At 46.1% G+C, this 72089-nt stretch overlaps 2 protein-coding genes and 3 pseudogenes across 2 annotated transcripts; 4 read left to right on the forward strand and 1 right to left on the reverse strand.

The window, feature by feature from the left end:
* Window positions 1-16119: 16119 nt before the first annotated feature.
* LOC139248166 (histone H2B 1.2-like) lies at window positions 16120-21560 on the forward strand (annotated as a pseudogene).
* Window positions 21561-22130: 570 nt separating this feature from the next.
* Window positions 22131-22488, forward strand: LOC139248276 (histone H2A.J-like; annotated as a pseudogene).
* A 3223-nt stretch (window positions 22489-25711) lies between these two features.
* On the reverse strand, window positions 25712-26182 carry LOC139248167 (histone H1.03-like). The gene has a single exon (XM_070871910.1). The coding sequence runs from the start codon at window positions 26180-26182 to the stop codon at window positions 25712-25714; it is 471 nt and encodes a 156-aa protein (XP_070728011.1).
* A 14128-nt stretch (window positions 26183-40310) lies between these two features.
* On the forward strand, window positions 40311-46065 carry LOC139248264 (zinc finger protein 214-like). Its single transcript, XM_070872040.1, has 2 exons — window positions 40311-40822; window positions 45013-46065. Exon 2 carries the CDS (start codon window positions 45120-45122, stop codon window positions 45918-45920), a length of 801 nt encoding a protein of 266 aa, XP_070728141.1. The 5' UTR covers window positions 40311-40822; window positions 45013-45119; the 3' UTR covers window positions 45921-46065.
* Window positions 46066-64795: 18730 nt separating this feature from the next.
* Window positions 64796-64925, forward strand: LOC139248344 (U2 spliceosomal RNA; annotated as a pseudogene).
* The last annotated feature ends 7164 nt before the right edge of the window (window positions 64926-72089 follow it).

Below are 72089 nucleotides of genomic sequence, written 5' to 3' on the forward strand. Positions count from 1 at the left end.
TTGCGGTTTACCAATTTGATGGGACCTCTCTAGAATCCAGGCAATTTTGGTAGGTTACAATCAATGCATCCAATATCTCTGCATCCATTCCTTTTAAGACCTTAGAATGCAGGCCATCAGGTCCAGGGGACTTGTCCACCTTTACACCCATTAATGAGCCTAGTACTTTTTTATCTAGTGATCACGATTGCTTTAAGTTTACCCCCTCCAAATAGCCCCTTGATTATCAGTTATTGGGATGCTTTTATTTTCTTCTACCATGAAAAGCAATACAAAATATTTGTTCCAAGTCTCTGCCATTTCTCTGTTTCTCATTATTAACTCCCCAGTCTCATTGTCTAAGAGACCAACTTTTACTGTAGCTATACCTGTAGAAGCTCTTACTGTCTGTTTTTATAATTCTTGCTAGTTTACTCTGGTAATCTATCTGCTCTCTATTATTTTTAGTCATCCTTTGCTGGTTTCTAAAAATTTTCCAATCCTCTGGCCTTCCATTATTCCTTGCAACATTTGTATACCTTTGTTTTCAATTTGATACCATCCTTTACTTCCTTGGTTAGCCATGGATGGTTCATCCTTCTCTTAGAGTCCTTCTTTCTCACTGGAATATATATTTGTTGACAGATATGAAATATCTCCTTAAATGTTTGCCACTGCTCATCTACCATCTTACTCTTTAGTCTATTTTCCCAGTCCACTTTAGCCAACTCTGCCTTCATATATTTGTAATTGCCTTTATTTAAGTTCAGGACACTAGTTTGAGATTCTCACCCTCAAACTGAATTTGAAATTCTAACATGCTATGATTACTCTTCCCAAGAGTATCCTTTAGTATGAGATTATTAATTAATCCAGTCTCATTACATATTACCAAATCTAAAATAATCTGCACCCTGGTTGGTTCCACAACATATTGTTCTCAGAAACTATCCCGAATACACTCAATGAACTCTTCCTCGGGACTACATTTACCAATTTGATTTATCGATCAATATTAAGATTAAAATCACCCATGATTAATGCCGTATCTTTCTTGCAAGCCTCCATTATTTCTTGATTTATAGTCTGTGCTACAGTGTATCGAGTGTTAGGGGGGCCCTTTAGACCACTCCCACCAGTGACTTATTTTCCTGATTATTTCTTATCTCCACCCATACTCCCATACCAGAGACGCAGATACAAAATAAAATTGAATCTCACATACCAGAAACTGACAGGTAAAATAAAACCTACACTTAGATACTGACAGATACAGAGTAAATGCCACATTCGTGTTCTAGCGAAAGATACATCGTGTAAATTACTAACTCACTAACTTGAAATTAACAGTTGCAGAATAAATCACCCAATCACATACCAGCAAGTGACATGTACAAAGTAAAACCCACACTCACATAACAGATACTGACAGATAGAGTAAAGACCATCCTCACTTCCCAGTTATTGACTGGAACAGGGTTATAACGTCTCGCCCACACCTGAAACTGACAGATACAAAGGAAAAGCAACTTCCAATTAAGCAGAAACTCGCAGTTATAGGGTAGGACACTCACTAACATATCGGAACATAACAAGGGGAGAATAAAACCCAGACTCCCATAACAGATACAGAGAAAAGCATATATGCACATACCAGAGACAGATAGATACAGAATGAACTCACACTCACATACCAGAAACAGATAGACACAGAATGAATTCACACTCACATACCAGAGACAGATAGGTGCAGAATGAACTCACACTCATATAAGAACATAAGCAATAGGAGCAGGAGCTGGCCATTTGAGGGACAGGATAAAGCTTCATTTGGAAAGACAGGGATTAATCAAGGACAGTCGGCATGGATTTGTTAAGGGAAGGTCATGTCTGACTAACTTGATTGAATTTTTCGAGGAGGCCACCAGGAGGATCGATGAGGGCAGTGCATGTGATGTAGTGTGTATGGATTTTAGCAAAGCTTTTCATAAGGTCCATCATGGCCAACTGGTCACGAAAGTAAAAGCCGATGGGATCCAGGGAAAAGTGGCAAGTTGGATCCAAAATTGCCTCAGAGGCAGAAAGCAAAGGGTAATCGTTGATAGGTGTTTTTGTGACTGGAAGGATGTATCCAGTGGGGTTCCGAAGGGCTCAGTGCTGGGTCCCTTGCTTTTTGTGGTATTTATCAATGACTTGGACTGGAATGTTGTGGGTATGATTAAGAAGTTTACAGCTGACAGTAAAATAGGCTGTGTGGTTGATAATGAAGAAGAAAGCTGTGGATTGCAGGAAGATATCAATGTACTGGTCAGGTGGGTGGAGCAGTGCCAAATGGATTCAATCCAGAGAAGTGTGAGATCATACATTTGGGGAGGGCTTTCAAGGCAAGGGAATACACATTAAATGGTACACCACTGAAAAGTGTAGAGGAACAAAGGGACCTTGGAGTACATGTCCACGGATCCCTGAAGGTATCAGACCAGGTAGATAAGGTGGTTAAGAAGGCATATGGAATACTTGCCTTTATTAGTCGAGGCATAGAATACAAGAGCCAAGGAGGTTATGCTTGAACTGTATAAAATACTGGTTAGGCCACAGCTGGAGTACTGTGTGTAGTTCTGGTCACCACATTACAGTAAGGTGTGATGGCACTGGAAAGAGTGCAGAGGAGATTTACAAGAATATTGCCTGGACTGGAGAATATTGGCAATGAGGAAAGATTGGAGAGAGGAGGCTGAGGAGAGACCTGATTGAGGTGTATAAAATTATGAGGGTTCTGGATAGAGTGGAAAGGAAGGACTTGTTTTCCTTGGCAGAGGGGTCAACAACCAGGGGACATAGATTTAATGTAATTGGGGGGAGGTTTAGAGGAGATACGAGGGGAAATGTCTTCACCCAGCGGGTAGTGGGGGTCTGGAACACACTGCCCGAAAGGGTGGTAGAGGCAGAAACCCTCACGACATTTAATACTTGGATGTGCACTTAAAGTGCCGTAACCTTCAGGGCTAGGGACCAAGAAGGAAAATGGGATTAGGCAGGATAGCTCTTGGTCGGCCGGCGCGGACGCAATGGGCCAAAATGGCCTCCTTCCATGCTGTAAATTTCTATGATTGTATGATTTGCCCCTCATGCCTGATCCGCCATTGAATTAGATCATGGCTGATCTTCTACCTCAACTCCCGTTGCCCGCACTATCCCCATATCCCTTGGTTCCCTTAATATCAAACAAAATGTCAATCTCAGTCTTGAATACACTCATCGCCTGAGCATCCACATCCCTCTGGGATAGAGCATTCCAAATATTCACAACCCTCTCAGTGAAGACATTTCTCCTCATCTCAGATCTAAATGGCTGAGCCCTTATTGTGAGTCTAACACTCCGAGTTCTGGACTGTCCATCCAGTGGAAGCAGCCTCTCAGCATTTACCCTGTCAATCCCCCTCAGGGTCTTATATGTTTCAATAAGATCACCTCTCATTCTTCTCATCTCCAAGTGTATAGACCCACATCTTTCACCTTCCTAAGTGCTTGCGGTAACTGCATGTTAACTTTCAATGTTTCGTGTACAATGAACCTCAAGTCCCTCTGAATTGCAACGTTCACTAATCTCTCAGGTTTTAAACAATATTCTGGTATTCTATTCATATAAAGTAAAACCTCCACTCCTACCAGAAACTGGCAGATACAGAGAAATACCCATATTCACATCTTAGAGCCTGACAGATACAGAGTATTAGCAACACTCGCGTACCAGGAAATGAAAGTTACAGAATAAAACCCACAAATTTAATTCCAGAGACAGACAAGTACAGAGTAAAACCCACGTTCTCATTTCAGACACTTACAGGTACATAATAAAACCCACATTCACAGACAAGATAGAGAAGATACTGAAAAAAAAAATAACACACACAAAGCAGGGACTGACGGATAAAGACTAAAACCCACACTCATGTAAACCCCTCTCTTCCACAGCAGAAATTGACAGGTAGAAAGGAAAACCCACACTCGTAGTGGTAAATGAATGGTACAGAGTAAAACTCACTCACAAACTAGAAACTGACAGTTACAGCGTAAATCGCACTCTCACTTTTCACAACCTGACAGTCAGAGTAAAACACAGATTTGCATATCAGAAACTGACAGGTAGATTAAGCCCCACATTCGCAAACAGAAACTGATACATACAGTGTAAGCCACACACCCACTTAGCTGAAATCAACTGGTACATAATAAAATGCGCACTCACACACCAGAACTGGTACAGAGTGAAACTCACTCACATACCAGAGACAGATAGATACAGAGTGAAACTCACACACTCTGTGTTGTACCATTATTTTATAAAAGGACGATAGCAGAATGAATAAATCGACTAAATTAACGCTGTGGTTTCCTCTTAAAAGAGCCGTTGATTTTTTAATGCTTTTTCCTGTGTTGTGAATTTATTTGCAATGGTCACCGCCTTTGTCCCATTCCGACACGGCGTGCTTGGCCAGCTCCCCGGGCAGCACCAGACTCACAGCGGTCTGGATTTGGACACAATCCACAACAGCCAAACTATTGGAGGTTGGTGCCATCTCCTGGCTGCCAGCCAGTAGTGCAACAAGATAACCATTCATCAGTAACTGTTTTAAGCTGGAGACAAATAACCTGAACACCTTGTTTATGTTCAGATTACAATGATTACAGTTAGTCCTGACTAAAGCTCCAAAGACCCATGGTGAGTGGTCTGTCAATACAGAGGTTTACATGTTAAACTTAGTGTGATGGTGCTATAATGGTGAGCATAGCTGCCTTCCCAGGGGTTGACTCGGGTTTCATTCTCGGCCAGCACAAACAGGTTCCATTTAATACAGTTTATGTCACCATGTCGCAGTTTAGAACCAGCAAATGCCATTTCTCTAACATTTACAAAGCACATTCATCATCCATTTACTTACCACATAAAATTGAGGTTTCATTTATTTTTGGTGATAACTATTGTTTAATCTATAGGGGACTGAAGAAAAAGTAACTGGGGTGAGGACTCAGTCCAGAATTTAAACTAATAAATAGGGTGAGGGCTCGGTCCAAGCAAGATTACTATTCACAGTGACCATTTGTAATTGGAGGGAAGGTGTCCCAGCACCGTGCTTACATTCTGATTAAAATGATTGCTCAGCAATTTATTTGTCCCGCTGAAGACCCGAAAGAAGCAGTTTGTCTGCAAATACAAAATGACTGATGTGTGGGCGATGGTGGTATAGTGCTGAGCATAGCTGCCTTTCAAGCAGTTGACCCGGGTTCAATTCTTGGCCATCTCAACCGAGGTACTTTTAATACCCCTCGCAGGTCAGAACTGAATTATGGGATCTTGCAGCAGGATTTTACAGAAAGACAATTGTCAATCCCATTTGTAAATTAAAATTAACAAAATTAAACTAAAATGGACTTCAAACTAATAAATCAGTGCTCAGTGAAAAACGATAGTAAAAATGGTAGTTAAATGTCCAAAAAATGGGTGAAGAGCAGAGTTCGGGTCCCAAACAGTGCCAAGGATACTCCAAGTGAAGGTAATAGTAAAACAACGAATGTAGTTACATCAGCAGTGACAGATAAGAAAGGTGTTGAATTAAACGGTATGAGATAGGCGGCATCAATTCTCAATTAAGCAGAAACTGTCAGGTACAGAGGAAGACCCACACTCACATTTCAGAAACTGGCAGATAAATAGAGAAAATCCCACCCTCACATACCAGAGACCGGTATATACAGAGAAAATCCCACCCTCACATACCAAAGACAGATATATACCGGGAAAATCCCACCCTCACACACCAGAGACAGATATATACAGGGAAAATCCAACCATCACATACCAGAGACAGATATATACACGGAAAATCCCACCCTCACACACCAGAGACAGATATATGCAGGACAATCCCACCATCACACACCAGAGACAGGTATATACAGAGAAAATCCCACCTTCACGTACCAGAGACAGATATATACAGAGAAAATCCTACCTTCACATACCAGAGACAGATATATACAAGGAAAATCCCACCCTCACACATCAGAGGCAGATATATACAAGAAAATCCCACCCTCACACACCAGAGACAGATATATACAGGGAAAATCCCACGCTACACACCAGAGACAGATATATACAGGACAATCCCACCCTCACACCCCAGAGACAGGTATATACAGAGAAAATCAGACCCTCACACACCAGAGACAGATATATACAGGAAAAATCCCACCCTCACACACCAGAGACAGATATATACAGGGAAACACTCATACTCACACATAAAATGCTGACAGGTACAAAGTGAAACCCACACTCCCATACCAGAAACTGACAAATTCAGGGTAAAAACTTTGTAGCAGATGTTGACAGAATGCGAGGAAATCCTACAGGTACAGATTATATCCCAATACTCACCAGAAACGACAGGTACAGATTAAATCCCTCGCTCACATACCAGAAAGTGACAGGTACCGATTATACTGCACTCTCCTATACCAGCCACAGATTGGCAGGTACAGATGAAATCCCATCCTCACATACCAAAGCCAGAAAGATAGAGAAAAGCCCACCCTCACATACCAGAAAATTATAGATACAGAATAAAACCCATATTCACACACCAGAATCTGACCGGTACAGATTTTGATTCAAACCACGCTCACATACCAGAAACTGAGAGGTACAGATTAAATCCCACACTCATCTACCAGAGACAGACAGCTACAGAATAACCCCACAGTCACAAAGTGGAAACTGACAGGTACAGAATTAACACAACATTTGTATACCAGAAACAACCAGGTACAGACTAAATCTAACACTCACACACCTGAAACAAAGAGGTACCGAATATCCCCCACACTCACTGACAGGTATAGAATAAACATTACACTCACATGCCCAGGCAGAAAGGTACAGAATAAACCCCACACTTACATATCAGAACCTGCCAGGTACAAATGAAACCCAACTCTCACATACCAGAAACTGACAAGTACAGATTATAACACACATTCACATACAATAGACTGATAAGTACAGAATAAAACACACCCTCATATATCAGAAACTGACTGGCAGAGATTAAGCACCACACTCATCTACCAGAATCCGAGATGTACAGATTTAAACCCACTCTCACATACCAGAAACTGACAAGTACAAATTAAATCAACACTTGTATACCAGAAACCGACAGGTACAGATTAAGCCCACATTTGCGTCTCAGAAGCTGACAGTTACAGAATACCACCCATACTCACATCCCAAAAACTGACAGGTACAGGATAAAACACAATCAAATACCAGAAACTGATATATACAGATTAAACCCACACTCATATACCACATATTAACAGGGACAGATAAAATACACACTCATATTAACAGAAACTGACAGGTACAGATGCAACCCACACTCATACCTGAAACTTACTTGTACAGATTAAAACCCACATTCTCTTGCCAATAACTGACAGGTACTGATTATACCCCACATTCATATACCAGGTACTTTCAGGTACAGAATAGATACCCACACTCAAATACCAGAAAGTGACACATATAGATGTAAGCCACACACATATACCAAGAAGTGACAGGTATAGATTAAACTCCACACTCATATATACCAGAAAATGACAGGGTACAGAATAAAACCCACACTCGCATCAAACAGGCAGACAGCTATAGAGTAAATCCAACACTCTCACATCAGAGTCTAACAGATACAGACTAAAACCCACACTCGCAAAGCAGGGACTGATAGCTCGAGTAAATCCCCCACACTCACATCAGAGTCTGACAGATACAGACTAAAACTTACATTCACAACCCAGAGAGTGACAGCTAAAATAAAGTAAGAAATAAGAGCAGGAATCGGTCATACAGCCCCTCGAGCCAGCTCTATCTTTCAATAATACCTGAACTGAACTTCTATCTCAGCTCCATTTACCCACCTTATCCCCATAACCCTCAGTGCCCAAAAACCTCCCGATCTCAGTCTCGAATACAGTCATCGACTGAGCATCCGCAGCCCTCTGCAGTAGAGAATTCCAAAGATTCACACCTCTCTGAGTGAACAAGTGTCTCCTCATCTCAGTCCTAAATGACCGAGCCCTTATCGTGAGTCTATCGCTCCTAGTTCTACACTTCAGCCAGGGGAAGCAGTCTCTCAGCATCTACCCTGTAAATCCCCCTCAGAATCTGATGTTTCATTGAGATCACCTCTCATTCTTCTCCTCTCCAAGGGTATAGGCCCAAAACTTTTACCTTCCTAATTGCTTCCTGTTCCTGCACATTAACTTTCTGTGTTGTGTTTACTAAGACATTCAAATCCCTCACAATAACAGCATTTACGAGACAACCCCCTCATCTCAGGAATCAACCTCGTGAACCTTCTCTGAACTGCCTCCAATGGAAATATATCCTTCCTTTAATAAGACCAAAACTGTACACAGTACTCCAGGTGTGGTCTCACCAATGCCCTGTACAGTTGTAGCAGCACTGCTCTGCTTTTATACTCTAACCCCTTTGCAATAAATGCCAACATTCCATTGGTCTTCCTAATTACTTGCTGTACCTGCATACTAACTTTTTGTGTTTCATGTACAAGGATCACAGATCCCTCTGTTCCTCAGCATTTTATAATCTCACCCCATTTAAATAATAATTTGCTTTTTTATTTTTCCCACCAAAGTGGAAAACCTCACATTTTCAAACATTATACTTCATCTGCCAAATTTTTGCCCACTCACTTAGCCTGTCTATATCCTGTTGCAAATTCTTTGCCACCTCATCACAATTTGCTTTCCCATCAACCTTTCTGTCATCAGCAATTTGGCTACATTACACTCGGTCCCTTTATCCAATACATTGTAAAAAGTTGAGGCCCAGCACTGATCGCTGTGGCACCCCACTGGTTACAGTTACATTGTGCCACCCTGAAAATGACCCGTTTATCCCGACTTTGTTCTTTAGCCAATCTTCTATGCATGCGGCTATATTACCCCTAACCCCCTGAGCACTTATCTTTTATGTGGCGCCTTGTCAAATGTCTACTCGAAATCCAAATACACTGTACGCCACATCTACTGGTTTCCCTTTATCTACCCTGCTCATTAAATCCTCAAAGAACTGCAGCAAATTTGTCAAACATGATTTCTCTTTCATTAAACCATGCTGACTCTGCTTGACTGTATTATGATTTTCTAAATGTCCTGCTATTGCTTCCTTAATAATGGACTGCAGCATTTTCCCAATGACCGAAGTTTGGCTAACTGGTCTATAGTTTCCTTCTTTCTGTCTCCCTCCTTTCTTAAATAGGGGCATTATGTTTGCGGTTTACCAATTTGATGGGACCTCTCTAGAATCCAGGGAATTTTGGTAGGTTACAATCAGTGCATCCAATATCTCTGCAGCCATGTCTTTTAAGACCTTGGAATGCAGGCCATCAGGTCCAGGGGACTTGTTTACCTTAACATTCATTAATTAGCCTAGTACTTTTTATCTAGTGACCATGATTGCTTTAAGTTTAACCCCTCCAAATAGCCCCTTGATTATCAGTTATTGGGATGCTTTTAGTGTCTTCTACCATGAAAAACGATACTAAATATTTGTTCCAAGTCTCTGCCATTTCTCTGTTTCTCATTATTAACTCCCCAGTCTCATTGTCTAAGAGACCAACATTTACTGTAGCTATACCTGTAGAAGCTCTTACTGTCTGTCTTTATAATTCTTGCTAGTTTATTCTCATAATCTATCTTCTCTCTTTATTATTTTTAGTCATCCTTTGCTGGTTTCTAAAAATGTTCCAATCCTCTGGCCTTCCATTATTCTTTGCAACATTTGTATGCCTTTGTTTTCAATTTGATATCATCCTTTACTTCCTTGGTTAGCCATGGATAGTTCATCCTTCTCTTAGAGTCCTTCTTTCTCACTGGAATATATATTTGTTGACAGATATGAAATATCTCCTTAAATGTTTGCAACTGCTCATCTACCATCTTACCCTTTAGTCTGTTTTCCCAGTCCACTTTAGCCAACTCTGCCTTCATACCTTTTGTAATTGCCTTTATTTAAGTTCAGGACACTAGTTTGAGATTCTCACCCTCAAACTGAATTTGAAATTCTAACATGCTATGATTACTCTTCCCAAGAGGATCCTTTAGTATGAGATTATTAATTAATCCAGTCTCATCACATATTACCAAATCTAAAATAGTCTGCTCCCTGGTTGGTTCCAAAACGTATTGTTCTAAGAAACCATCCCGAATACACTCTATGAATTCTTCCTCGAGACTACATTTACCAATTTGATTTATCGATCAATATTAAGATTAAAATCACCCGTGATTATTGCCATATCTTTCTTACAAGCCTCCATTATTTCTTGATTTATAGTCTGTGCTACAGTGTATCGAGTGTTAGGGGTCTATAGATCACTCCCACCAGTGACTTATTTTCCTTCTTATTTCTTATCTCCGCCCACACTCCCATACCAGAGACGCAGATACAAAATAAAATTGAATCTCACATACCAGAAACTGACAGGTAAAATAAAACCTACACTTAGATACTGACAGATACAGAGTAAATTCAACATTCGTGTTCTAGCGAAAGATGCATACAGTGTAAATTACTAACTCACTAACTTGAAATGAACAGTTGCAGAATAAATCACCCAATCACATGCCAGAAAGTGACATGTACAAAGTAAAACCCACACTCACATAACAGATACTGACAAATAGAGTAAAGACCATCCTCACTTCCCAGTTATTGACTGGAACAGGGTGATAATGTCTCGCCCATACCTGAAACTGACAGATACAAAGGAAAAGCAACTTCCAATTAAGCAGAAACTCGCAGTTATAGGGTAGGACACTCACTAACATATCAGAACATAACAAGTACAGAATAAAAACCAGACTCCCATAACAGATACAGGGAAAAGCATATAAGCACATACCAGAGACAGCTAGATACAGTGTGAACTCACACGCACATACCAGAGACAGATAGGTACAGAATGAACTCCCACTCACATACCAGAGACAGGTACAGAATGAACTCCCACTCACATACCAGAGACAGGTACAGAATGAACTCCCACTCACATACCAGAGACAGATAGGTACAGAATGAACTCGCACTCATATAAGAACATAAGCAATAGGAGCAGGAGTTGGCCATTTGAGGGACAGGATAAAGCTTCATTTGGAAAGACATGGATTAATCAAGGACAGTCAGCATGGAATAGTTAAGGGAAGGTCATGTCTAACCAACTTGATTGAATTTTTTGAAGAGTGAGCCAGGAGGATCGATGTGGGCAGTGCATGTGATGTAGTGTATATGGATTTTAGCAAAGCTTTTGATAAGGTCCAACATGGCCAACTGGTCACAAAAGTAAAAGCCGATGGGATCCAGGGCAAAGTGGCAAGTTGGATCCAAAATTGGCTCAGAGGCAGAAAGCAAAGGGTAATGGTTGATAGGTGTTTTTGTGACTGGAAGGATGTATCCAGTGGGGTTCCGCAGGGCTCAGTGCTGGGTCCCTTGCTTTTTGTGGTATATATCAATGACTTGGACTGGAATGTTGTGGATATGATTAAGAAGTTTGCAGCTGACAGTAAAATAGGCTGTGTGGTTGATAATGAAGAAGAAAGCTGCGGATTGCAGGAAGATATCAATGTACTGGTCAGGTGGGTGGAGCAGTGCCAAATGGATTCAATCCAGAGAGGTGTGAGGTCATGCATTTGGGGAGGGCTAACGAGGCAAGGGAATACACATTAAATGGTACGCCACTGAAAAGTGTAGAGGAACAAAGGGACCTTGGAATACATGTCCACGGATCCCTGAAGCTAGCAGGCCAGGTTGATAAGGTGGTTAAGAAGGCATATGGAACACTTGCCTTTATTAGTCGAGGCATAGAATACAAGAGCCAAGGAGGTTATGCTTGAACTGTATAAAACACTGGTTAGGCCGCAGCTGGAGTACTGTGTGTAGTTCTGGTCACCACATTACAGTAAGGTGTGATGGCACTGGAAAGGGTGCAGAGGAGATTTACAAGAATGTTGCCTGAACTGGAGAATATTGGCAATGAGGAAAGATTGGAGAGAGGAGGCTGAGGAGAGACCTGATTGAGGTGTAGAAAATTATGAGGGTTCTGGATAGAGTGGAAAGGAAGGACTTGTTTCCCTTGGCAGAGGGGTCAACAGCCAGGGGACATAGATTTAATGTAATTGGGGGGAGGTTTAGAGGAGATACGAGGGCAAATGTCTTCACCCAGTGGGTAGTGGGGGTCTGGAACACACTGCCCGAAAGGGTGCTAGAGGCAAAAACCCTCACTACATTTAATACTTGGATGTGCACTTAAAGGGCCCAAGTTTCCACATGATTTGCGCCTGATTTTTAGGAGCAACTGGTGGAGAACGGACTATCTTAGAAATCGCAATTCTCCACATTTTTTTTTCTGCAGTTCTAGTCAGGTAGAACAGTTCTACTTTGGAACAGAATTTTTTCTTCAAAAGGGGGCGTGTCCGGCCACTGACGCCTGATTTGAAAGTTTCCACAGTGAAAACGTACTCCAAACTAAAGTAGAATGGAGCAAGTGAAGATTTTTGTAGAACTGCAAAAACCTGTTCTACACATTAAAAAATCAGGCGCAGGTTACAAATTAGGCGTCCAGAACGGGGAGGGGAAGGGAACTCATTAAATTCTACAATAAATCGTTATTTATACTTCTACAAATAAATCCAACCTGAATAAACATTTATAAGCAAAGAAAACATTAAATAAACCATCTTCCTACCTGTGTGAAAGTGCTTCAGGCAGGCCTTTCGGGACCGAAGGCTGAACGGACGGCTCGAGACTACAGGCAGGGCCTGTCCCCAGCACCAGATTTACAGGTAGGTGGTGTTGGGTCGGGTCGGAGGGAGGGGAGAGAGGGAGGGAGGGGAGAGAGGGAGGGAGGGAGGGAGAGGGAGGGAGGGAGAGGGAGAGAGTGAGGGGGAGGTCAGGTCGGATCCGATCCAGTCCGGGAGCGGGAGTCGAGTCGGGTCGGGTCCAGTGGGGGGGGGTCGTGGCCGGTGCGCGGGTCGGATCGGGTCCAGTGGGGGGGCGGGAGCGCGGGGCGGATCGGGTCCGGTCCAGTCAGGGAGGCGGGGAGCGGGAACAGGAGGGCGGGTCGGGTCCAGTCGGGGGGGGGCGGAGCGGGAACAGGAGCGCGGGTCGGGTCGGGGAGCGGGAACAGGAGCGCGGGTCGGGTTGGTCCAGTCGGGGGGGTGGGAAGCGGGAACAAGAGTGCGGGTCGGGTCCAGTCGGGGGGGGGGGGGGGTGGGAAGCGGGAACAGGAGCGCGGGTCGGGTCGGGTTCAGTCGGGGGGGGGTGGGGAAGGGAGTGGGAACAGGAGCGCGGGTCAGGTTCAGTCGGGGAGGGGGTGGGGAAGGGAGTGGGAACAGGAGCGCGGGTCGGGGGGGTGGGAAGCGGGAACAAGAGCTCCGGTCGGGTCCAGTCGGGGGGGGGCGGGAACAGGAGCGCGGGTCGGGTTGGGTCCAGTCGGGGGGGTGGGAAGCGGGAACAGGAGCGCGGGTCGGGTCGGGTTCAGTCGGGGGGGGTGGGGAAGGGAGTGGGAACAGGAGCGCGGGTCGGGGAGGCGGGGAGCGGGAACAGGAGCGCGGGTCGGGTCCAGCGGAGGGGGGGGGGGAGCGGGAACAGGAGCGCGGGTCGGGGAGGCGGGGAGCGGGAACAGGAGCGCGGGTCGGGTCCAGCGGGAGGGGGGGGGGGAGCGGGAACAAGAGCGCGGGTCGGGTTGGGTCCAGTCGGGGGGGTGGGAAGCGGGAACAGGAGCGCGGGTCGGTTTGGGGGGGGTGGGAAGCGGGAACAGGAGCGCGGGGCGGGTCGGGTCCAGTCGGGGGGGGGGGGGGGGAGCGGGAACAGGAGCGCGTGTCGGGTCCAGTCGGGGGTAGGGGGGGAGCGCGGGTCGGGTCGGGGGAGGGAGCGGGAACAGGAGCGCGGGGCGGGTCGGGTCGGGGGTAGGGGGGGAGCGGGAACAGGAGCGCGGGTCGGGTCGGGGGAGGGAGCGGGAACAGGAGCGCGGGTCGGGTCGGGTCCAGTCGCGGGGGGGGCTGGGTGTCGGGTCTGGTCCGGAGGCGGTGGGCGGTGGGCGGCGGGGGGGGGGGAGCGGGTGTCGGGTCTGGTCCAGAGGCAGGGGGGAGCGGGTGTCGGGTCTGGTCGGGGGGGTGGGGGCGGGAAGCAGGAGCTGGCCATGGGAGGAGCCTTATTCACGCAGCCCCAGTGAGGCCATTGGGCCAGGGCTAGGGGCTGCGTGCTTCGGGCCCCTCCCACACAGTTTCGGGCGCCTGGAGCTACTGCACTTGCGTGCCCACTGTAGCGCGCATGTGCAGAGGTCCCGGCACTGTTTTCAGCGCAGGGACCTGGCTCCGCCTCCTACAGCTCGTGCTGCGCTGCACCGAGGGCTAAAGGACCTGCAGAGAGGTGGAGAATACGGAGGATTTTTTTAGGCGCACTTTATGGTGCGAAAAACGGGCGTCCAGGTCGGGACTGCGCCGTTCTAGGCGCGTGTGGAAACTTGGGCCCAAAGTGCCGTAACCTTCAGGGCTAGGGACCAAGAGCTGGAAAATGGGATTAGGCAGGATAGCTCTTGGTCGGCCGGCGTGGACGCAATGGGCCAAAATGGCCTCCTTCCATGCTGTAAATTTCTATGATTCTATGATTGGCCCCTCGAGCCTGCTCCGCCATTGAATTCGATCATGGCTGATTTTCTACCTCAACTCCCGTTGTCCGCACTATCCCCATATCCCTTGATTCCCTTAGTATCAAACAAAATGTCAATCTCCATCTTGAATACACTCATCACCTGAGCATCCACATCCCTCTTGGGTAGAGCATTCCAAAAATTCATGACCCCCTCAATGAAGACATTTCTCAGATATTCCTCATCTCAGATCTAAATGGCTACCCCCTTTTTGTGAGTCTAACACTCCTAGTTCTGGACTGTCCATCCAGTGGAAGCAGCCTCTCAGCATCTACCCTGTCAATCCCTCTCAGGGTCTTATATGTTTCAATAAGATCACCTCTCATTCTTCTCATCTCCAAGTGTATAGACCCACATCTTTCACCTTCCTAAGTGCTTGCTGTACCTACATGTTAAATTTCAATTTTTCGCGTACAATGACACTCAAGTCCCCCTGAATTGCAACATTTACTAATCTCTCAGGTTTTAAACAATATCTGGTTTTCTATTCATATAAAGTAAAACCTCCACTCCTACCAGAAAATGGCAGATACAGAGGAATACCCACATTCGCATCTCAGAGCCTGACAGATACAGAGTAATACCCGCACTTGCGTACCAGAAAATGAGAGTTACAGAATAAAACCCACAAATTTAATTCCAGAGACAGACAGATACAGAGTAAAACCCGCATTTTCTTTTCAGATACTGACAGGTACATCATAAAACCCACATTCATAGACAAGAAATAGAAGATACTGAAAAGAAAACACACACAAAGCAGGGACTGACGGATAAAGTCTAAAACCACACTCACGTAAACCCCTCTCTTCCATAGCAGAAATTGACTGGTAGAAAGGAAAACCCACACTCATGTAGTGGTAAATGAATGGTGCAGAGTAAAACTCACTCACACATCAGAAACTGACAGGTACAGAGTGGAACCCACATTCACAAACCAGAAACTGACAGTTACAGCGTAAAACCCACTCTCACTTTTCACAACCTGACAGTTGGAGTAAAACACAGATTTGCATATCAGAAACTGACAGGTAGAGTAAGTCCCACATTCGCAAACAGAAACTGATAGATACAGTGTAAGCCACACACCCACTTAGCTGAAATCAACTGGTACATAATAAAATGCGCACTCACATACCAGAACTGACAGAGTGAAACTCTTACTCACATACCAGAGACAGCTAGGAACAGTGTGAAACTCACACACTCTGTGTTGTACCATTATTTTATAAAAGGACGATAGCAGAATGAATAAATCGACTAAATTAACGCTGTGGTTTCCTCTTAAAAGAGCCGTTGATTTTTTAATGCTTTTTCCTGTGTTGTGAATTTATTTGCAATGGTCACCGCCTTTGTCCCATTCCGACATGGCGTGCTTGGCCATCTCCCCGGGCAGCAGCAGACTCACAGCGGTCTGGGTATGGACACAATCCACAACAGCCAAACTATTGGAGGTTGGTGCCATCTCCTGGCTGCCAGCCAGTAGTGCAACAAGATAACCATTCATCAGTAACTGTTTTAAGCTGGAGACAAATAACCTGAACACCTTGTTTACGTTCAGATTACAATGATTGCAGTTAGTCCTGACTAAAGCTCCAAAGACCCATGGTGAGTGGTCTGTCAATACAGAGGTTTACATGTTAAACTTAGTGTGATGGTGCTATAGTGGTGAGCATAGCTGCCTTCCCAGGGGTTGACTCAGGTTTCATTCTCGGCCAGCACAAACAGGCTCCATTTAACACAGTTTATGTCACCATGTCGCAGTTTAGAACCGAACACGAGTGCCTTCCAACAAATGACATTTCTCTAACATTTACAAGCCACATTCATCATCCATTTATTTATCACACAAAATTGAGGTTTCATTTATTTTTGGTGATAACTATTGTTTAATCTATAGGGGACTGAAGAAAAAGTAACTGGGGTGAGGACTCAGTCCAGAATTTAAACTAATAAATGGGGTGAGGGCTCGGTCCAAGCAAGATTACTATTCACAGTGACCATTTGTAATTGGAGGGAAGGTGTCCCAGCACCGTGCTTACATTCTGATTAAAATGATTGCTCAGCAATTTATTTGTCCCGCTGAAGACCCGAAAGAAGCAGTTTGTCTGCAAGTAAAAATGACTGATGTGTGGGCGATGGTGGTATAGTGCTGAGCATAGCTGCCTTTCAAGCAGTTGACCCGGGTTCAATTCTTGGCCATCTCAACCGAGGTACTTTTAATACCTCTCGCAGGTCAGAACTGAATTATGGGATCTTGCAGCAGGATTTTACAGAAAGACAATTGTCAATCCCATTTGTAAATTAATATTAATAAAATTAAACTAAAAGGGACTTTGAATTAATAAATGAGTGCTCAGTGAAAAATTATAGTAAAAATGTTTGTTAAATGTCCAAAAAATGGGTGAAGAGCAGAGTTTGGGTCCCAAACAGTGCCAAGGATACTTCAAGTGAAAGTAACAGTAAAACAATGAATGTAGTTACAGCAGCAGTGACAGATAAGAAAGGTGTTGAATTAAATGGTATGAGATAGGCGGCATCAATTCTCAATTAAGCAGAAACTATAAGGTACAGAGGAAGACCCACACTCACATTTCAGAACCTGGCAGATAAATAGAGAAAATCCCACCCTCACATACCAGAGACAGATATATACAGAGAAAATCCCACCATCACATACCAGAGAGAGATATATACAGGGAAAATCCCACCCTCACATACCAGAGACAGATATATACAGGGAAACACTCATACTCACACATAAAATGCTGACAGGTACAATGTGAAACCCGCACTCCCATACCAGAAACTGACAAATTCAGGGTAAAAACTTCGTAGCAGAAGTTGACAGAAAGCGAGGAAATCCTACAGGTACAGATTATACCCAACACTCACCAGAAACGACAGGTGCAGATTAAATCCCACTCTCACATCCCTGAAAGTGACAGGTACAGATTATACTCCACTCTCATATACCTGCCACAGATTGGCAGGTACAGATGAAATCTCATCCTCGCATACCAAAGCCAGAAAGATAGAGAAAAGCCCACCCTCACATACCAGAAAATGATAGATACAGAATAAAACCCATATTCACACACCAGAATCTAACAGGTACAGATTTTGATTAAACCCACGTTCGCTTACCAGAAACGACAGGTACAGTTTAAACCCACACTCACATACCAGAAATGTCAGGTACAGATTAAATCCCACACTCATATACCAGAGACAGACAGCGACAGAATAACCCCACAGTCACAAAGTGGAAACTGACAGGTACAGATTTAACACAACATTTGTATACCGGAAACAACCAGGTACAGACTAAATCTAACACTCACACACCTGAAGCGAAGAGGTACCGAATATCCCCCACACTCACTGACAGGTACAGAATAAACATTACACTCACATACTCAGGCAGAAAGGTACAGAATAAAGCCCACACTTACATATCAGAACCTGCTAGGTACAGATGAAACCCAACTCTCACATACCAGAATCAGACAGATGCAGATTAAACTCCACACTCGCATACTAGAGACTGACGGGTATAAAATAAATCCAACACTCGCATACCAGAAATTGACAAGTACAGAATAAAACACACAACTCACATACCAGAAACTGAAAGGTATGGATTAAACCCCACTCATATACCGGAAGCTGACAGGTACAGATTAAACCCCACTCTCATATACCAGAAATGACAGGTACAGATTATACCCCACACTCACATACTAGAAATGACAGATTAAACCCCACTCTCATATACCAGCCACAGATGGACAGGTACAGATGAAATCCCACACTCTCATACCAGAGGCTGACAGGTAGAGAATAAAACAATCACTCCCATACAGAAACTGACAAAGTGCAGAATAAACACACACACATATCACAGAGACAGACAGAAACAGAATGATAATCACATGCCAGAATTTGACAGGTGTATAATAAAACCCAAGTTCGCCTACCAGTAACTGAGGTAAAAACACAACACTCACATATCAGCGACTTACAGCTATAAGAAATAGGAGAAGGTCATAAGAACTCTGGAGCCTGCTCCATAATTCAATAGGATCATGGCTGAACTGCCCAATATCCAGGCAGTGCTTCTAACAAAGAAATCCAAGGCTGGGTTCAGCAAGAGCAAGTAAAGTGGACAAGATTTAATCTAATACCACATTGGTTCTTTTCAGAGCCACCCACTCTATCTGTGAAAGGACTGGTTACTGTCTGAAGAAACTGATCTATTGATCACAATCTTATCAGCTGTGCTTCAGTTGGGAGCACCCTCACTTTTGAGTCAGAAAGTTGTGGGTTCAAGTCCCACTCCAGGGTCTTGAGCAGAAAAATCTAGGCTGAAACTCCAGTGCAGTGTTGAGGGGGCGCTGCATTGTCGGAGGTGACATCGATCGGATAAGACGTTAAACCGAGCCACCAACTGCTCTCTCAGCTGGACGCAAAAGATCTCATAGCAATATGGGGAGTTATCGCGTGTCTTGGGCAATATTTATCCCTCGATCAACACAACACAACAGATCACTTGACCATTATCATGTTGCTGTTTGTGAGAACTTGCTGTTCCCAAAATGGCTGCCGCGTTACATTACATCAGTGCCTACTCTTCAAAAAGTATTTCATTCGATGTGAAGCAGGTCGTGAAAGGCGCTAAATAAATCCAAGTCAGTATTTTTCTACTTAATGTTAAGTCCCAACGGTTGATAAACTGGGAGTTTCCTGACCAGAAGTCACCCTCAGTCAATCTCGGGTATAAACCGGTCAATGTCTGTTGAACATGTAAAAATTTAGATCGGCAAACAGAGCAGCGAGCTTGCTGTTCAGATTATAATATATATATATATAGGAAAAAATGAATGAACCTTCTTCGTAAGATTTTTGCCTGATAGCAGAACAGAAACACATAAAGAACAGAGTATAAATCAGGAGGTGTTGCAACTGATGACCTCATTCAAGAATTTGAGATTGTGGCGAGCAACAAATTTGATTGGCCTCTTTAAACATCCAATCAGAGAGATACAGAACAATGGATATTGACAAGCCAATCACAACCATTGCCTTCGCCCATCCCTCATTAGCATAGGGCTGTGGGCGAAGTGTGGCGCGGCCGATATGATACGGGCTCGGAGCAGAGTTTCCCCAAATCTGCGCCTGACTGAACGAGTCGATGGCTGACGAAAAGAGAACCTGGCGCAATCCAATATCCAGGATTACGTGCTGAGGGACGCACTTAAAATTGGTGCAGTCGCCGCAAAGGCACGGTGGGGAAGGGCCACAGTTTAAAGCCCTTCTGCCACGGTAAACCCGGGGGCAGGAATCAGTACAAAACTCCCCTCGGGCTGTACGTGCAACTTCTTTTTCATGTACATGGAGCACCATGATCTGTCAACACCTATGTAGTGCCAGGTACAATGTAAGGTCTGTTTGGTAATGCACGTTGAAAAGAAAAAAAAATGTAAATGTACCGTCACCCATTGCGTGTTATGTATAGTGACACGTGTAATGTAATTTTGTTGAATGTACTACAAGGTATCCCATATTGTACCAAATTGTACTTGAAATGAAAAGCAAGGCAATGCATCGAACGGAACTGCCGTCAGCACCCAAATATAGTGTGTGGGATTGCTGACCGCAGCTAAACGTACTGAACTGCTTTTGAATGTACTGTACAAATTTTTTACATGAATAAAGTATATTGTGAAATTTAAAAAAAAGACGAAAAGAGAACAGGTCCCGCCAAGAAAGGCGCCAAGAAAGTAATCAAGAAAACCCCAGCGAAGAGCGGCAAGAGGCGCAGAAGGTCGAGGAAGGAGAGTTACGCCATCTACATCTACAAAGTGATGAAGCAGGTTCAGCCCGACACCGGCATCTCCTCCAAGGCCATGAGCATCATGAACTCGTTTGTGAGCGAAATTTTCGAGCGCATCGCGGGGGAGGCTTCCCGCCTGGCCCATTACAACAAGCGCCGCACCATCAGTTCCCGGGAGATCCAGACCTCCGTGCGCCTGCTGTTGCCCGGGGAGCTGGCCAAGCACGCCGTGTCGAAGGGACAAAGGCGGTGACAAAGTACACCAGCTCCAAGTGAGACTGCACGCTGTCCTGAGAGATCAAACACCAAACACAACGGCTCTTTTAAGAGCCACCCACAACCTCTCTGAAAGAGCTGCACAAACGCATCTCCCTTTAGACTAGGTTTACTGTAATTATTTCCTAGAAACATAGAAAATAGATGCAGGAGTACGCCATTCGGCCCTTCGAGCTTGCACCTCCATTCAATGAGTTCATGGCTGAACATGCAACTTCAGTACCCCATTCCTGCTTTCTCGCCATACCCCTTGATCCCCCGAGTAGTAAGGACTACATCTAACTCCTTTTTCAATATATTTAGTGAATTGGCCTCAACAACTTTCTGTGGTAGAGAACAAGTATGTTTGAGAACTTTTACACATCCAGCTGTAGATTTAGTTTTGAATTCTCAGATATCAGTTTCACTGTCCAGTTCGACCTTAGCATCGCTGAAATTTTCCGCCGACTACAAACACAGCCCCTGGTCGCTGTTTCACTTTGCTCTCAGACCCGTTCATTTATACCGCCTGCCGAATTAAGAGCTTGTTTTGGGGCTGAGACTCCGATTTCATTCACACATTCTCTCTCGCAAGCCCTTTTCAAGTTTATTTTTCAATTCCTGTTGCGGGTCAGTCCGTTTATTAAGCCGACACTCCCCGCAGTGTAACAACCCAGAATGGGAGTTCTTACAGAGACCAGAACCGGGGCAGTTTGAATACTCTGTCCCTCTTCTCTTTTCACAGGACACCCAGTTCTGGGCTCACTCCCGCCTTTGCGGGGGATCGATCGATAATCTGTGAAACCCAACTTTTACAAAGATTGAGTTGGAATGTGTCCCGTTACAGAATCGGTGGGGATTGATTCCCGCCCATTAGACAGTTTGAAATAGTACCCGAATTTAATCCTGATTGTAACGGCCTGGAACTTGCAAGGGGAATATGTAAAAGACAAAATTAATTAAAACGTGTTGGGAAATCTTTGACTAATGGTGAATTTATTATCATAAACCGCTATTTTAAAATTTCTTGGCGGGGTTTTTGAATTACAAATCGTTATTCTGACTGTTGGAGACAGTAATTTCCGCCCTACTTTCATTGGTGGGCTAAACACACTGTGATTGGTCACCAGAAAAGACCAATGAAATTCATCACCGAGCGATCAATCACAAATTCGCTCCCTGCATTCCTATAGAAGGTACAAGCAAGGCAGGTGTGGGAGGAGTTTCTCATTCTTTTTCGGAACGTCTGGATTATGGAAATGTCTGGGAGAGGAAAAACCGGCGGTAAACTTCGGGGCCAAGGCCGAGTCTCGCTCCTCCCGGGCCGGACTGCAGTTCCCTGTGGGCCGTGTTCACAGGCTCCTGCGAAAGGGCAACTACGCTGAGCGTGTGGGTGCCGGAGCCCCGGTCTACATGGCTGCTGTGCTCGAGTATCTGACCGCTGAAATCCTGGAGCTGGCTGGCAACAACAAGACCCGCATCATCCCCAGACACTTACAGCTGACCATCCGTAACGACGAGGACCTCAACAAGCTGCTGGGAAAGGTGACCATCGCTCAGGGCAGGGTGCTGCCTAATATCCAGGCTGTGCTGCTGCCCAAGAAAACCGCCAGTGCGCCCAAGACCAAGTAAAGCGGACAGGATTTAATCTAATAACCCAAAGGCTCTTTTCAGAGCCACCCACACTATCTGTGAAAGGGCTGCTTTCTGTTCTGTGGCTCACAATTGACCCTGATCTAATTTCATACAAAACAGATGGAAGCTGAACGTGAGACCGCTAGTTATTGAACATGTTGGCACAGCCGAATATGAAACGGATGATGAGAGCCGAGTATAAAGGAATGAGCGGTTGATGGGCTCACTGACTTTTATTGGGGCAATAATTCCACAGGGAGAAATATATACATTTGAACACATTGATCCATGCGGACTTTTACCCTTTTTTTAAATTTGCGTAAAGGCGAGATACAGATTACAGGCAGCTCGTCCCCTCTCTGGAATCTATCCTGGTATGTGTAGTGGGATCAATACACTATCAGATCTCCCACATAGTTAGCGACCCACATTGGCGGGTGCAGTCGGTACACTGGGCATCTGACTCAGATTAAAACCTGGAGCAACGCCGCACCGTCAGATAATCACCGCCTGCACTGTATAAAGCTCCAGTTATAGTGACACTACAAGACGTGCACGGTGAGTACACAGGACAGTTTGCCTGGAGCCGGTCGCAACTCTTTCCTTTGCTGATTTGGTGGCTCTGAAAAGAGCCGTTGTTGCACTTGGTGCTAAAGCTTGGAGCCTGGGGAGGAGTCTAGGCGCGCTCCCCGCGGATACGGCGGGCCAACTGGATGTCTTTGGGCATGATGGTGACTCGCTTGGCGTGGATGGCGCACAGGTTGGTGTCCTCAAACAGTCCCACCAGGTAAGCCTCGCTGGCCTCCTGCAGGGCCATGACGGCCGAGCTCTGGAAGCGCAGGTCGGTCTTGAAGTCCTGAGCAATCTCCCGCACCAGGCGCTGGAAGGGCAGCTTGCGGATCAGCAGCTCGGTGGATTTCTGGTAGCGGCGGATCTCTCTCAGAGCCACGGTGCCGGGTCTGTAGCGATGAGGCTTCTTCACTCCGCCCGTGGCCGGAGCGCTCTTCCGGGCCGCTTTGGTCGCCAGCTGTTTGCGAGGAGCTTTCCCGCCGGTCGATTTGCGCGCTGTCTGCTTAGTCCTGGCCATCTTCTGAATGGATCTCAGCACAATCTGGAACACACGGACTGGGAATGGTCCTTTTAAAGTGTCTGTCAGGGTCCGCCCCTGGGCTGTGATTGGTCACAGCCCGACCACCAATCATGTTTCAACCAATCACCGAGAGCGAAAGGGAAGGGCGGGGATTGCTGGGCCATGATTAACTGAAATGAAACTGACAGTTCGTCAATTTCAAACAGCCCGCCAATTTCAGAGTCTCAACGAACAGAGATTAAAGAAACTCGAATTTCCCGCCAGCAATTTAAGAATCCGGCTCTTTATAACGTCGATAGTGCCCCATTATAAATCACCAATCCCATTCTCTTTAACATTCCGGTTTGAATTCTGTCCCATTCCCTGATGGGTCTGTAGCGGGCGGGAATAATTCCCCGGTCACTGCATCCTGTAAACACAAAGTCCCGCATCCATCCCGCCAGTGCCGTCCCGTTTCACCGATTCTTACACAAAGCTCACAACATGACAGGATTATCTGAGGGGAGACTGTGTATTCCCGCCCGATCATTGTGACCGGGACACCCGGAGTTTCTGATCTCATATTAAACTATTGTTCTAAAATATTTAATAGTTCCCATATTCCTACAGCGACTGCACTGCAAAAATACTTCATTGGCTTTGAGAAGTCCGATGGCCGTGTAAGGCACTATATATATCCAAGTGTTTCTTTCGTTTAATTAAATAGCTGAAATAATTTCCCAACCAAACTGTCCACACTTCCATCCCCAGGTCACTGCTCTCTCTGTGAGGTGGTGGGTGGCTCTTAAAAGAGCCTTTGTGTTGTGCTGGGTGGAAAGGGTGGAGTTGTTCAGCCGCCGAATCCATAGAGAGTGCGGCCCTGGCGTTTGAGAGCGTACACCACATCCATGGCAGTGACCGTCTTGCGCTTGGCGTGCTCGGTGTAGGTGACGGCGTCCCTGATGACATTCTCCAGGAAAACTTTCAGCACCCCACGGGTCTCCTCGTAGATCAGGCCCGAGATCCGCTTGACACCGCCACGGCGAGCCAGGCGGCGGATGGCGGGTTTGGTGATGCCCTGGATGTTATCACGGAGCACTTTACGGTGCCGTTTGGCTCCGCCTTTGCCCAGTCCTTTGCCTCCTTTTCCTCGTCCAGACATGATGATTCTTCACTCAAACTGTCGCTGAATGAGGAACCAACTCCTCCTGGCTCCTTTTTTATAGAGCCGACCCCGACCTGACTGAGAAAGCGCAGAGTGAGAGAGGAGGGAAGGGGAGGAGACAGAGTGAGAGATTAAACAGAGAGCGCGGCAGGGGAGGAGACAGGATCAAGATTGAGAGACAGAGCAGTGCGCCGCCTCTGATCTTCCAGCTCCACCTCCAGCTTTCTACAACCGCCAATTTCAAATTGGTTTCTTCACAATACAACCGATACACAGCGCTCTGCACAAACCCTTACAGACTCGGAATTCATATTCAAAGCTTCCAGGGACCAGAAGCTGTTAAATAAGGTCCCGGTACAATTAACAATCAGGAATATTCCCGCCTATATAGTCCGTTCGCTGTCAATCTCAGACTTTATTCCATCTCCTCTCAGACCGGTTCAGCACTTTACAAACACCTTATTCCAGCTGATTTGGAGAATCTGGTGTTTGGGGTTTGAGTTGTGAGGCGAGATATCGCCGCTAGTCCCATCGTCTCACAGAGACTCTTCCCCCTGAATCTGTGAAATGACTGACCAGGAACTGAGACTGGAGCCGGACTCAATCCCCAGTTACAGTGAGGTCCGGGCCGGACATCCCATTCTCTGTGTTTTATTGCAGGCACTGGGGGAGGGGTGTGTGCAGACACTGGGGGAGGGGCGGGTGCAGGCACTGGGGGAGGGGTGGGTGCAGGAACTGGGGGAGGGGTGGGTGCAGACACTGGGGGAGGGGTGGGTGCAGACACTGAGCGGGGTGGGGTTGGGTGCAGCCAATGGCAACGAGTCACTAGGGATCCTGGGGTCATTTTCAATGATTCCTATCTGGAATCTGAGCCCGGGACAGGGATTATTTGATTCCGGGATCAGCTCTTTTCTGAGATGTGGGTGGCTCTGAGAAGAGCCTTTGGGTTTAAATGTTTAGACGTTGCCTTTTTATTTTTTGGGGGGCGCTGCTTTCTTGGCCTTTGCTGATTTGGGCGTGGCCTTGACCCTCGGGTTCTCCACCTTTTTGGCCGCCTTCACTTTCTTGGGGCTCTTGGGCTTCTTCACCACCGCCTTCTTCCCAGCCGGCCCTTTCACTGTCTTTTTTGCAGTTGGTGCCTTCTTGGTGCTCGTTTTCTTAGCTGCTGCTTTCTTTGCTGGAGATTTCTTGGCTGCTGCTTTCTTTGCTGGAGATTTCTTGGCTGCTGCTTTCTTGGCTGCTGGCTTCTTCACCTTCTTTCCCACTTTCTCCTGGGGATCCGTCTTAGCGATTTTGAAGGAGCCCGAGGCGCCCGTGCCCTTGATCTGCTTCAGGGAGCTATTCATCACATTCTTCTGATTACTGAATCTGATCTGGGACCCGCGCTTCTCCACATCCATGCCTTTGGCCGCCAGAGCCTTCTTTATCGTGGCCAGGGACATTCCTCTGCAATCCTTGCCATCGGCCACAACCTTGAGGATGTTGGTCGCACAGACACAGACAGATACAGTATCAGTTTTACACTTTGTATCAGTGTCTCCATAATACGCTCAGTAACAGTGCCACACCTTCACGTATTGCACCAGAGAGAGAAACAGAGACATTATCCGTCTTGCACTTCCAACAGTGTTTCCACATCACGCTAAATAACAGTATCCCGCCTTCACAACCAGTACAAGAGAGAGGGATAGCAACAGAGAGGCAGAGAGAGGGGAGAGGTCTGAGCGAGAGACAGGAGAGTGCGAGATAGGGCGGTGAGACACAGAAAGACATGCACAGTATCAGTTCCAGACTGACCTGTGAAGTCCCGTTTTATTCTGGAGAGACAGAAGATGAAGTGTCCTCTCTCACTATATTGTACCAGAGACAGACACATTATGAATCCCACACTGCGGGACAGTGTCAGAGAGTGAGAGAAACAGTGTCCCACATTTATCACTTGCCTGGCTGTGATCAGAGCAGGAGTACACCATTTGATCCCTCGAGCATGCTCTGCCATTCAATAAAATCATGGCTGATCTGATCATGGACTCAGCTCCACTTCTCTGCCCGTTCTGCATAACCCTTTTGTTATATCTGTATACTTGTATTTACTCTGTACAGCCACCAGAGGGCTCATCCCCTGGAGTACAAAGGATCCCATAATTCTTTGGGAGCACAGGTATTTAAGGAGGCTTCCCAGGTTGGAGAGGCACTCTGGAGACCTGCAATCAAAGACAAAGGTCACAAGTTACTTTGAGCTCACAGTGTTCAGTCTGACTCTTTCTCCACACGCAACACCTTTACTCCATTATCGCTCAAAAATCTGACTATCTCCGCCTTAAATATATTCTATGACCCAGGCACTGTTAATTCCTGGATTCTTTTACCTCAATCTGGTTCAGTAAAATTACTGAGTCGAATACCTCTTGTGCTTTGAACAAAGCAGTCTTTATTACCGGCCAGTAAGACCTATCAGACAGAAGATATACTCTCTGGATAGAGCGTACACACTCCCTACGGATAGGTGAAGTTACATCGTAAAGCGTTAACAGTTATACAGTTTTGAAATCAGATAACAAAATACAAATGGATTGACAGTCTAACTCAGTCACTCATTAGTCAATCTATATGAGATGTTCTTCTTGAAAGCTTAAGTATTGCCTCCAAATGTTTCAATCTAATGGTGTGACTATTTATTTACTGAGACCTTGCAATTCTGCAGATGTATTTCATGTTACAATTATATATTATTGGCAGGATTAGTGACTTGAAACCTTGAGACAGACTGTTAGCTAAGCTGATGTTGCACTATTTGCAATCTGACATTCTCCCAGCTATTCTTCCATGGCTTATACATTTTCATATATCCCGTTTACTTTACTGTCCTTAATTCCATATATTCCGTTCAGATATCCACATCCCCCCTTTTATCATTCTATGATAACATTTAGGATCATTCTATGAGTATTGCATTGTTGAGTAGTTCTCTAGTTTGTTGGATCATAACCCGGGAACCCTTGACCACAAGAGGGTCTGCTAACCTTGTCATTGCTTTACAGCAGAGGTTAAGGCAACCAACAATCAAACAGCAGGTAATTATTATGATGAGAACAATTGCGCCATGTATTAGATAGGATCTCCAAGATCCACCCAGAAACCAATCAAACCTGCTAAGTTCTTTTGCTGGTGTGGATAACTTTTTCACCTCCCTCCTTATGTGATCGGCAAGGTGGGTTATGTTTTCTGAACTATCAGGAATGTAAGTGCAACATTCAGATCCTATCAGGGCACACGTTCCCCCTTTCTCAGCTAACAGGTAATCGAGGGCCATTCGGTTTTGTAATGCTACGGTCCTTATCGCTACCATTTCAGCTGTGATGCCCTCCAGAGCCTCAGCAGTGCGGTTAGCTACCTGTTCCAATATCGTTTCTTTGAATCCATCTAACAGTCTCAGTTAGGGTCAGGGGAACGGTGCGCAAAGGAATTCCCCCTTTGGAATGTATAGGGATATGTGAACACACCCAGCATCTAGTGAAGTGCCCTTTTTCCGCATAAACGTAAGACATATACAAAAAGGTGTTTACATGGAGCTCTCGCCTTTGTCTTCCTTCCCGTGCACCAAAACTGTCATATATCAACACTATTATGCAGACAGTAGCATACAGACACAGTCTCATCTTATAAATAGTCCCATTATTTAGCTGATAAAAAGAGTTCTGTTTTCACGTTTCCCTTCAGGTCTCCGTCAGTGTATTTGGCTGTCTGACAGGTAAGAGTTCAAACTGATCCTCCTTCAACTGCCTTGTTCAGCTATAGGGAGGAGGAGATCTGGAACAGAAACAGGAATTAGACTAACCAGCAAAATTTGTTTAAATGGTGATGAGCTTGCAGTGGTGCAGGTGAACCCAGGCACTTTTCCCCTCAACCTTGGCTGCAGTGGGGGTAGTGAGTGACACCTAAAAAGGCCCCTCCCATTGTGGCTCTAATCCCTTCCGAATCCATACTTCCCTGGTGCCACGAGGGACAATTCGGGTAAAACTGGGAGGTCGAGGTGAGCATCTTGAACCTGGTTGTGAACTAGTCGCAGAGCCTGAGTCAGAGAAAGAACATAGGTGGTCATCAGTCTAGCTGAGATCTCATATCTAGGAACAATTTCCCTCATTAACACCTTAACAACAGTCTGAGTCTTATCGTCCAGGTTAGGGTAGGCTTCAATCCATCTGCTAAACACATCTACTATTACTAACACATATCTGTAACACTGAACTTTTTGCAACTCAATGTAGTCCAACTGAAATATCTCAAAGGGACCTTCGGGTAGGGGCGTTTTACCCCAATCACAGGGGACTCCCTTCCCTGGAATATGTTGCTGGCCAACCAGGCAACGACTACTGATGTTCTGGGTGAGCGCCTGGAGTTTAGGGTGCCACCAAGTAGCCAAAAGCGTATCACTTGTTGCCCTTGCTCCACAATGAGTAGCAAAATGCAGACATTCTATAACCCATGAGGCCAACTCGTCAGACATGCAAGTCTGTTCCGCGGGAGTGGTCCAGAGTTTAGAAACATTGTCATAAGTACATGCATAATATTTCCACAACAGTTTATCTTTTTCAGGAGCATCCCCCTGTGCTTTTATAACATCTTGGATGGTTGGCATTGGTTTTTCCGAGGCTAACTTATCCTTTGCAGGATTTTTAATCTGACTCATAATTTTGGGCACTACCATCTGTTGGTCACGAGAGGCCTGTTTGGCCTCTTGGTACAATGGCAATGCGTTTGGGGAACATGAGGGCTTGCAACAAATCAGATACTAACTGTTTATGAGATATCTCATTCCCCTGTGAGGTTAGGAATCCCCTATTTTTCCATAATTGTCCGAAATCATGCGCCACCCCAAAGGCATACCTAGAGTCGGTATAGATATTGACTTTGAGATCTTTGGCCAAGATACAGGCTTGGGTGAGGGCGAATAGTTCAGCTTGTTGAGCAGAATAGGCGGTTTCAAAGCAGCAGATTCCAAGACCTGATTCTCCTGGTTTACTATGGCGTATCCTGAGATTCGTGTATCTTCTGGATTAATAGAAGTACTTCCGTCAACAAACATAAACAATCATGACTGGGTTCTTCCTCATCTTGGGGTGGCTCAGTAAGAATACAGTCTGGATCTTCCATCAACTAAATCTTCCCTGACTGATGTGGCCTCTTAAATTAAAGATAAGCAATCATGACTGGGTTCTGTCGGATAGAGGGCCAGTCCACATTGCCCTGCACTGGGATCTCAATTAATGGGAGTATAACCCACTTGGGAGGGGTCCTCTGCCCACACATGAGGATCCACATAGTCAGGTATGTCCGAGCCAGTATGATGCCATAGAGTTGTTAATACTTTCTCGGGGTCCCCATTAAATTGGACTGTTCGGCCATGTTTTACGATTTGCACATCCCGGCTGGTAGGGTCAGCCTCATCTATGGCCTTGCGTACCATAACTCCCAAATCTTTAGCATGGTGAGGGGCTAATACTTCACAAGCAATATGCGGTGCCATTGTTAGGGGCTGTTTCCACAGATTCTTATCCACTTCCACAAAATCTGCCTCTCTTTCCAGTCCAGTCACTCTAGCCCTTAATAGAATTCCCTTCACTTCCCCTTCGTGATCCTGATAAAAGTTCTGCAGGTCCTGATTCTTTCCACTGGGATCGTATGCTAGGGTCACGTGACAGGGTGCCTGCGGCAGGTCCAGAGACCACCACTGAGGGGTTCTAGTGGTATAATACTGCCGCTTAAGGGTTTCCTGTTTTACAATAATCCCGTTATCTCCACACTCCAAATGCAACTGGAATTTGCAAAGGAGGTCTCTAGCCATCAAGTTACAGTCCAGATTGGTTGTGATAACAACTCGATGTTCCACCGATTCTTCCTGGTAACCCATTTTAACCGGTTCTGACACTGGGAATGTCGAGATTTGTCCCAGGAATCCTGAAAGTTCCTGTGTTTCAGTAGAAGCAGGGAGTTTAAGCTTTGATTGTACAGAAGACATGAAGGCTCCCGTATCTATCAAAAAGGGTTGCCACTCATTCAGAATGGGTTCGTCGTCCGGGGAGGATCCCTGCACAATCAAGCTGCGTAGTCAATCGGGGGACAATTGACCAAAGGGGTTGTTCTGGGAGAAGTTAGTGTAAGATCTTCCTCTCCCCCCTTGCCCCCCTCCTCTTCCTCCTCTTCCTTTTCCATGCTGACGGTAGGGGCAATTTTTATTCCAATGTCCTTCCTGCCCACAATTAAAACAGTCAATTCCTCTTACCCAGTCCCGGCCTCTTCCCATACCATGCCGGGGACAATAGGGAGGTTTATTAGCAGGGCTCGGGCCGTTTGGTTGTTTAGTATAACCGTATCCTTGCTTATCCATCCAATCCTGTATGCAACACTGCGGTTCTATTGATCCTTCCTCCCGAGATGGCTCTTCCTTTCTAGTCACGTATTCAGTTTTGACCCGGGTTGGGGGCGCACCTCCCCCCTCCCCTTTCTTTTTCTGCCAATAATATCTAACTGCCCTTTCCATCTGTCCGGATAGCGTGAGCAATCAAATAGTTGTTTGAAGATCACAGACATCTATAGAGAGGTGGTCTGCAGCTTGTTGTGCATCAGGGTTTGGCATTGGTCTGACAGGGAATTGGTGTCGGGACTTTGGGATCTTGGAAATCATTTCCAGGCCGGAGGATGTTTCAGAGCTGTCTGACTGCTTGACAGTTCTGCGTCTCGATCGGCGGGGGTGTTTGCTATGTCTTTCACAACTTGGACTGGTAGGTTGACTAGAAGATTTACAGGACTGTTTGTGATGTTGAGATATAGTTCTGCCCTTTCGAGTGTGAGATCTGGTTCTTTCGGCTGTATTGCTTGTAAACTGGGGATCCGAATCGCTATCAGAGGATGAGGAGTCAGTTTGGGTTTGTTGCTTTGGTGATATGTGGTTGTTCCTAACTCTTTTTACCGGAGTGTTAGGTGGAGGGTGTTGGGAAGAGGACTGGAGCAAGAGGCCAGGGGGTGCGGGAGGCGCCGTTGGGCGCTGAGTCAGTGGCCACTCATCAATTTCATCATCAGCCTCGGTTAACACAAAGCCAGCCATTTTAACTTGTAGTTGATCAATACCTTTCTCAGAGGTCCCAGAGGATCTCTTAGCAAGTTTCTCGTGCGCACATTCATTCTTTTTTTTTAAAGACGTCTACAGTTTTAACATGTGTTCCCTCTGTCAATGCAAGTCCTAATTTAATAGCATTGTTTGCCAACTCGATAGAAGTGATGCATCTTTTAATTTCTGACAATAATGTCGCCAGGTTGCAATTAAATTTTTTATCCCCTTTTCCTCGTCCCCTTCTCCAAATTAATCCCTGTGCTTTTTTTTTTACCTCTACGCTTCTAGTGTCACCTAGAGGCCACTGGTCATCCCCTAATAATTTGTTCAGGGCTCCTGATAATTTTCTAAAGTCTTCAGCTCTTTCAGGGAATTCCTCACATAACTTTTGTAGCGGACTATCCGCATCCGTGGTTTTATCTAACTGATTTCCCATTTTCACACTGCCCCTCGTATTACTGTGTCGCTACGCGTTCGTGTCGTCATGCAATTTAAACAAACTTACAAATAGACACAGACTTTACAGAACTAACACGGACTTTAACTAACTCCAAATCTAACACTTACCCGCATCGCCGCACGGTCCGCGTCGCCGCACGATCTCAATACTAAACTACCACGTCGCCTCGCAGTTCACGTCGCCTCGCAATCCGCGTTGCCTCGCAGTTCACGTCGCCTCGCAATCCGCGTTGCCTCGCAGTTCACGTCGCCGCGCAATCCGCGTCGACCCGTGGCTCGCGTCGCCGCGCGAGTTAAGATACTTTAACTTTACTTCAAACACTTACCCGCATCGCCGCACGGTCCGCATAGCCGCGCGATCTACAAAATAGACAAAGACTTCTAACACTTACCCGCATCACCGCACGGTCCGCATAGCCGCACGATCTACAAAATTACCCGCATCACCGCACGGTCCGCATAGCCGCGCGATCTTAAAACTAAACTTAAAACTCTAAACACTTTAAGACTTACAGACTTACTGCCATTAGCACTGACTTTCGCGATTCGCGTTGCTGCGCCTCTGCGTCATTACGCGTCGGCGTCACTGCGCGTTTACGTCACCGCGCGTCTACGTCACTGCGCGTTGGCTTCACTGCGCGTTTACGTCACTGCGCGTTCGCTTCGGCCCTTCTCTCTCTCGGCCGCGCGTTCGCGTCGGCCCTACCTTCCGAGTTGCTGCGGGGTTTTTTTTTAAATTCAATCAGAGCCTAGACGGGCCAAGTGATATACAAGGTCGACGTCGTACCTGAGTTGAACACCTATCCTCTATTTAAATCCCCATTTTATTCCCTGTGAGCCTAATTTTCTAATTTTGATTTCTTATGAGCCTCAATTAATTTCTTTTAGTCTCCAAATTTCCCTATCCTTTCGCGTTACTGCGCAGTTTAAATTCAATCAGTCAATGAAAGCCCTAATTTAATGGAGTTTTTCTGCCAACTGGACAGGAGTGATTTTATATTTTTCATAATTTAAAATCTCAGAACATTTTTTTTTTTCTTTCAGCACCTATTTAGTACGTTACTTTTTTTTTATAACTAGAGAGAAGTCTGGCACGTAGGCTGTGGACTGCTTTTCGTTATCTCAATTGTTCCAGCCTCAAGGTCGTGTTATTTAATATAATTTTTTTAAAATCCTTTTAAATCCATCTCAGTTGTTTTGCTGTGCCTTCTCTGAATGTTTTCTTTCAACAAGTTTTTCTTTTTTTTTAACCACCGGGACCATGTAATTTTTTCTCTTTTTAACAAATCTATCCTTTGGGCATTTCCTGGCTCCGCAACTTATCATCCGAATATACGTAATTCAATAAGGTTCACACTCTTAAACTTCCCACATACAGGACAACACTACGAAGGGTTAAAACAAACTTTCATTCTGTTTGAGATAAAACAAACCACAACTCCCCGGCTTTTTTTTTACAGTAAAAGTCACAGAAGCATTTCTCATTTAAACAGACATTCACAAGAGTCTCTTTTCTTTCCTATTAATTTTTTTTGGATCCATGATTGATCATCTATCCCTATCTAGCTCTAACTATCTTTCCCTTTCCAAGTCGCCGCTTGGTTTGCGTCATCGCACAATTTCCCTATCTCTATCCCTATTCTAAGTTTGAAAGGTATTCACCAGATTGTCCTGGATCTCGTTCAGACACTACCTGAGAACCAGCGAGTGGCTAAACTTTCCTCAGACTTTTGAAACCGGGGGAAACTGGAGCAGTATTGAAATTATACTCACTCCAGTGGCCATTTTCCCCTCGTCTCGTCCAAGGCTAGTCTGGCTCTTAATTCGCAAGTTTTCGGCAGTCGTCCGTTGAGATCCCACTTCTGACACCAAATGTTAATTCCTGGATTCTTTTACCTCAATCTGGTTCAGTAAAATTACTGAGTCGAATACCTCTTGTGCTTTGAACAAAGCAGTCTTTATTACCGGCCAGTAAGACCTATCAGACAGAAGATATACTCTCTGGATAGAGCGTACACACTCCCTACGGATAGGTGAAGTTACATCGTAAAGCGTTAACAGTTATACAGTTTTGAAATCAGATAACAAAATACAAATGGATTGACAGTCTAACTCAGTCACTCATTAGTCAATCTATATGAGATGTTCTTCTTGAAAGCTTAAGTATTGCCTCCAAATGTTTCAATCTAATGGTGTGACTATTTATTTACTGAGACCTTGCAATTCTGCAGATGTATTTCATGTTACAATTATATATTATTGGCAGGATTAGTGACTTGAAACCTTGAGACAGACTGTTAGCTAAGCTGATGTTGCACTATTTGCAATCTGACATTCTCCCAGCTATTCTTCCATGGCTTATACATTTTCATATATCCCGTTTACTTTACTGTCCTTAATTCCATATATTCCGTTCAGATATCCACAGCACCACAGCTCTCTGGCGCAGTTAATTCCATAGATTTACAACCCTCAGAGAAGAAATTCCTCCTCTTCCCAGTTTTAAATGGGCAGCCCCTAATTCTAAGATTATGTCCCCAAGTTTTAGTTTCCCCTATGAGTGGAAATATCCTCTCTGTATCCACCTTGTCAAGTCCCCTCATTATCTTATAAGTTTCAATAAGATCACCTCTCATTCTTCTGAACTCCAATGTTTTTAGACCCAATCTACTCAAACCTATCCTCATAAGTCAATTGCCTCATCTTCGGAATCAAGTGAGTGAACCTTCTCTGAACAGTCTCCAATGAAAGTATATCCTTCCTTAAATACGGAGACCAAAACTGTACACAGTACTCCAGATGTGGCCTCACCAATACCCTGTACAGTTGTAGCAGGACTTCTCTGTTTTTATCCTCTATCCCCCTTGCAATAAAGGCCAACATTCCATTTGCCTTCCTGATTACTTGCTGTACCTGCATGCAAACTTTTTGTGTTTCATGCACACGGATCCCCAGATCGCTTTGTACTGCTGCACTTTGTAATTTTTCTCTATTTAAATTATAATTTGCTTTTCTATTATTTCTGCCAAAGTGGATAACCTCACATTTTCCCACATTATACTCCATCTGGAAGTGGACCTGAGTCCATAATCGGATTAGCCACGATCACACTAAATGGCGGACCAGGCTCGAGGGACTATATGGCCTACTCCTGCTCCTGTTTCTTATGTTCTTATGGACAACATTTATGCTCACTCACTTAGCCTGTCTATATTCCTTTGCAGATTTTTTGTGTCTTCCTCACAATTTGCTTTCCCACCCATCTTTGTATCATCGGCGAACTTGGCTAAATTAAACTCGATCCCGTCATCCAGGTCATTAATATTGATTGTAAATAGTTGAGTACCCAGCCCCAATCCCTGCAACACCCCACGAGTTACTGTTTGCCAACCGGAAAATGACCCATTTATCTCGACTCTCTGTTTTCTGTTCGTTAGTCAATCCTCTATCCAAGCATATATTATTCCCAATCCCATGAGCTTTTATCTTGTGCAGTAACCTCTTATGTGGCACTTTATCAAATGCCTTCTGAAAATCCAAATACACCACATCCACTGGTTCCCCCTTATCCACCCTGCTCGTTACATCCTCAAAGAACTCCAGCAAATTTGTCAAACATGATTTCCCTTTCATAAAACCATGCTGACTCTGCTTGATTAAATCATGCTTTTCCAAATGTCCTGCTACTGCTTCCTTAATAATGGACTCCAGCATTTTCCCAATGATAGATGTTAGGTTAACTGGGTGATAGTTTCCTGCTTTTTGTCTGCCTCCTTTTTTAAATAAGGGTGTTACATTTGCGGTTTTCCAATCTGCTGGGACCACCCCAGAATCCAGGGAATTTTGGTAGATTACAAACAATGCATCTACTATCACTACAGCCACATTTCATAAGACCACAGGATGTAAGCCATCAATTCCAGGCGACTTCTCCGTCTTTCGTCCCATTATTTCACCGAGTATTACCTAATTCGTGATAGTGATTGTAATAAGTTCCTCCCTACGTATAACCTCTTGATTATCCACTTCGATATTACTCTCAGTGACCGAGTGTTTGACTCTAATCGAAACATAGAAAATAGGTGCAGGAGTAGGCCATTCGGCCCCTCCAGCCTGCACCGCCATTCACTGAGTTCATGGCTGAACATGCAACTTCAGTACCCCATTCCTGCTTTCTCGCCATACCGCTTGATCCCCCTAGTAGTAAGGACTTCATCTAACTCCTTTTTGTATATATTTTGTGAATTGGCCTCAACAACTTTCTGTGGTAGAGAATTCCACAGGTTCACCACTCTCTGGGTGAAGAAATTTCTCTAACTAAACTAATCTCGAACTATTTCTGTCAGATATTAAATCCTGCACGGTCCCAGCAAAAACTCCCACTCCCTCGTCCCTCCGATGTTTTTGCAGGATTGCTTTGTGAAGATGGCTGAATGGGGAGAAATTACAACATGCTGTGGTGAGGAGGGACCTGGAGGTCCTTGTGCATGAAAGTCTTTTGGAGTTTACCTGTAAAACATAAACATTAATCGGTGCCACCCGACCTGGATGACACACCAGACATTTACAAGGCCGCTTTTTTTTTTCTTTTTTGTGGTTTTTTTTTGGGTTTTTTTTGGCCACTAAAATCAAATTTATTTCCTCCAGTGCCCCCTGTAAAAGGGGAGGGGGACACTAAAAGCACCGGCAATTAAAACAAATTAAACTTTAAAATGTAAAATCAAATTAAAATTTGGTTGCCGGGCGTGATGATGCACTCCAGTCCCTCCGGTGCCCACCTCTCGTGGAAGGCCATGAGCGTACCGGTGGACACCACGTGCTCCATCTCCAAGGACTGAAGTGCAGCCAGAATTTCAGGAGCAGCCCCTTTAAATAATGAAACAGGGGCTGCAACCTCGTGCACTCAATAAAAACATGGAACACAGACTCCTCCAGACTGCAGAAATTGCAGACGGCCTGGGAGTCCGTGAACCGGCTTAAAGATTTGTTGCACGGCACTGCTCCGTGCACCACCCTCCAGGCCAAGTACCCGATGAATAGTGGGAGGACTCCCGCATAGAGTGCCCTCCATCGGGGACCCCCGCCTCCTCCGGACGGCAAGATGGTACGCCATGGCGTGTCCGGACGGCCGGCGAGGATGGCAAAGTTGAGAGTGTGCAGGAGCAGCCGTACAGGAAACCCCTCCGCGCGGAAATGAAAGGCACGGAGGGGATTTCCCCGAGGCGGCTCAAGTTGTGAGGCGCCAGCCCCCGAGGGATGTTCCGGGGTTTGGCGCCAATGAGGAATTCCGTCCGGATGGGGGTCAGTTCGGACGGGATCTCCCCACGTGCTTGAGCCTCCTCGATGCACCTAACAGAGTCAGGGCCCAAAGCTGTTTTTAGCGACTCGATGGCTTCGGCTGCGTGGCGGACGTTGGCTGAATTTAGGCGCTGCGCCAGCATGCCTGGCACCATCCAGCCCGCTCCTCCGCCATCGAGCAGGTCCCTGACCCTGGTCACCTCATCAGCCACAGCCCTCTCTTCCGACCGCCACATAAAACCTCGGTCATGGAGGTACGGATTCCCGAGCAGCGGCTCCTGCAGGACAGCCGCCACTCCAGCCGGCGGAGAGCTGCGCTTGGTGGAGACTTTGTTCCAGACCCTGATGAGTTCCTTGTAAAAGACAGGCAGCTCCTGGAGGGCGGTCCTGACACCCCCCAAGTTCACAAACAGGAGCTGCATGTCGTAATTGAGGTCGCGCTGCTGGTGGAAGAAATACGTCGCCAGAGCACACCACCTAGGAGGGGGCTCGACGTAAAGGTATTTCTGCAGGGTCTGAAGACAGAAAGTCGCGAGCTGGGTGCTGACGCACACCAACGACTGACCGCCCTCCTCAAGCGGGAGACTCAAGACCGCGGCAGAGACCCAGTGCTTCCTGTTGTTCCAGAAGAAGTCCACCAGCTTCTTCTGTATCTTGGCGACAAACGCAGGGGGAGGGGTCAAAGTGACCAGCCGGTACCACAACATTGCGGCCACCAGCTGGTTTATGACTAGCGCTCGACCCCTGTAGGACAGCACTCAGAGCAGTCCTTTCCAGCGCCCTAGGCGAGCGGTCCTTGTGCATGAAACTCTTTTTGGAGTTTATCTGCAAAAACAAAAAACATTAAACCGTGCCACCCTACCTGGGTGACACACCAGACATTTACAAGGCCCTTTTCTTTTCCTTTTTTTTGTTTTTTTTGTGTTTTTCTTTTTTTTGGGGGGGTTTTTTTTGGGCACTAAAATCACAATTTTTCCCCAGTGCCCCCGATAAAAGGGAAGGGGGACACTAAAAGCACCGGCAATTAAAACAAATTAAACTTTAAAACGTAAAATCAAATTAAAATTTGGTTGCCGGGCGTGATGATGCACTCCAGTCCCTCCGGTGCCCACCTCTCGCGGAAGGCCGTGAGCGTACCGGTGGACACCGCGTGCTCCATCTCCAAGGACACCCTGGACCGGATGTAAGAGCGGAAGAGAGGCAGGCAGTCAGGTTGAACGACCCCCTCGACCGCCCGCTGCCTGGACCGGCTGATGGCACCCTTGGCCGAGCCCAGGAGCAGTCCTACGAGGAGGCCTTCGGACCTACCCGCTTCCTTGTGCATGAATCCCCCAAAAATTTAGTTTGCAGGTGCAGCAAGTAATCAGGAAGGTGAATGGAATGTTGGCCTTCATTGCGAGTGGGATGGAGTACAAAAGCAGGGAGGTCCTGCTGCAACTGTATAGGGTATTGGTGAGGCCGCATCTGGAGTACTGCGTGCAGTTTTGGTCACCTTATTTAAGGAAAGATATACTAGCCTTGGAGAGAGTACAGAGATGATTCACTCGGCTGATTCTGGAGATGAGGGGGTTACCTTATGATAGATTGAGTAGACTGGGCCTTTACTCGTTGGAGTTCAGAAGGATGAGGGATGAGCTTATAGAAACATTTAAAATAATGAAAGGGATAGACAAGATAGAGGCAGAGAGGTTGTTTCCACTGGTCGGGGAGACTAGAACTAGGGGGCACAGCTTCAAAATACGGGGGAGCCAATTTAAAACCGAGTTGAGAAGGAATTTCTTCCCCCAGAGGATTGTGAATCTGTGGAAATCTCTGCCCAAGGAAGCAGTTGAGATGAGCTCATTGAATGTATTCAAATCACAGATAGATAGATTTTTAACCAATAAGGGAATTAAGGGTTATGGGGAGTGGGCGGGTAAGTGGAGCTGAGTCCACGGCCAGATCAGCCATGATCTTTTTGAATGGCGGAGCAGGCCCGAGGGGCTAGATGGCCCACTCATGTTCCTAATTCTTATGTTCTCATGTTATGTAAACACCCTGCACGGAATGATCCCAAATTGAGCATTTCCAAGGGACAAGGCTCCCAGCTTTAATCATTCTGTGTCCTTTCCCCCCAGGCCCAGTTCCTTTGTTCAGATTCTGACAAAAGTAAATTGGGAAAAGTGCACTTTGATTTTTACAGGCTGAATTATTGCAGAGAGCTGCGCATGCGCGGCTCAGCCCCACCCCTTGTGTCGAGTCCCAGTGAGCAGAAGAACGCATGCGCCCTCCCCTCCCCCAGTCCTGCCTGTGATCACCATTCACTCAGTGAGCGGAAGAAGATGGTTTCAAACAGCCGGAAATGATGAGCCCATGGCCCCGGGATAAGGCAGCGAGCAGCAGCCTCCTTACAGCAGCGCAGCGCTTTGGGAGCGTGTCCGCAGATGGGCTCAGAGACCGGCACTGAGTCCGGGGGGAGTTCTGGGGGCTGTGTGTAAGGGGCGGAGTGAAGCAAGAACCAGTGTCAGTGCGTGGTGTGAGTGGCGGGAGGGAGAGGCCATTCTCGTGCTGTGTGTGGACAGTGTGTGTCCAGGGGGAAGGGAGACAGAATGGGCAGAATCTGCTGTTTACAATCATTGCTGCTTTCTCTCTCCTAACCAGGAGTGAACGTTCCTGGTTTAGTTCCGTCGGGGGCTGTTTGTTTGTCAGAGGCAGAGTGGAGCAGGAACTAGTTCCGGAACATGGAGTGAGTGGGGGAAGGGAGAGGCCATTCTCGGGCTGTGTGTGGACAGTGTAAGATAACAGAGAAAGTAAATCACCTCGCTCTTTCAAATCGTTGCTGCTTTCTTTCCCCAAATCAGTAGTCAATGTTCCTGATTCAGTTCCAATCTCACCGTGTCTGTTGTTCTTGGACAGTGAACAGTGGAAACATAACCTGGCAGTGAGGATGTGAGGAGTTTCACAAAGTGCATCTATTGCAGGAGAGAAGTGTGGGAGAAAATATTTTAAAACTGGTTATATTGTTTGGTGCATTGAGTTCTTCAGAACCGTGTTGCTGGTGATCGACAGATACATTGTTGCTCCCTCAGATCCATCATAATCTTCACCTGCATCTATATCTTGTGACTAATATTGTTCTTGTATGATTATTCTCAGAGCAATATTCTTCAACCAGCCAGAACAAATGTGAGCTTTCCTCCACGAGGAACAGTTCAGGCAGCTCCTTCTCCCGCTAGTAAGTACATTATCACTCACAGAGCGTAGGGACACAGAACTGTCCTCAATCCTATTATCACAGGCAGCAGAATCAGTCAGTCCCACAGTGATCCGAAGTGGCAGAGTTACATTGTGAATCTTACAGCCAAAAGGAGCAGTAGAATCAGATGCTGTTTCACCATCACACTGGCAGGTACATTAAACACCCACACTCACTTGCCAGAAACTGGCAGGTGTTTTATTCTCTACCTATCATAACAAATAGATGGTATAAACCATACTTGCATATCAGAAGTTGACGCGTACAGAGCAAAAGCCATATTCACGTTTCAGAATCTGACGGATTCAGTATTTAACCTCCCGAACATACCAGAAGATGACAGGTGCAGAATAAAACCCACATTCCTGTACCATAGACTGAGATACAGTATACAACACATACACACACATATGAAAGTGACAGTAACAGAATAAAATCCGCACTTGCACACCAGAGAGTGACAGGTAAATTGTAAATACCATGTGCACATATCCAAAAACTGAAAGGCAGTAAGTAAAATTGGTACTTGCATTGCAGAAACTGAGAGGGGCAGAGTAAAACCCACACACACACACCAGAAAAATGATGGGTAGAAGGCAAAATCTTCACTCCCATATCAGAGAAATACAGGTAAAAAGTAAAATTGATCCTCACGTTCACATACCAGATACAGAGTAAATTCCACACTCACACAGCAGGAACTGACAGGTACAGACTAAAACACACAATCAAGTAGCAGGAACAAATAGGTACAGATTCAACCCAGCCAACAAGGCAGAAACTTAGAGGCACAGATTAAACCTCAACACACATACCAAAACCTGACAGGTACAGAATAATTCACACACTCGCACATCAGAGGCTGAGATATAGTATAAAACCCACACTCACATATCAGAGGCTGACATTAAAATTCACATTCCTATAAATTGACAGACACAGTGAAATGCCATACTCACTTATCAGTACTTGACAGGTACAGAGTAAAGACATCTCTTCCATACCAGAAACTGACAGGTACAAAGAAAAGCCCACTCTCAATTAAGCAGAAACTGGCAGGTGTAGAGTAAGGCCCACAATCACATATCAGAATTTGACAGGTGCAGAATAAAACCCAGACTCCCATAACAGAATGGAGAGATACAGAGAAAGGCCCACACTCAGATACCACAGACAGATAGATACAGAGTGAAACTCAGACTCATTTACCAGAGACTGACAGATTCAGCTTAAACACTCACCTCCATAACAAAAATTGACAGAAAGTAAAATGAATACCCTATCAGGAATTGGTGGTACACAGTAAAACAATACTAACATACTGGAGAATGACGAGTATGAAGTAGAGCTCACATTCACATAACAGAGATGGACAGATAGAGCACAAAACACACACTCACACACCAGGAATGGAAAGATACAGAATGAAACCCACAGGCAATTACCAGAAATTGACAGGTACAGGATAAAACCCACACTCTCGTATTAGAAACTGACACACACAGTAAAACCCTCATTCACATACCAGAGATGGGCAGATATAGAGTCAATCCACATTCATATATCAGACACCCACAATATAAGAAAATGAGAACATAAAAAATAGGAGCAGGAGTAGGCCATACGGCCCCTCGAGCCTGTTCCGCCATTTAATACGATCATGACTGATCCGATCATGGACTCGGGTCCAATTCCATGTCCGCTCCCCATAACCTCTTATTCCCTTATCGGTTAATAAACTGTCTATCTCGATCTTAAATATATTCAATGTCCCAGCTTCCACAGCTCTCTGAGGCAGCGAATTCCACAGATTTACAACCCTCTGAGAGAAGGAATTCCTCCTCATCTCAGTTTTAAATGGGCAGCCCCTTATTCTAAGATTATGCCTCCTAGTTCTAGTCCCCCCTATCAGTGAAAACATTCTCTCTGCATCCACCTTGTCAAGCCCCCTCATAATCTTATACATTTCGATAAATCACCTCTCATTCATCCTTCTGAATTCCAATGAGTAGAGGCCCAACCTCTTCTCATAAGTCAATCCCTTCATCTCCGGAATCAACCTAATGAACCTTCTCTGAACTGCCTCCAAAGCAACTATATCCTTTCATAAATATGGAAACCAAAACTGCATGCAGTATTCCAGGTGTGGCCTCACCAATAACCTGTAACCTGTATAACTGTAGCAAGACTTCCCTGCTTTTATACTCCAGCCCCTTTGCAATAAAGGTCAAGATTCCATTGCCCTTCCTGATCACTTGCTGTACCTGCATACTAACCTTTTGTGTTTCATGCACAAGTACCCCCAGGTCGCGCTGTACTGCAGCACTTTGCAATCTTTCTCCATTTAAAAAATAACTTGCTCTTTGATTTTTTTTCTGCCAAAGTGCATGACCTCACATTTTCCAACATTATACTCAATCTGCCAAATTTTTGCCCACTCACTGAGCCTAACTGTGTCCTTTTGCATATTCTTTGTGTCCTCCTCACACATTGCTTTTCCTCCCATCTTTGTATCATCAGCAAACTTGGCGACGTTACACTCAGTCCCTTCTTCCAAGTCGTTAATATAGATTATAAATAGTTGGGGTCCCAGCACTGATCCCTGTGGCACCCCACTAGTTACTGATTGCCAACCCGAGAATGAACCATTTATCCCGACTCTCTGTTTTCTGTTAGTTAGTCAATCCTCAATCCATGCTAATATATTACCCCCAACCCCGTGAACTTTTATCTTGTGCAGTAACCTTTTATGTGGCACCTTGTCAAATACCTTCTGGATGTCCAATTACAACACATCCACTTTATCCACCCTGTTCATTACATGCTCAAAGAATTCCAGCAAATTTGTCAAACTTAACTTCCCCTTCATTAATCCTTGCTGACTCTGCCTGACCGAATTTTGCTTTTCCAAATGTCCTGCTACTGCTTCTTTAACAATGGACTCCCAACATTTTCCCAACAACAGATGTAAGGCTAATTGGTCGACAGTTTCCTACTTTTTGTCTGCCTGTTTATTCACCGAGTGTGGCTCTCAGGCCCCAGGTAACACCCAGTGCAGCTCTCAGGCCCCGGGTAACACCCAGTGCAGCTCTCAGGCCCCGGGCAACACCCAGTGCAGCTCTCGGGCCCCGGGCAACACCCAGTGCAGCTCTCGGGCCCCGGGCAACACCCAGTGCAGCTCTCAGGCCCCGGGCAATACCCAGTGCAGCTCTCGGGCCCCGGGCAACACCCAGCGCAGCTCTCGGGGGCCCCGGGCAACACCCAGTGCAGCTCTCGGGCCCCGGGCAACACCCAGTGCAGCTCTCGGGGCCCCGGGCAACACCCAGTGCAGCTCTCGGGCCCCGGGCAACACCCAGTGCAGCTCTCGGGCCCCGGGCAACACCCAGTGCAGCTCTCGGGCCCCGGGCAACACCCAGTGCAGCTCTCGGGCCCCGGGCAACACCCAGTGCAGCTCTCTGGCCCCGGGCAACACCCAGTGCAGCTCTCGGGCCCCGGGCAACACCCAGTGCAGCTCTCGGGCCCCGGGCAACACCCAGTGCAGCTCTCGGGCCCCGGGCAACACCCAGTGCAGCTTTCGGGCCCCGGGCAACACCCAGTGCAGCTCTCGGGCCCCGGGCAACACCCAGTGCAGCTCTCGGGCCCCGGGCAACACCCAGTGCAGCTCTCGGGCCCCGGGCAACACCCAGTGCAGCTCTCGGGCCCCGAGTCAGAGCCGCCAAGCCTGGCACCAGCAAACCCCAGGGGCAGTGCCACCCGCACACCACTGGCATTTATGCAGCAGGCCCAGCAATTCCCAGTCGCTCTATCAGGGAGGGCGCTGGACGTGGAAGTCTCTCCCTGACCTCCTGTGTTGGTCTGTTCGTTGCATTAGTTTGAGCTGGAGTGGGGAGGAGGGAGAAGCTGCTGGGTTTCACCACCAGTACTTCTGGGCCCAGTGGGACCAATAATTTCCCATGTGGGACTGTCACGGGAGGTGGGTTCCCTTCCCTGAAGGACAGTCGTGACCCAGATGAGTTTTTATGACAATCCGGCAGCTTTCATTGTCACTTTTTTCTAGTGCTGGCCCCACAAATGACCAGATTCATCAAGCTCAATTTCACAACCTGCCTTTGTGTTTTTGTGGGTTCTCTCTCACACTCCCTTTTTCCTGTTTGAAATTCACTTTATAGGATATTAAAAGGGGAGGATTTGTAGACTGGAAGCACAAATCAAACATCACGTCAAGATCTGACAGTCATTCAAGACATCGGGACCGGAATATCATCAGCTTTTGACCATGGAAGCAGAAGGCACCGTTCACAGTGGGGAGAAACGGTACACGTGCTCTGTGTGTGGACAAGGCTTCAGCCAATCATCCAACCTGGAGAGACACAAGCGCAGTCACATTGGGGAGAAACCATGTAAATGTGAGGACTGTGGGAAACGATTCAACTACCCGTCCCAACTGAAAATGTACCAGCCGTTTACCTGCTCCGACTGTGGGAAGGGATTCACTGCATCATCCCACCTGCTGACACACCAGCAAGTTCCCACTGGGGAGAGGCTGTTCATCTGCACGGAGTGTGGGAAGGTATTCACTGTCTCATCCAGCCTACTGACACACCAGCGAGTTAACACTCGGGAGAGTCCGTTCACCTGCTTCGACTGTGTGAAGGGATTCACTGCATCATCCCACCTGCTGACACACCAGCGAGTTAACACTCGGGAGAGTCTGTTCACCTGCTTCGACTGTGGGAAGGGATTCACTGCATCATCCCACCTGCTGACACACCAGCAAGTTCCCACTGGGGAGAGGCCGTTCATCTGCACGGAGTGTGGGAAGGGATTCACTCAGTTATCCGCCCTACTGAGACACCAGCGAGTTAACACTGGGGAGAGGCCGTTCACCTGCTCCGAGTGGGAAGGGTTTCACTGTATCATCCAGCCTGCTGATACACCAGCAAGTTCACACTGGGGAAAGACCGTTCTCCTGCTCCAACTGTGGGAAGGGATTCACTCTGTCATACCACCTGCTGAGCCACCAGCGAGTTCACAAGTGACTGCAGGGGTTGGATTCTACTATTATTGCTGCTGTTAATCACATCCTGGACTGAATTGTGTTCATTCTGACAGTTGGGGTTTATATCTCTTGTAACGCTAATGTTAATAACTCCTGTAGCTGGACTGGAATTTAATATTTGATATAGAGACACCTAAATTAGTGTTGCTTTCAACACATTGCTCTGGATTTTTGTCTTTCCCATCTGAATGTTTAGCATCACCTGGCTGGAGCTGAGAAAGGACAATTTGGGGGGAGGATCATACAGGGGGAACAGAATTTCAGCCTGGACACACTCCTTCAGGGCCACACTAAGATCACTTCATTCCTCTGAACTCAAATGTGTATAGGCCCAACCTATCGTCATAAGTCGACTCCCCTCATCTCCGGAATCTACAGACATGAGCAAGGACCTGAGGCTTATTAAAAGACACATTTCATTACAGACAAGGTTACACTGGGAGAAATGTTCAGTTCGAACATAAGAAATAGGAGCAGGAGTAGGCCACTTGGCCCCTCAGGCCTGCTCCGCCATTCAATAAGACCATGGCGGATCTGATCATGGACTCAGCTCCACTTCCCTGCCCTCTCCCCATAACCTTTTACTCCCTTATCACTCAAAAATCTGTCTATCTCTGCCTTAAATATATTCAAAGACCCAGCCTCCACAGCTCTCTTGGGCAGAGAATTCCATAGATTTACACCCATCAGAGAAGAAATGCATCACCTCAATTTTAATTGGGCGGCCCCTTATTCTAAGACTATGTCCCCTAGTTTTAGTTTCCCGTATGAGTGGAAATATCCTCTCTGCATCCACCTTATTGAGCCCCCTCATCATCTTATATGTTTTGATAAGATCACCTCTCATTCTTCTGAACTCCAATTTGTATAGGCCCAACCTACTCAACCTTTCTTGATGAGTCAACCCCCTCATCTCTGGAATCAACTTAGTGAACCTTCACTGAACAGCCTCCAATGCAAGTATATCCTTCCTTAAATACAGAGACCAAAATACAGAGTCCATTACAGGCAAAATGCCGAGCAAACCAGCAGCACACTGGCACCTTAACAGTGTCTCATCGGTCTGCAGACTTTTCTTAAATAGATTTGCTGAGTGGATATAAACTTATACCAGGTTTGCAGGCGTGATGCTCTATTTACATATTGGAGGTAGAAGAGATGCTGTGAGGTACTTTCAGTAGCTGAAAGTGATTAACAGACTATATTTTGTGTTTAGTGAGCTTGGGCGTGTTACCAATACCAGCAAAATCGGGACAATGCAGCATGGATATGAAAGTGGCTAAGTGACACAAACAGAGTAGTGGTGAACGGTTGTTTTTCAGACTGGAGGAAGTGGTGTTCCCCAGGGGTCAGTACTGGGGCCACTGCTTTTTTTGATCTATATTAATGACTTAGACTTGGGTGTACAGGGCACAATTTCCAAATTTGCAGATGACACAAAACTTAGAAGTACAGTGAACAGTGAGGAGGATAGTGATGGATCTTGAAAGACATATACAGGCTGGTGGAATGGATGGACATGTGGCAGATGAAATTTAACATAGAAAAGTTCAAGAGTGATACGTTTTGATAGGAAGAAAGAGGAGTGGAAATATAAACGAAAGAATACAATTTTAAAGGGGTGCATGAACAGAGAGACCCAGGAGTATATGTGAACCAATCGCTGAAGGTGGCAGCGCAGGTTGAGAAAGCAGTTAGAAAGGCTTATGGGATCCTAGGCTTCATGAATAGAAGTATAGAGTACAGAAGTGTGGATATTATGTTGAACCTGCATAAAATACTGGTTCGGCCTCAACTGGAATATTGTGTCCAATTCTCTGTCATCTTCATAGGCAGTCCCTCTGAATCGAGGCAGACATGCTTCCACTCTAAAAATGAATCCTTAGGTGGCTGAACAGTCCAATATGAGAACCACAGACCCTGTCACAGGTGGGACAGATAGTCGTTGAGGGAAAGCGTGGGTGTGACAGGTTTGCCGCACGCTCTTTCCCATGCCTGCGTTTGATTTCTGTGTGCTCTCGGCGATGAGACTCGAGGTGCTCAGCGCCCTCCCGGATGCACTTCCTCCACTTAGTGCGGTCTTTGGCCAGGGACTCCCAGGTGTCAGTGGGGATGTTGCACTTTTTCCGGGAGGCTTTGAGGATGTCCATGTAACATTTCCTCTGCCCACCTTTTGGCTCATTTGCCGTGAAGGAGTTCCGAGTAGAGTACGCACTTTGGGAGTCTCATGTCTGGCTTGCCCAGCGGAGTTGATCAAGTGTAGTCAATGCTTCAGTGTTAGGGATGTTGGCCTGGTCGATGACGCTAATGTTGGTGCATCTGTCCTCCCAGGGGCTTTGTAGGATCTTGCGAAGACATCGTTGGTGGTATTTCTCCAGCGATTTGAGGTGTCTACTGTACATGGTCCATGTCTCTGTGACATACAGGAGGGCAGGTATTACTACAGCCCTGTAGACCATGAGCTCGGTCACAAATTTGAGGGCCTGGTCTTCAAACATACTTTTCCTCAGGCGGCCGAAGGCTGCACTGGTGCACTGGAGGCAGTGTTGAATCTTGTTGTCAATGTCTGCTCTTGTTGATAAGAGGTTCCCGTATGGTCCACGTTGTCCAGGACCGCGCCGTGGATCCTTGATGACGGGGGCGGGGGGAGAGATTTGTGGAGGACCTTTGTCTTACGGATGTTTAGCGTAAGGCCCATGCTTTCGTATGTCTCAGTAAATACGTTGACTATGATTTGGAAGTTCAGCCTGTGTATGTGCGCAGACACAGGCATCGTCCGCGTATGGTAGCTCGACGACCGAGGTTGGGGTGGTCTTGGACAAGGCCTGGAGACGACGAAAGTTGACCAGGTTCCCACTGGTTCTGTAGTTTAGTTCCACTCCAGCGAGGAGCTTGTTGACTGAGATGGAGCAATTCTGGGTACTGCATTTTAGCAAGTATGAGAAGGCTTTGGAGAGGGTGCCGAAAAGATTTATGAGAATGATTCAGGGATGAGGGACTTCAGTTACGTGGATAGTCTGGAGAAGCAAGGGTTGTTCTCCTCAGGGCAGAGAAGATTGAGAGGAGATTTGACAGAGGTATTCAAAATCATGAAGGGTCTGGACAGAGTAGATGGAGTGGGATTAGCTGACGCTCTTGCAGATAGCCGGCATGGGCTCGATGGGCCAAACGGCCTCCTTCTGTGTTGTAACCAGTCTCTGATTCTGAGATGATGAAAACCTGTTACCCAGGATGCTCCATCTCCCGGGCACTGGGACCCAGTTGGGAACAGAGACCCTGAAGCCCCGTCCATTCTCTGTTCCTGAACCAAGATGGCCATGCATGCGCCCTGATCCCGCCCTGTGCAAGATGGCGGCCAGTGACCCTGCTCACCCGGGCCTGTCACCATGGGGCATGAGGGCTCTAATTTGGGGTCTGGGATTTATCTGTATCTAAACCGTGCTGTACCAGCCCTGGGATTGTTTGATGAGATAGTGTAGAGGGAGCTTTACTTTGAATCTAATCAGTGCTGTACCTGCTCTGGTAGTCTTCGACAGGAAGCTGTCGAGGAAGTGTTTCAATACATATGAAAAATGACGGACAGGTATAGACCATCTGGTCCATCAAGCCTGTCCCACACAATTGCGATATATCACAGCATATACACTCCACTCCACCCGAATCCATGTGATCTCCTGGGAGAGGCAAAGAAAAATTTTAAAACCCAGGCCAATTTGGGAAAATAAAATATGGGAAATTCCTCTCCGATCCATCTAAGCGATCGAAACTAGTCCAGGAGATCACTCTGGCCATTAAATTCTCTGCAGTACCTACCTTCTGTAAGTGTTAATCTCCGCCGCAGCCACAAACAAATCCAGCTTTTGCTTGAAGGAATTCAGTGAGTCTGCATCCACCACATGAGAGGGCAGCTTGTTCCAGAGGTCTACTATTCTCTGGGAAAAGAACCACCTCCTGACATCTAACCTAGATGTAGCCTTATACAACTTAAATTTGTGCCCCTGGTCCTGCCTAACCTACTTCATTGAAATAAACGGTCAGCTGGAACACTTTCACCTTCATTATCTTATAAACCTCAATCATATCCCCCTAAGTCTACGCTGCTCTAAGGAAAAGAGTCCCAACTCTTTTAACCTATCTTGATAACTAAGATACTTTAGACTTGGAATTAGTCTAGTGGCCCTCTTCTGCACCATTTCCAGAGCCTCAATATTATCCACCATGTGAAGAGACCAAAACTGGACACAGTATTCCAAGTGCAGCCTGACTAAGGTGTTGTATCAGGACAAAACAGTACACCTCGTCTTATACTCCATTGTCCTATGGATAAACCCCAACACCCTATTTGCTCTAGCTATCGCTGCACAGCATTGCTCATGTACCTTTAAGGATGTATGCACTAGAATGCCCAAATCTCTTTCTATCTCCACCATCTTTAATGCCTTTCCCTGGAGCGTGTATGAATGTTGAGCATTTGCCCTGCCCACATACATACCACTGCACTTATCTAAGTTATACATCGTTTTCCAGTCATGAGGCCAGACTCCCAACACTTTAAGATGAACCTGAATCAGACGAGCCACTTCTACAGTTCTAGCACTTGCACAGATCTTGGTATCATTTCCAAATTTGCAAACTGTGTGCCCAACCCCAAAATCCAGATCCTTAATATAATTAGTGAAAAGCAACGGTCCCAGCACTGGTCCCTGCGGGACACCACTGGTGACCGGTCTCCAAACAGATCCAAATCCATCTATAACTGCTCTTTACCGGCATCCTGCCAGCCAGATCTGTATCCAGCTCAATATATTTCCACTTATACTAGACGCTCCTATCTTATAGAGAAGCTTCTTGTGTGGTATCCTGTCAAAAGCTTTTTGGAAATCTAAATAGACAATGTCTACTGGGCTTCCCTCATCCAGCAACTTTGTAACTTTTTCAAAAAATACAATTAGACTTGTGAGACATGAACTCTTTTTTTATGAAGCCATGTTGGGTGCCCCTAATATGTCCCTCCCTATCTAAATATTCATATATTGCATCCCTTAATGATTCTTTCAAGCATCTTACCGATTGCTGATATTAAATTGATGGGCCTATAGTTACCCGGGTCTGCCTTGCCACAATTTTTTAAAATGGGGACTTCATCAGCCTCCTTCCAGTCTGAAGGAACCATTCGGACAGGTTACACCTCAACAGAGACAGGACCAATGTTCTCGCGGGTGGTTTTGATAGTACGGTTGTGAGGGCTTTAAACTAGCTTGGCAGGGGGATAGGAACCCAGGAGAGGGCTCTGAGCTAGTTAGAGTGGGTGAGAGCTCAGATGAACAGGACCCCAAGAAAGAATGCAAGAGGTAGGAGGCAACAGAGCAGAGTAGCACTGGGGTAAGTGTAAACCACAAAGTGATAGGAAGGGACAATATGTATGAATATAAAGGGGCTGCAGGAGGGGTCAAAACTAAAAATCATGGTTTAAAAACTAGTATTAAAACACTCTACCTAAACGCACGCAGCATTCAAAATAAAATAAATGTGTTGACGGCACAAATCATTAAAAATGGGTATGATTTGGTGGCCATTACAGAAATGTGGTTGCAGGGTGGCCAAGACTGGGAATTAAACATACAGGGGTATCTGACAATTCGGAAAGATAGACAAGAAGGGAAAGGAGGTGGGGTAGCTCTGTTAATAAAGGATGATATCAGGGCAGTTGTGAGAGATGATATTGGCTCTAATGAACAAAATGTTGAATCATTGTGGGTGGAGATTAGAGTTAGTAAGGGGGAAAAAGTCACTGGTGGGCGTAGTTTATAGGCCCCAAAATAATAACTTCATCGTGGGGCGGACAATAATCAAGGGAATAATGGAGGCATGTGAAAAAGGAACGGCAGTAATCATGGGGGATTTTAACCTACATATCGATTGGTCAAATCAAATCGCACGGGGTAGCCTTGAGGAGGAATTCATACAATGCATACTGGATTGTTTCTGAGAACAGTATGTTACAGAACCTACAAAGGAGCAAGCTATCTTTGATCTGGTCCTGTGTAATGAGATCTCCTAGTAAAAGATCTTCTCAGAATGAGTGATCATAGTATGGTTGAATTTGTAATACAGATTGAGGGTGAGGAAGTAGTGTCTCAAACAAGCAAACTATGCTTAAACAAAGGGGACTACAGCGGGATGAGGGCAGAGTTGGCTAAAGTAGACTGGGAACACAGACTAAACGGTGGCACAATTGAGGAACAGTGGAGGACTTTTTAGGAGCTCTTTCATATATTCCAGTAAAAAAGAAGGGCGGTAAGAGAAGGGATAACCAGCCGTGGATAACCAAGGAAATAAAGGAGAGTATCAAATTAAAAACCAATGCGTATAATGTGGCCAAGGTTAGTGGGAAACTAGAAGATTGGGAAAATTTTAAACGACAGCAAAGAATGACTAAGAAAGCAATAAAGAAGGGGAAGATAGATTACGAATGTAAACTTGCGCAAAACATATAAACAGATAGTAAAAGCTTTTACCGATATATAAAACGGAAAAGAGTGACTAAAGTAAATGTTGGTCCCTTAGGAGATGAGAAAGAGGATTTAATAATGGGAAATATGGAAATGGCTGAGACCTTAAACAATTATTTTGCTTCGGTCTTCACAGTGGAAGACACAAAAACCATGCCAAAAATTGCTGGTCACGGGAATGTGGGAAGGAAGGACCTTGAGACAATCACTATCGCTATCACTAGGTGGGTAGTGCTGGACAGGCTAATGGGACTCAAGGTAGACAAGTCCGCTGGTCCTGATGAAATGCATCCCAGGGTATTAAAAGAGATGGCGGAAGTTATCGCAGATGCATTCATTATAATCTACCAAAATTCTCTGGACTCTGGGGAGGTGCCATCAGATTGGAAAGCAGCTAATGTAACGCCCCTGTTTAAAAAAGGGGGCAGACAAAAGGCAGGTAACTATAGGCCGGTTAGTTTAACATCTGTAGTGGGGAAAATGCTTGAAGCTATCATTAAGGAAGAAATAGCGGGACATCAAGATAGGAATAGTGCAATCAAGCAGACGCAACATGGATTCATGAAGGGGAAATCACGAGTAACTAATTTACTGGAATTCTTTGAGGATATAACGAGCATGGTGGCTAGAAGTGTACCGATGGATGTGGTGTATTTAGATTTGCAAAAGGCATTCGATAAGGTGCCACACAAAAGGTTACTGCAGAAGATAAAGGTACGTGGAGTCAGAGGAAATATATTAGCATGGATCGAGAATTGGCTGGCTAACAGAAAGCAGAGTGTCGGGATAAATTGTGTCCTTTTCGGGTTGGAAATTGGTGGTTAGTGGTGTGCCACAGGGATCGGTGCTGGGACCACAACTGTTTACAATATACATAGATGACCTGGAAGAGGGGACAGAGTGTAGTGTAACAAAATTTGCAGATGACACAAAGATTAGTGGGAAAGCGGGTTGTGTAGAGGACACAGAGAGGCTGCAAAGAGATTTAGATAGGTTAAGCGAATGGGCTAAGGTTTGGCAGATGGAATACAATGTCGGAAAATGTGAGGTCATCCACCTTGGGGGGGGAAAAAAACAGTAATAGGAAATATTATTTGAATTGGGAGAAATTACAACATGCTGCGATGCAGAGGGACCTGGGGTTACTTGTGCATGAAACTCTTTTGAGTTTACCTGCAAAAACATAAACATTAAAACCATGCCACCCGACCTGGGTGACACAGCAGACATTTTCAAGGCCCCTTTTTTTTTTCTCTTTTTTTTTTGGTTTTTTTGGGGCACTAAAATCAAATTTTTCCAGTTAGTTTGCAGGTGCAGCAGGTAATCAGGAAGGAAAATGGAATGTTGGCCTTCATTGCGAGAGGGATGGAGTACAAAAGCAGGGAGGTCCTGCTGCAACTGTACAGGGTATTGGTGAGGCCGCACCTGGAGTACTGCGTGCAGTTTGGGTCCCCTTACTTAAGGAAGGATATACTAGCTTTGGAAGGGGTACAGAGGCTGATTCCGGAGATGAGGGGGTTACCTTATGATGATAGATTGAGTAGACTGGGTCTTTACTCGTTGGAGTTCAGAAGGATGAGGGGTGATCTTATAGAAACATTTAAAATCATGAAAGGGATAGACAAGATAGAGGCAGAGAGGTTGTTTCTACTGGTCAGGGAGACTAGAACTAGGGGGCACAGCCTGAAAATATGGGGGAGCCAATTTAAAACCGAGTTGAGAAGGAATTTCTTTTCCCATAGGGTTGTGAATCTGTGGAATTCTCTGCCCAAGGAAGCAGTTGAGGCTAGCTCATTGAATATATTCAAATCACAGATAGATAGATTTTTAACAATTTAGGAAATTAAGGGTTATAGGGAGCGGGCAGGTAAGTGGAGCTAAGTCCACGGCCAGATCAGCCGTTATCTTGTTGAGTGGCGGAGCAGGCTCGAGGGGCTAGATGGCCTACTCCTGTTCCTAATTCTTATGTTCTTATTAATGTTGAGGAACCAGGGGTCACAGTCTATGGATAAGGGGTAAGCCATTTGGGACCGAGATGAGGAGAAACTTCTTCACCCAGAGAGTGGTGAACCTGTGGAATTCTCTACCACAGAAAGTTGTTGAGGCCAATTCACGAAATATATTCAAAAGGGAGTTAGATCTAGTGCTTACTACTCGGGGGATCAAGGGGTATGGCAAGAAATCAGGAATGGGGTACTGAAGTTGCATGTTCAGCCATGAACTCATTGAATGGCGGTGCAGGCTGGAGGGGCCGAATGGCCTACTCCTGCACCTATTTTCTATGTTTCTATTCCAGATTGCAGTGAGCTATTTAAAATACAGGCCAGGGGCTCGCACAGCACATGTCCCATCTCCCGGAGGACCCTCGGGTGGATATTATCCGGCCCTGCTGCTCGATCTATTGTCAAGTTCTTAATTTTTTCTAACACAATCTGGTTATATAAGTTAATGTTACTGATGAAACTTGTATTAAATTCCAATATTTGAGCATCATTTTCAAGGGTGAAGACTGATGCAAAGTACTCATTTAATATTTCCACCATACTCTGTGAGTCCTTTGTAACCTGTCCTTGAACACCCTTCAGTGGCCCAAAACAGTCTTTGATAGTTCTCTGACTCTTTATATAACTCAAAAAGCTCTTCCCATGACTGCCACAGTTGTCCACAATCCTTTTTCCCATTAGCCTTTTTGCTGATCGAATAGCAGCCTTCGTTTTCTTTAGTTGTTCCTTGTATTCACCCTATTTATTTGAGCATTCAATGATTAATTTATAGAGACATTTCTGTTTATATCTGATTTGTCTTTGTACAGAGCCAGTCGGCCACCTTGGCTTTTTCTCACCACATGTCTATCTTTTGATTTTGTCTACATGTTGGTTTTCAACATTTTTAATCGTATTCTGAAAAACTTTCCATTTATATTCAACATCGGTCGCATCAGCACCGAGGGGAGTTGGCCAATTTACCTGTTGCAAGTCCTCTGCCATTTTGGAGAAGTTTGCCCGTCAGAAATGTGGTGCGAGTCGCAGGTTCTCAGTCCCTTTGGTTCTCCTGGCCAATTGGGAGCGTATAATGTGATCAGTGTTGCCCAGATGTTCCCCCACACCAGGTCAGGCTCACTACTAAACACCAGGTCCAATATATAACTTTCCCCAGTTACTTCATTAACATGTTGAGTCAGGAAACAGTCCTGTATATTGTCAATAAATCTTTCAGCTGCACTTCCCCCAACAGCAGGTAAAGCAGCGTGCCCCTGAATGTCAGGGCAATAACAATGAGCTTCCCTCAGGTTAATTCTCTCTCTGTCCCCCACACAAGCTGCCTGAGCGGCTGAGTGTTTCCAGCACCTTCTGTCTTTATTCTCTCAGATTGCAGCATTCCCGCTGCTGAGCTCAGGGGCTGTGTGGGCGGGGCCCTGGCGTCACACACGGCGGGCGGGGCCATGTCCCGCGCGCTGCCGGGCTCGCGGAGTGACAGTTCAACTGCCCCGGGTTCCAATCAGGAGCCACATGACCCCACGTGGTTCCTTCTGCAGCCCTCTGGGCGGGGCTCTGTGGTGGAGCGGAACTGGGATTGGTGCAAGGGGCTGTCAATCTCCTGTGTGCAGCCAGGGTTACCGGGGCCGCTCTCTGTCACTGGGGGAACTGGGCTCACGGACTGAGATCAGACAGTGTGCAACCCGGGGGCCCAGTGAGATCAGACAGTGTGTAACCCGGGGGTGGGCCCAGTGAGATCAGACAGTGTGTAACCCGGGGGCCCAGTGAGATCAGACAGTGTGTAACCGGGGGGCCAGTGATTTCAGACAGTGTGTAACCCGGGGGCACAGTGAGATCAGACAGTGTGTAACCCGGGGGCCCAGTGAGATCAGACAGTGTGTAACCCGGGGGCCCAGTGAGATCAGACAGTGTGTAACCGGGGGGCCAGTGATTTCAGACAGTGTGTAACCCGGGGGGCCCAGTGAGATCAGACAGTGTGTAACCCGGGGGTGGGCCCAGTGAGATCAGACAGTGTGTAACCCGGGTGCCAGTGATTTCAGACAGTGTGTAACCCGGGGGCCCAGTGCGATCAGACAGTGTGTAACCCGGGGGGCCCAGTGAGATCAGACAGTGTGTAACCCTGGGGCCCAGTGAGATCAGACAGTGTGTGCCACGTGCTAGTCAGAGTAGGAATCGCAGGATAGCGCAGATGAATACGTGGCTTGAGCAGTGGTGCAGCAGGGAGGGATTCAAATTCCTGGGGCATTGGAACCGGTTCTGGGGGAGGTGGGACCAGTACAAACCGGACGGTCTGCACCTGGGCAGGAGCGGAACCAATGTCCTAGGGGGAGTGTTTGCTTGTGCTGTTGGGGAGGAGTTAAACTAATATGGCAGGGGGATGGGAACCAATGCAGGGAGACAGAGGGAAACAAAAAGGAGACAAAAGCAAAAGACAGAAAGGAGATTAGGAAAAGTGGAGGGCAGAGAAACCCAAGGCAAAGAACAAAAAGGGCCACTGTACAGCAAAATTCAAAAAGGACACAGGGTGTTAAAGAAACAAGCCTGAAGGCTTTGTGTCTTAATGCAAGGAGTATCCGTAATAAGGTGGATGAATTAACTGTGCAAATAGATGTTAACAAATATGATGTGATTGGGATTACAGAGACGTGGCTCCAGGATGATCAGGGCTGGGAACTCAACATCCAGGGGTATTCAACATTCAGGAAGGATAGAATAAAAGGAAAAGGAGGTGGGGTAGCATTGCTGGTTAAAGAGGAGATTAATGCAATAGTTAGGAAGGACATTAGCTTGGATGATGTGGAATCTATATGGGTCGAGCTGCAGAACACCAAAGGGCAAAAAACATTAGTGGGAGTTGTGTACAGACCTCCAAACAGTAGTAGTGATGTTGGGGAGGGCATCAAACAGGAAATTAGGGGTGCATGCAATAAAGGTGCAGCAGTGACTTTAATATGCACATAGATTGGGCTAACCAAACTGGAAGCAATACGGTGGAGGAGGATTTCCTGGAGTGCATAAGGGATGGTTTTCTAGACCAATATGTCGAGGAACCAACTAGGGGGGAGGCCATCTTAGACTGGGTGTTGTGTAATGAGAGAGGATTAGTTAGCAATCTCATTGTGCGAGGCCCCTTGGGGAAGAGTGACCATAATATGGTGGAATTCTGCATTAGGATGGAGAATGAAACAGTTAATTCAGAGACCATGGTCCAGAACTTAAAGAAGGCTAACTTTGAAGGTATGAGGCGTGAATTGGCTAGGACAGATTGGCAAATGATACTTAAGGGGTTGACTGTGGATGGGCAATGGCAGACATTTAGAGACCGCATGGATGAACTACAACAATTGTACATTCCTGTCTGGCGTAAAAATAAAAAAGGGAAGGTGGCTCAACTGTGGCTATCAAGGGAAATCAGGGATAGTATTAAAGCCAAGGAAGTGGCATACAAATTGGCCAGAAATAGCAGCGAACCCGGGGACTGGGAGAAATTTAGAACTCAGCAGAGGAGGACAAAGGGTTTGATTAGGGCAGGGAAAATGGAGTACGAGAAGAAGCTTGCAGGGAACATTAAGACGAATTGCAAAAGTTTCTATAGATACGTAAAGAGATAAAGGTTAGTAAAGACAAACGTTGGTCCCCTGCAGTCAGAATCAGGGGAAGTCATAACTGGGAACAAAGAAATGGAGGACCAATTGAACAAGTACTTTGGTTCGGTATTCACTAAGGAGGACACAAACAACCTTCTGGATATGAAAGGGGTCAGCGGGTCTAGTAAGGAGGAGGAACTGAGGGAAATCTTTATTAGTTGGAAAATTGTGTTGGGGAAATTGATGGGATTGAAGGCCGATAAATCCCCAGGGCCTGATGGACTGCATCCCAGAATACTAAAGGAGGTGGCCTTGGAAATAGTTGATGCATTGACAGTCATTTTCCATTGACTCTGGATCAGTTCCTATGGAGTGGAGGGTAGCCACTGTAACCCCACTTTTTAAAAAAGGAGGGAAAGAGAAAACACAGAATTATAGACCGGTCAGCCTGACCTCAGTAGTGGGTAAAATGATGGAATCAATTATTAAGGATGTCATAGCAGCGCATTTGGAAAGGGGTGACATGATAGGTCCAAGTCAGCATGGATTTGTGAAAGGGAAATCATGCTTGACAAATCTTCTGGAATTTTTTGAGGATGTTTCCAGTAGAGTGGACAAGGGAGAACCAGTTGATGTGGTCTATTTGGACTTTCAGAAGGCTTTCGACAAGGTCCCACACAAGAGATTAATGTGCAAAGTTAAAGCACATGGGATTGGGGGTAGTGTGCTGACATGGATTGAGAACTGGTTGTCAGACAGGAAGCAAAGAGTAGGAGTAAATGAATACTTTTCAGAATGGCAGGCAGTGACTAGTGGGGTACTGCAAGGTTCTGTGCTGGGGCCCCAGCTGTTTACACTGTACATTAATGATTTAGACGAGGGGATTAAATGTAGTATCTCCAAATTTGCGGATGACACTAAGTTGGGTGGCAGTGTGAGCTGCGAGGAGGATGCTGAGGCTGCAGAGTGACTTGGATAGGTTAGGTGAGTGGGCAAATACATGGCAGATGCAGTATAATGTGGATAAATGTGAGGTTATCCACTTTGGTGGTAAAAACAGAGAGACAGACTATTATCTGAATGGTGACAGATGAGGAAAAGGGGAGGTGCAACGAGACCTGGGTGTCATGGTACATCAGTCATTGAAGGTTGGCATGCAGGTACAGCAGGCGGTTAAGAAAGCAAATGGCATGTTGGCCTTCATAGCGAGGGGATTTGAGTACAGGGGCAGGGAGGTGTTGCTACAGTTGTACAGGGCCTTGGTAAGGCCACACCTGGAGTATTGTGTACAGTTTTGGTCTCCTAACCTGAGGAAGGACATTCTTGCTATTGAGGGAGTGCAGCGATGGTTCACCAGACTGATTCCCGGGATGGCGGGACTGACATATCAAGAAAGACTGGATCAACTGGGCTTGTATTCACTGGAGTTCAGAAGAATGAGAGGGGACCTCATAGAAACGTTTAAAATTCTGATGGGTTTGGACAGGTTAGATGCAGGAAGAATGTTCCCAATGTTGGGGAAGTCCAGAACCAGGGGTCACAGTCTAAGGATGAGGGGTAAGCCATTTAGGACCGAGATGAGGAGAAACTTCTTCATCCAGAGAGTGGTGAACCTGTGGAATTTTCTACCACAGAAAGTTGTTGAGGCCAATTCACTAAATATATTCAAAAAGGAGTTAGATGAAGTCCTTACTACTCGGGGGATCAAGGGGTATGGCGAGAATGCAGGAATGGGGTACTGAAGTTGCATGTTCAGCCATGAACTCATTGAATGGCGGTGCAGGCTCGAAGGGCCGAATGGCCTACTCCTGCACCTATTTTCTATGTTTTGTTTCTATGTAACCCGGAAGCCCAGTGAGATCAGACTGGTGGAACCAGGGGAGGATGGGCCCAGTAAGTTCAGACAGTGTGTAACCCGGGGAGGATGGGCCCAGTGAGATCAGACAGTGTGTAACCCGGGGGCCCAGTGAGATCAGACAGTGTGTAACCTGGGGAGGATGGGCCCAGTGAGATCAGACAGTGTGTAACCCCGGGGCCCAGTGAGATCAGTCAGTGTGTAACCCGGTGGCCCAGTGAGGTCAGACAGTGTGTAACCCGGTGGCCCAGTGAGATCAGACAGTGTGTAACCCGGTGGCCCAGTGAGGTCAGACGGTGTGTAATCCCAGGGCCCAGTCAGATCACAACAGTGTATAAGCCCGGGGCCCAGTGAGATCAGACAGTGTGTAACCTGGGGGCCCAGTGAGATCAGACAGTGTGTAACCCGGGGTGGATGGGCCCAGTGAGATCAGACAGTGTGTAACCCGGGGAGGATGAGTCCAGTGAGGTCAGACAGTGTGTCACCCGGGGAGGATGGGCCCAGTGAGATCAGACAGTGTGTAACCCGGGGGCCCAGTGGGATCAGACAGTGTGTAACCCGGAGGCCCAGTGAGATCAGACAGTGTGTAACCTGGGGGCCCAGTGAGATCAGACAGTGTGTATCCCAGGGGCCCAGTGAGATCAGACTGGTGTAACTCGGGGAGGATGGGCCCAGTGAGATCAGACAGTGTGTAACCTGGGGAGGATGGGTCCAGTGAGATCAGACAGTGTGTAACCTGGGGAGGATGGGCCCAGTGAGATCAGACAGTGTGTAACCTGGGGAGGATGGGTCCAGTGAGATCAGACAGTGTGTAACCCGGGGAGGATGGGCCCAGTGAGATCAGACAGTGTGTAACCCAGGGACCCAGTGAGATCAGACAGTGTGTAACCCAGGGAGGATGGACTCAGTGAGATCACACAGTGCCGGTTTGTCTAAGCAATAGACAGTAAATTCCGCAGTTTTGTCAAGAACTCTGGCAATTTGTGTGATGCTCCCGTGGGCTTGCCGGGGAAATGACAAACTCCAACAAGAATACACAACCCTGAACTTTCAGTTTTATTAAGCGTCAGAAAAGTATACATTACATTCCACTGCACACCATCAATATTTTTCTCAATTTCTGCCCTGCCATTATTAGATCTTCTGGTGAATGATGGAGTGATTGAGAAAGTTCCACAGGTGGGAGGAAACAGGGACTGTAGACTGAGGAACAATGGCCGGTGAACCAGCACAGGATTGTGAGAGCACCAACCAGAGATAACCCTTCTGATTCAAAGAGCTTCCATAGATCGACAGGGGCGAAAGGTAAGAGAGAGTCCCATTGACCCAGATACACCCTGGTCCTGGGGATGGACTGAGGAGAAAGGTCAGAGAGAGTCCCATTGACTCAGATACACACTGGTCCTCGGGATGGACAACCGAGAAAGGTCAGAGAGAGTCCCATTGATTCAGATACACACTGGAGATGGACTGGGGAGAAAGGTCAGAGAGAGCCCCATTGACTCAGATACACACTGGTCCTGTAGACAGTGCACAAAGATTACAAGGTAAGGCAGGAAATGTTGGGAATGAGATTGGGAGAGTCTGACCACCGAGCACAATTATCCAGCAGGAGGTCGTGCAGTGGGACATGAAATAAGATCAGTTTCTGTCTCTGAACACACAGTCACATTGAATCATGTGTGTTTTTAGAGTAAATTAAGTATCACAGTGTTGAAGTCAGTGCAGTAGAGGTTGTGTACATGGACTTTGCAAAGCCATTTGATAAAGTATCACATAATGGACTTGTTTGTAAAATTGAAGCACATGGTGTTAAAGGGACAGTGGTAAATTGGATATGTAATTAGCTGAGGGACAGGGGGCAGAGAGCAGTGGTGGACCGATGTTTCTCCAACTGCGGAGAAGTTTACATTGGGTCAACCAGGTGTCGCAATTGATGCCTTTGCTTTTCTGGTTCGATTTTAAATGACCTGGTCTTCGCTATCGGGAGTGGACCTTCGAGGTTTGCTGAGGGCAAGAAAGTTGATTGTAGTAAATGGTGAGCAAGATCGCAGCAGACTTTAGAAAGGCACAGACAGACTGGTTAACTGGACTGAAACATGGCAGATGCAATTTATTATAGCTCAGTGTGAAATGATACACTTTGGGAAGTTCAACATGGAGAAGCAGTATAATGCAAACGGTACTATTTTGAGGGGATGTAAGAGCAGAGAGGCCTGGGGGTAAATATTCACAAATGTTTGAAGATGGAAGGGTAAGCTGATAAGACATTTAAGAGAGTGTATGGCATCTTTCACTTTGTAAATAGAGCACTAAACATAAAAACAAGGAGTTCAATGCTAACCCATTACAAATCAGTGGTGAGGCTGGAGTATTGTGTACAATTCTGAGCAACACACATTAGGAAGAATGCCAAGGTGTTGGAGAGGGTACAGAGGAGGTTTACCAGGATGATACCTGAGACTTCAATTATGTGGAGAGATTAGTCATGCTTGACCAAACTTCCAGAATTTTTTGAGGATGTAACTAATAGAGTGGATAAGGGAGAACCAGTGGATGTGGTGTATTTCGAATTTCAAAAGGCTTTTGACAAGGTCCCACACAAGAGATGTGCAAAATTAAAGCACATGGTATTGGGGGTAATGTATTGACATGGATAGAGAACTGGTTGGCAGACAGGAAGCAAAGAGTAGGAACAAACGGGTTCTTTTCAGAATGGCAGGCAGTGACTGGTGGGGTGCTGGAAGGTTCCATGCGGCTGGGGAGGTCAGGGGTTGTGGAAGGGGCGTGGGGGGGGGAGGTGCTGGGGTGGCTGATCAGCCATGATCTTGTTGAATGGTGGTGCAGGCTTGAAGGGCCGAATGGCCTACTCCTGCACCTATTTTCTATGTTTCTATGTTTCTATGCTGGGACCTCAGCTATTTACAAAATACATTCATGATTTAGACAAAGGAATTGAATGTAATATCCCTACATTTGCAGATGACACTAAGCTGGGTGGCAGTGTGAGCTGTGAGGAGGAAGCTAAGAGGCTGCAGGGTGACTTGGACAGGTTAGGTGAGTGGGCAAATGCATGGCAGATGAAGTATAATGTGGATAAATGTGAGGTTATCCACTTTGGTGGCAAAAACAGGAAGGCAGAATATTACCTGAATGGTGACAGATTAGGAAAAGGGGAGGTGCAACGAGACCTGGGTGTCATGGTACATCAGTCATTGAAGGTTGGCATGCAGGTACAGCAGGCGGTTAAGAAAGCAAATGGCATGGTTGGCCTTCATAGCGAGGGGACTTGAGTACAGGGGCAGGGAGGTGTTGCTTCAGTTGTACAGGGCCTTGGTGAGGCCACACCTGGAGTATTGTGTACAGATTTGGTCTCCTAACTTGAGGAAGGACATTCTTGTTATTGAGGGAGTGCAGCGAAGGTTCACCAGACTGATTCCCGGGATGGCGGGACTGACCTATCAAGAAAGACTGGATCAACTGGGCTTGTATTCACTGGAGTTCAGAAGAATGAAAGGGGACCTCATAGAAACGTTTAAAATTCTGATGGGTTTAGACAGGTTAGATGCAGGAAGAATGTTCCCAATGTTGGGGAAGTCCAGAACCAGGGGTCACAGTCTAAGGATAAGGGATAAGCCATTTAGGACTGAGATGAGGAGAAACTTCTTCACCCAGAGAGTGGTGAACCTGTGGAATTCTCTACCACAGAAAGTTGTTGAGGCCAATTCACTAAATATATTCAAAAAGGAGTTAGATGTAGTCCTTACTACTCGGGGGATCAAGGGGTATGGCGAGAAAGCAGGAATGGGGTACTGAAGTTGCATGTTCAGCCAACATGGCGGTGCAGGCTCGAAGGGCTGAATGGCCTACTCCTGCACCTATTTTCTATGTTTCTATACCAAAGACTGACAGGAACAAAGATAGATAAATACTCCCATACCAGAGACGGACAGGCACACAGATAGATACATAATCCCATACCAGAGACTGACAGGGACAGAGATAGATATATACTTCCAGACCAGACACTGACGAGCACAGAGATAGATACATGCTTCTATACCGGTCACTGACAGGCACACAGATAGATACATACTCCCATACCAGAGACTGACAGGCACAGCGATAGATACATACTCCCATACCAGCGACTGACAGCACAGAGATAGATACATACTCCCAGACCAGAAAGTGACAGCACAGATAGATGCAAACTCCCATACCAGAGACTGACAGGCACACAGATAGATGCATACTCCCAGACCAATACATAAGAATTAGGAACAGGAGTAGGCCATCTAGCCCCTTGAGCCTGCTCTGCCAATCAATAAGGTCATGGCTGATCTGGCCGTGGACTCAGCTCCACTTACACGCCCGCTCCCCGTAACCCTTAATTCCCTTATTGGTTAAAAATCTATCTATCTGTGACTTGAATACATTCAATGAGCTCGCCTCAACTGCTTCCTTGGGCAGAGAATTCCGCAGATTCACAACCCTCTGGGAGAAGAAATTCCTTCTCAACTCGGTTTTAAATTGGCTCCCCCGTATTTTGAGGCTGTGCCCCCAAGTGCCCCCAGTGGAAATAACCTCTCCGCCTCTATCTTGTCTATCCCTTTCATTATTTTAAATGTTTCTATAAGATCACCCCTCATCCTTCTGAACTCCAACGAGTAAAGACCCAGTCTACTCAATCTATCATCATAAAGTAACCCCCTCATCTCCGGAATCAGCTTAGTGAATCGTCTCTGTACCCGCTCCAAAGCCAGTATATCCTTCCTTAAGTAAGGGGACCAAAACTGCACGCAGTACTCCAGGTGCGGCCTTACCAATACCCTATACAGTTGCAGCAGGACCTCCCTGCTTTTGTACTCCATCCCTCTCGCAATGAAGGCCAACATTCCATTCGCCTTCCTGATTACCTGTAGCACCTGCAAACTAACTTTTTGGTTCTCGCCTTTTGGCTAAGATCAAGTGTAGTATCTGTTCTTATCAGTTTAATATCTGATACGTCCCCTATCTGGGGACCAAATATTAAATTGATTTACCAGGGCGGGTGGCACGGTTTAATGTTTATGTTTTTTCAGGTAAACTCCAAAAGAGTTTCATGCACAAGGAACCCCAGGTCCCTCTGCATCTCAGCATGTTGTAATTTCTCCCCATTGAAATAATATTCCCTTTTACAGTTTTTTTTTCCCCAAGGTGGATGACCTCACACTTTCCGACATTGTATTCCATCTGCCAAACCTTAGCCCATTCGCTTAACCTATCTAAATCTCTTTGCAGCCTCTCTGTGTCCTCTCCACAACCCGCTTTCCCACTAATTTTTGTGTCATCTGCACAGATAGATACAAACACCCATACCAGTGATTGACTGGGCCAGAAATAGATAAATACTCTCATAACAGAGACTGATGGGCACACAGATACTTACTCCCATAATAGACACTGACAGCATAGAGATAGATACATACTCCTATACCAGAGACTGACAGGTACAGAGATTGATACATACGCCCATACCAGAAACTGACAGCACAGATAGATACAGACTCCAATACCAGAGAATTATAGGCACAGAGATAGATACATACTCCCACACTAGAGATTGACAGCACAGAGATAGATACATACTCCCACACCTGGCACAGAGATACTCCCACACCAGACAGTGACAGGCACACACATATATACATACTCCCACACCAGAGACTGACGGGCACGGAGTTAGATACAAAGTCCCATATCTGACACTGACAGGCAGACAGATAGATACATGCTCCCACACCAGAGACTGACAGCACAGAGATAGATACATACTCCCACACCCGGCACAGAGATAGATACATACTCCCATTCCAGAGACTGACAGGCACAGAAAGACACATATTCCCACACCAGTGACTGACAGGCACAGAGATAGATGCATGCTCCCATACCAGAGACTGACAGGCACAGAGATAGATGCATACTTCCATACCAGAGACTGACAGGCACAGATAGATACATACTCAAATACCCGACACTGACAAGCACAGACTGATACGTTCTCCCATACCAGAGACTGACGGGCAGAGGTGGATACATACGCCCATACCAGCATCTGACAGGTACAGACATAAATAGGTGCTCCCATACCAGAGATTGACTGGCACAGATAGATACATACTCCCATACCAGAGACTGACAGGCACAGATATAGATACATTCTCCCTCATATGAGACTGATAGGCACACAGATAGATACTTACTCCCATATCAGAGACTGACAGGCACAGAGATAGATATATACTTCCATTCCAAGCACTGATAGGAACAGAGTTGGATACATACTCCATACCAGAGAGTGGCAGAGACAGAGATACATACTCCTATACCAGAGACTGACAGGGACAGCGATAGATACATACTCCCAGATCAGTGAATGACAGACACAGAAAGATACATACTCCCACACCAGAGACTGACAGGCACAGTGATAGATACATACTCCATACCAGAGACTGACAGGCACAGAGATAGATACATGCTCCCACACCAGCGACCGACAGGCACAAAAATAGATACATACTCCCGTACCAGACACTGACACTGACAGGGACAAAGATAGATACATACTCTCATACCAGAGACGGACAGGGACAGAGATAGATACATACTCCCATACCAAACACGGACAGCATGGATCGATACATACTCCCGTACTTGACACTGACTGGGACAGGCAGAAATGGATACCTACTCCCATACCAGAGACTGACAGGTACACAGATAGATACAGATGGGAGTACCAGATGGGTAGATCAGGGCCAAGGGGAGGCTTGAGTTCGGGGCCCAGGAGAGGCGAGGGCCCAGGGGCAGCATGGACCAGCCCACTGTGATATGTGTGCGCACTAGGTCAGTGCCGCAGAGCTGGTCTCCAGTCGTCTTGGATAACCCTTGCCACTGGACCAAGACCTAGCTCTGTCAAGTCCGTGTGGTGGCTGGTGTGCAACTGCCACCACATGTTTAAAAAAAAAATCGACGCTTTAACATGTAGTTCGGGACCTGGAATATTAGGCCCTTCATTGAAACACCTGTGAACTTTTTGGCATGGAAGCAAGTCATCCTCGACTCGAGGGACTGCCTATGACGATGATGACTCCCATAACAGACACGGACTGCACGGATCGATACATACTCCCATAGCAGACACTGACAGGGACAGAAAGATACATAGTCCCACACCAGCGATCGACAGGTACAGAGATAGATACGTACTCCCATACCAGATATTGACCAGCACACAGATGGAAACACCCTTAGCAGACACTAACTGGCACAGAGAAAGATACATACTCCTGTACCTGACACTGACAGGGACAGAGATAGATACATATTCACACACCAGCGACTGAAAGGGACAGAGATAGATACATACTTCCATACCAGAGAATGGCAGGCACAGAGATGGATACATACTCCCAAAGCAGAGACTGACAGGCACAGAGATAGATACATACTCCCATACTAGACACGGACAGCACAGATAGATACATACTCCCATACCAGAGACTGACAGATTCAAAGGAAAACCATCTCTGAATTAGATAGAAACTGGCAGTTATAGGATAAGACCCACACAAATAAATCAGAAGATGACAAGTACAGAATAAAATCCAGATTCCCATAACAGACACTGCCAGATACACGCACATACCAGGGACTGATAGATACAGAGCGACGCTCACGTACCAGGGACTGAGAGAAACAGACTAAAACCTACCATCACAAAGCTTAAAATGACAGATACAGAGTACTCCCCTCTATTCCATATCAATAAAAGTGGAGAGAGGAACAGAGTTAATGTTTCAGGTGCATGAGCCTTTGTCATCGAACTGAAACGTTAACTCTCTCTCTCTCTCTCTCTCTCCACAGATGCTGCCTGACCCGCTGAAATTTCCAGCATTTTCTGTTTTTATTTCCAATTCCAGCATCCACAGTATTTTGCTTTTATACTTGTATATCATAATAAAAATAACATAAAAAATAGGAGCAGGACTGGTACGGAATAAAACACACTGTCATATCAAACACTGACAGATACAGAGTAAAAGTCATCATCACATACCAGAGGTGGGCTGATACAGAATAAAGTCCATAATCACAAACCCGGTTCCAATACAGTACATAGAAACCCCCCACAATAATCAGAGAATGTGTGTAAAGATTAAAATCCACATTAACAAACGAGAAATTCACAGGTATTGATTAAAACACTCACTTATATATCCCAAACAGAAAGTGGATTAAATTTTGACTGGATCCTACGGCCATGAATTGAACCCAGACCAACTAGCTTGGAAGGCAGCTGTGCTCACCACTCCACCATCACACGCATCAAGAGGGAAAGCATCGCTTTCTGCTTTTACACATGCCTGTCAATCCCACACTGACACACTGTACCAGACAGTGACAGATAGTGTCTTTACTATACTCCCAGTCAATCCCACACTGACACACTGTACCAGACAGTGACAGATAGTGTCTTTACTATACTCTCAGTCAATCCCACACTGACACACTGTACCAGACAGTGACAGATAGTGTCTTTACTATACTCCCAGTCAATCACACACTGACACACTGTACCAGACAGTGACAGATACAGTATCTATTCTACACTGACCAGTGAATCACACATTAGCACACAGTAGCTGAGTGACAGAGGCAGTGTCTGTCCCACACTCAATGATTAACCCCAGCACTGTAGACGTCTCTGCAAAGACACGTTTGGTTGAAATGAATTGCCCAGTAATGTCTATCCCACACTCAGTGATTAACCCTCTGTTCACACTACAATCGGGTGAGCGCCTCCACCTGCTTTTAATGGTTGTTTGGAGTTTTCAGCCGGACCAATAAAATACTTTGCAATAGTTTAAGCTGCACATAAACATGGTTCTGAGCGATCTGTGGAATTTAAAATGGATTCTGCTGAATGATTGTCACTTGTTGCAGCACTCACTTTCAGCCAGGAGATGGCAGCAACCTCTAACAGTTAGGAGTGTACAGATTGTGTCCACACATCTCGACGGCCATGAGTCTGGTACTACTCGGAGAGCTGGCCAAGCACACTCGCTCCAAGTAAATCTCCAAAATTACTGACAAAAAAAACAGAAAACACCACGATTCACATACAGGAAACTAACAGATGCAGGTTAAAATCCCAACTCCAGTGATTCACAACCCTCAGTGAACAAATTTCTCCCAATCTCAGTTCGATATTATTGTACCAACGCTACCTTACTCTTATACTCCAACCCATTTGCATTAAGGGCTAACATACCATTTATCTTCCTAATTGTTTGCTGTAACTGCATGTTAACTTTCTGTGATTCATGTACAAGGACACTCAAATTTCACTCAATAACATTTACTAGTCTTTCTCTTTTAAATAAAGTCAGTTGTTTCATTCATATAAAGTAAAATTCACACTCGCATCTCAAAGTCTGAACAATACACAATAAAACCCACACTCACATATCAGTGACTGTCAGGGACAGAGTAAAACACACTCACATAACAGAAACTGACAAGTAGAGAGTAAAACATGCATTTGCATAACAGAAACTGACCAGGTACAGAATAAAACCCACACACACATCCCAGAGACAGCGAGACAATGTGAAAATCACACTCACATACTCGAAGCTGACAGGTGTATAATGAAACCCAAATTCGCCGAGCAGAAACTGAAGAAAAAACAACACTCACATAAATCATATTTCCAAATATATTTATCAAAGTTAGGTGCACCTTTGTCGAGCTGTGTCAAGTAAATAGCCCTTACGTTTGAGAAATTCCTTGACCTGCAAGTCTAAATAAATATTTAATCACTTAACACAATGGTGTAATCAAATTCAGCTGTAAGAAATGGGAGAAGGCCATAAGGCCCCTCGCCGCGCGGAGGGGTTTCCTGTACGGGCTGCTCCTGCACACCCTCAACTTTGCCATCCTCGCCGGCCGTCCGGACACGCCATGGCGTACCATCTTGCCGTCCGGAGGAGGCGGGGGTCCCCGATGGAGGGCACTCTACGCAGGGGTCCTCCCACTATTCATCGGGGACTTGGCCTGGAGGGTGGTGCACGGAGCAGTGCCGTGCAACAAATTTTTAAGCCGGTTCACGGACTCCCAGGCCGCCTGCAATTTCTGCGGTCTGGAGGAGTCCATGTTCCATGTTTTTATTGAGTGCACGAGGTTGCAGCCCCTGTTCCATTATTTGAAGGGGCTGCTCCTGAAATTCTGGCTGCACTTCAGTCCCACTCTCCTGATCTTTGGGCACCCTGTGCGGAGGGGAGCGGGTAGGTCCGAGGCCCTCCTCATAGGACTGCTCCTGGGCACGGCCAAGGGTGCCATCAGCCGGTCCAGGCAGCGGGCGGTCGAGGGGGTCGTTCAACCTGACTGCCTGCCTCTCTTCCGCTCTTACATCCGGTCCAGGGTGTCCTTGGAGATGGAGCACGCGGTGTCCACCGGTACGCTCGCGGCCTTCCGCGAGAGGTGGGCACCGGAGGGACTGGAGTGCATCATCACGCCCGGCAACCAAATTTTAATTTGATTTTATGTTTTTAAGTTTAATTTGTTTTAATTGCCGGTGCTTTTAGTGTCCCCCTTCCCTTTAATAGGGGGCACTGGGGAAAATTGTGATTCTAGTGCCCAAAAAAAAACCAAAAAAAAAGAAAAACACAAAAAAAAAGGGGGGAAAAAAAAGGGCCTTGTAAATGTCTGGAGTGTCACCCAGGTCGGGTGGCACCGTTTAATGTTTTATGTTTTCGCAGGTAAACTCAAAAGAAAAAAAAAAAATAAGGCCCCTCGTGGCACCGGAGGGACTGGAGTGCATCGTCACGCCCGGCAACCAAATTTTAATTTGATTTTATGTTTTAAAGTTTAATTTGTTTTAATTGCTGGTGTTTTTACTGTCCCCCTCCTCTTTTATAGGGGGCACTTGAAGGAAAAAATATGATTTTAGTGCCCCAAAAAAAAACTTTAAAAAAAAACACAAAGAAATGTTGGTGCGCCCCCCAGATCGGGGGGACACGATTTAATGATTTCATGTTTTAATTTTCTCCCAAAAAAAGAGTTCTGTGGACCAATGGTGGAGCTTTGGAGGCGTGGCCTATTCAGTTGGAGCTCTGTTGCAGTGAGAGAAGGAACTCTCTGCTTTTGCTCCTGTCTGGAAGGCCTGGAGTGAGCCCTGAGACCAGCCCAGGAAGAGGAGGAGAGGGCTGGCTTACTACAATTCTACGTCCAGAGGGAGAGGAGGAGAGCAGGAAAATTTATCATAAGGCCCCTCGAGCCTGCTCCACAATTCAATAGGATCATGGTTGAACAGCCAAAAATCCATGTGGTGCTCCTGACAACGAAATCCAATGCTGGGCCCAGCAAGAGCAAGTAAAATGGACAAGATTTAATCTAATACCACGTTGGTTATTTTCAGAGCCACGCACTCTATCTGTGAAAGGGCTGGTTACTGTCTGAAGAAACTGATCTATTGATCACAATCTTATCAGCTGTGCTTCAGTTGGTAGCACCCTCGCTTCTGAGTCAGACTCCAGGGACTTGAGCACAAAAATCTAGGCTGACATGCCAGTGCAGTGATGAGGGAGTGCTGCACTGTTGGAGGTGCCATCTGCAGGAAGAGACGTTAAACCGAGGTCCGTCGCTCCCTCAGGTGGATGTAATAGATCCCACGGCCACTATTTTGAAGAAGAGCAGGTCAATTATGCCCGGTGTCCTGGCCAATACTTAGCCCTCGATCAACACAACACAATGGATGATCAGGTCATTATCACATTGCTGTTTGTGGAGCTTGTTGTGCGCGAAATGTCTGCCGCCGTTCCGACATTACTACAGTGTCTACACTTCAAAAAGCACTTCATTGGCTGCGAAGCACGTTCAGAAGTCCGATGGTCGTGAAAGGCGCAATATAAATCCAGGTCACTATTTCTCTACTTGATATTAAATCCCGACGGTTGATAAACTGGGAGTTTCCTGACCAGAAGTCACCCTCAGTCAATCTCGGTTATAAACCGGTCAATGTCTGTTGAACATGTAAAAATCTAGATCGACAAACAGAGCAGCGAGTTTGCTGTTCAGATTATTGAATATATACTAAAAGATTTATGAACCTTTCTCATAAGGTTTTTGCCTGATAGCAGAACAGAAACACATAAAGAACAGAGTATAAATCAGGAGGTGTTGCA

Source organism: Pristiophorus japonicus, unplaced genomic scaffold (genome assembly GCF_044704955.1).
Source record: "Pristiophorus japonicus isolate sPriJap1 unplaced genomic scaffold, sPriJap1.hap1 HAP1_SCAFFOLD_29, whole genome shotgun sequence".
NCBI lineage: Eukaryota > Metazoa > Chordata > Chondrichthyes > Pristiophoridae > Pristiophorus > Pristiophorus japonicus.

What these genes read in the sequence shown, in the direction of transcription:
- LOC139248264 (XM_070872040.1), top strand. Translation starts at nt 45,120, where the DNA reads ATGGAAGCAGAAGGCACCGTTCACAGTGGGGAGAAACGGTACACGTGC.
- LOC139248167 (XM_070871910.1), bottom strand. Translation starts at nt 26,182, where the DNA reads ATGTCCCTGGCCACGATAAAGAAGGCTCTGGCGGCCAAAGGCATGGAT.